At 51.2% G+C, this 58,708-nt stretch overlaps 1 protein-coding gene across 8 annotated transcripts; it reads right to left on the reverse strand.

The window, feature by feature from the left end:
• Nucleotides 1–20,313: 20,313 nt before the first annotated feature.
• RGS9 (regulator of G protein signaling 9) lies at nt 20,314–52,122 on the reverse strand. 8 transcript variants are annotated; one of them, XM_066200227.1, is made up of 19 exons: nt 51,993–52,122; nt 46,344–46,440; nt 43,731–43,781; nt 43,460–43,566; nt 42,943–42,994; nt 41,879–41,937; nt 41,408–41,484; nt 39,917–39,998; nt 39,538–39,600; nt 33,789–33,818; nt 33,109–33,170; nt 30,896–31,009; nt 29,896–30,011; nt 29,225–29,312; nt 28,595–28,733; nt 27,890–27,975; nt 26,482–26,596; nt 22,595–22,956; nt 20,314–21,805 (listed from the first exon to the last, which is right to left on the reverse strand). In XM_066200227.1, exons 1-19 carry the CDS (start codon nt 52,053–52,055, stop codon nt 21,655–21,657), a joined length of 1,914 nt encoding a protein of 637 aa, XP_066056324.1. In that variant the 5' UTR covers nt 52,056–52,122; the 3' UTR covers nt 20,314–21,654. The 8 variants fall into 8 exon arrangements, with proteins under 8 accessions (XP_066056324.1, XP_066056323.1, XP_066056329.1 ...); XM_066200226.1 differs by having other exon boundaries at nt 26,429–26,596; XM_066200230.1 differs by lacking the exon at nt 20,314–21,805 and having other exon boundaries at nt 22,877–22,956; nt 26,397–26,596; nt 51,993–52,116.
• Between the last annotated feature and the right edge of the window lie 6,586 nt (nt 52,123–58,708).

Genomic DNA, 58,708 nt, shown 5'->3' on the forward strand with positions numbered 1-58,708 from the left:
AACACAAAGTGGAAGGGGGTGGAGTGATGGGAGATCAAAGTCCCTGTGATTCCTGTAAGGTTTTGGAGCCAGTGCTGGACATTCACTGCTGCTTTCAGGGGTCTGAAGTATTTTTTCATCACTTTGGAAGGTTAAACAGTGGGAAAACAGCAACTGGCCGTATAACCACAACATTTTTGCAGCAAGCATTGACAGTGCCAGGGTCACACTGCCCATCCCTCACTCCTGGAGGTGGTGAAGGAAAACCCTTCAGTCCCCAGAGGACATGAAAATCCCAGTTTTCCAAATCACACACCAGACTATCGTTTTGAGAAGGACACAGATCTCTCTGGGCTGAGGACCCCATTTCAAACCATCGGTTTCCTCCAGTCTGGCTTTTGCCCCCCACAGTTTGGACCCCTCACGCTCCAGTGATGGGAGAGGCTGTGCCCACACCTCAGAAAAACAGGAACAAATACAAAGCAAAGTGGGAGATGCTCCAACAGATCGACTCTCCCTCAACAGAAAGAGCCTTTTGGGTCCTAATACAAATCACCCATTAATTCCCTTTTCCCACAGGTTCGCACACAGGGAGCAACTTCCTCCAGGATGAGGCAGGGGCTGATTTGCTTTTTCTTTTGTGACCAAAGGCAAAAGGAAATATCAGAGAGGGACAAGGCTAAAGCATTTCCCACACACTGGGCTGGTGCCTTCCTTTGACAGAAGTAGAGCAGTAATTCCGGCTATCTTTTTAAAAATGAAAAATAATATAAAATACAGTATTTTCCACCCTCCGGTGTGAGTTGCTGTGGATTTCCTGAATTGCTGTGGATTTTCCAATCAGCTGCAGTGGAAAGGCTCCAGTTTCTTGGAATTCTGGAAACCTGGATTTGGGGATTTTAGTATATAGGAATACATGTGGGTCAAGATGGAGGATTTTGGGTGCTGTCTAAGCCCTTCTTCTTCACCTTCTTCTTCCTCCTTCATGGGTTTAGGTGGTTTTCTGTAACTGGTTAATGGAGTCCGCATTGCAGTAGTTAGTTGTTTGGTTTAAAGTGAAAATAATTTAGGTGGCATTTCATAACTGCACAGATTGCCCTTGAAATTACCTTTTCACACCAGGTCACACCTGAAATCTGCATGGAGGGCAATGCCTTGACTCGAAGCACTTCCTCAGGCCATGACAACCCAGCTGGAGGATTTGAGGGTCCCAACCCTGTTGGTTTTCTTATCTTCTTCTCTTCGTATTAGAGCTGGGATTAATACATGAGAGTCACATTTTGTGTTTGGACTCGGTGTTTATTAATTCTTATCTATAGTTCAGTCTCCTGAGTCGTGAGCTCTAACTAGAAAATGGAGGTAAAACGGATGCCTCTAACTCTTCCCAAGGTTATTTAATCACCCAATAACGAGGTGACACCTATAACTTTTATATTTTTGAGCCAATAATGATGACCCAAGGCCCGCAATGCCGACCTTTTTCACCCAATTAGAAAAAGCCACTTGAAACCAAGAAGAAGAAGGTGAAGAAGAAGGACCTGGACAACGCCCCAAATCCTCCATCTTGCCCCATATATGTTACTATATGCTAAAACCTTAAATCTAAGGTTTCCACCCTGTGGGATCACACACTTCTATTCGAACTACACACACACAACCCCAGTGCTGTCACTCCTTTTGAGGGTCAGCGCCTGCTAGAACAGAAAGCCTGAAATTTTCAGCCTCCAGGGTTCCAACACAACCCCACTGGTCTGATGGGCAGCCAGGCCTGTACAGCTCCTTGGCTGGGGCAGGTGGCTGCACTGCCCCACCACACAGAGATGGGATGGACAATTTGTGTTTCCTCCATCCTCCTTCCCCCACGGCAGGAGATTGGGATTTTGCTGCTCTCTGTGCTGCCACCACACAGGACTAACACTTCTCCCAGTAACTCCATCCGAACCCCCCCCACTCCCGCTCAGAACAAAATTTGCACATCTGAATCACATCCCAGGGGATCCTGGGGTGCCTGCAGTTACTCACAGAAGCAAAGGGACTGCCATGGCAAGCCTGGCAGGAGCAGGGCTGGAAGAGGGAATGGCTCCCACTGAACTGGCTGCCTGAAGAGAATTAATCCAGTGAATGCTTGCTCTGGAAAAGAGACACTGGGATATGAGGGTTGATAGGAAATGCCACCTGGGTATCAAACAGGAAGCTGAAATGTGTCTATCAAGCCAGTGCTCTTTGATCACCAGCAGTCACTCGTCATTTACACATCACAGGAGGATGCTCAACTCCACAAGGTGCAGTCAGCCAAAAAGGAAGGAGGACCAGCTGAGTATTTGTGTCCTAAAGATGTGCAGTGATTAAATAAATACCAAAAAAATAGCCCAGTCAGCCTCCCAAGGGCAGCAGCACCTTACACTCAGACAATTTACAGATTTTACACAACTTTCAGCCCCGCTGCTCACCAGAGCTGTTTTCATTCCTCATGTCAGAGCAATTTCACTCCCAGTTGCTCTTCCAAACCTATCCTGCAGGATCTCTCCTATGCTGTTTACAGCTGGACAGCAGGACAGGGCTGGGGAGACACATTTTGGGTCTAGGGATGCTATTCTCACCATTTATCCCATATTTCAGCAGCACAAGCACCTGCAGCTCACAGACCCAGGACTCAGCCTGGCAGCACAGCCCAGACTGGGGGATGTGGGGAGGAGAAGCTTTCCTGCACCTCCCCAGTGCCAGGACAGCCAGGGAAGGGTGTGAAATACTGATTTGCTTTGCTTACACGACCAGAACTCGGTGCCATGGGAGGGATTTTTTAGACTGTGTGGTTAAAACCACCCTCAGAGCAATATAATTTAAGGTTCACTCAAAGATCAGGTGACTCAGAGGAGGGCAGTGCCTGGACACAGCACCTGCTCTGGGCACAGAACCGTGGAACAGGCTGGGTTGGAAAGGACCTTTAAAGGTCATTTAGTCCAAGAGAGCAGGGACACCTTCCACGGTCCCAGGGCGCTCCAAGCCCAAGTGTCCAACCTGGCCTTGGCACTTCCAGGGATCCAGGGGCAGCCACAGCTGCTCTGGGCACCCTGTACCGGGATCTCCCCACCCGCACAGGGAAGGATTTCTCCCCCAGATCCCATCTCATCCTACCCTCTGTCAGTTTGAAGCCATTCCTCTTGTCCTGCCACTCCAGGCCCTTGTCCAAAATCCTTCTCCATCTCTCTCAGAGCCCCTGCAGGTGTTGGGAAATGTTCAGTAAAAAATCCTGGGCTCTCTTGGATCCTTGCAAGTCCAGAACTCAGCTGAGCTGTTCCCAAAACCTTTTGCTCAAATTTTCAACCTCCTTGAGGAAACCTGGTCACAATTTTGAGCAGATTTGAACTCCATTTGAGCTGATTTAAAGTTCAGCATTAAACAACAACAACAACAGCAACAACTCTTCTTTAAAATGGCAACTTTTGCCATAATTTATGTGAGGCAAGATGGAACTTGTTGTTCTCAATTAAGTTTCAGCTGGACTTTGTAATTTTAGGGGTTTTTTTGTTCGGAGCAAATCACGAAAGAAGGAATGGAAAGCGTCAATTGATTCACATCAAACTTAATGGGAGGGTAGTTATATAAATGTCTGGATATAAATAAAAATATATAAATAAATTCATTAATTAATTAAATAACATTATATAAATATTATATAAATGTCTGGGAATAGAGCAGTGTCCTTCCAGGTACATCCAGCTGTAAATGGAAGACAACAGTCCCTGTATTTCTCTCCCAACACCAGACCTGACTCTATGGTCCCGCGGATTGAGCGTGCCATACACGATGCTGTATCCAAGACATTTTGACACCATCTTGTAGCTACTTTCCTTGAGATGCTGGTATTTTAATAGCCAGGATTAGCTCACAGCAAAAGCTGAACCTTTGACATTTCTCCCTCGCAAGCAACTCACAAATTGATGCTAATATTTGGCTGTGCTCAGCGGAGACCGAGTCAATACTTACAAAACTCGCTCCTCCCTGAGGTTCCAAGGCTGGGTATTTTGTTTTGGCTTTTTTTTTTTTTTTTTTTTTTTTACAGGGGGGAATATCTGGAACCTTTTAATGGATTAAAAATAAGTTGCAGTTGATCATTTGTTTGCGAGACAGAAAAGGCTTCAAAGATCCACAAGCGGATTAAGCGGGAGCGCCGGGATGATTCACAAGCTGATACAGGCCACCAGGCAGGAAGCGTCTCAAATGACTTGCTCCTTTGTGCCCGCTTCAAAGCGCCCCCGAATGACTGGCAGCCCCTCTCCGGGGACACCGAGGTGGCAGCGGTGACAGTGCCAGCAGCGAGGTGTGCCTGGTTTGGGGAGGAAAAGGGAATTTGCCTCCCCGCTCACCCCGCTGCGCTGTGCCTGCAGCTTGTGGGGGAAGCTCGTGCCAAAATGCGTTTCATAGCCGCAACCTTCTCCTCGTGTTGTTTTCCTGCCTCGCTTTTCTTTCTTTGTCTTCTCATCCCTGCTTTATCTTTTTATTTTTGGGCTGGGCAGAGGAAGCTCTGTGTGTGTGTGTCGGAGCCTGCAGCCTGACCGAGTGTCCCCTCTTGTCCCTGCCTGGTGCCAAGGCTCCTGAGCCGAGGAATGCCATCCCAGAGGGAACAGGGGCTGCCTGGTGCTGAGGGGCACCTTCAGGATTTAGGGCCCACTAAAGACAATGGGAAGAACACCTCTGTCAGAACTGGGCTGTGCATGAAGCCTTGGCCGGACCCATGTGGGAAAATCTGAGTAAAGGGTTGGAGGAGACAATTATGAGTTGTAAAACTGCAGCTGGACCCATGGTTCCTCCCTTTTTCTATCTTTTTACTCTTGTTCTGAAGATCCTGGGGGTAAAAAGGAGCTGTCTGCAGTACCAGTCCTCCAAAGCTGGGTGGGATGAGCAATAGTGAAGGTGTGGGATAATCCCGATTGCAGCTGCCCAGGAGCAGGGCCAGCCTTGGCAGCCTCAGGGGGCTGTGGCTCAGGAGAGGGTCCTGACACTCCAAGGGACACCTGGCTCAGTCCTCTGAGTCTCTGGGAGTTGGTTTCTCAAAAACTGAAGGGGGATGTTGGGGGTTAGGTCTGGGGGTCACACTTCCCGTCACTAGAATTTTCCCAAACACATCACATCCCTGGAAATATTCTAGGCCAGGCTGGATGGGACTCTGGGCAACCTGTTCTAGGGGAAGATGTCCCTGCACATGGCGTGGGGGTGGAACAAACGATCTTTCAGGTCCATCCCAACCCAAACCAGCCTGTAATTCTATGAAACTTCTACTCAAGAGCTGCCAAGGAAAAGTTGGACCACAGGGCAAGAGGCAGAGAGCTCAGCAGATCCTGGAGGCCGAGGATTAAGCCCATTGATCTTCGCAGAAAGGCTGCAGGAGATGAAGGCTGCCCACATTAATTCCAGGCAGATACACAAGCAGCAGCCACATGCACCATGTGGCAGCAAAACCCCCAGAGTTGGTGGCAAAGGATGGCAAGGATTTATTGGAGTAAACTGTGAAATTAACTGGGAAAACTCTGCATAAAGGGAGGAGAGGTATTGCACATACACGTGTGGGATCATTATATTACGGAGACTTTCAACGCCATCTCATAAGGAACCCTGAAAAAGACCTGACGAGACTAAAAAAAAAATCCCGCACCTCTTAACATCCTGCACTTTTAACCAAAGGCTTAACTAGCACAGAGAGCAATGCTTTTCATATTTAAATCCCATCAGTACTATGGCAGGCCACGAGGAAACTTATCCTGGCTTTGGAGCCCAGCTATGAAGAGGGAACACATGAAAATGGGGTCAGCTGGGAAAAGAGGCTGACAGGCATCCCAGGGTGGCCACCAGTTCCGTGTCTGGCTGTGAAAGGCAGCAGCCACTCTGCTTTACTGAGCCTCCTTCACCCTGACGTGGGGCTGGTGCTCCAGACGCTCTGTGAAAGAGCAGGACGTCACCAGAAGAGCCACGACCCAGAGCTCTGAGCTTTCACATGGTTCGGTTGGAGGTGTAAAAGTGCTGGGAGGTTCCTGGAGGTCTGTGAATGTCATCTCCTGTGCCATCCAAAGGGATTTCTGCCCTGGGCAGGGCACACCAGGGGGCTGTGGTAACAGTGCCTGTCGCTCCTGCAGCCCTGGTGAAGGTGCCTGTGCAAACCCAGCACAGGAGACAGCAGATCCCTGTGCCTGCTCCTCTTGGATCCTTATCCCAGTGCTCTCCTGTATTTTGGCACTCCATCCCTGCTCCTCTTGGATCCTTATCCCAGTGCTCTCTCCTGTATTTTGGCACTCCATCCCTGCCCCTCTTGGATCCCTGCTCCCAGTGCTCTCCTGTATTTTGGCACTCCATCCCTGCCCCTCTTGGATCCCTGCTCCCAGTGCTCTCTCCTGTATTTTGGCACTCCATCCCTGCTCCTCTTGGATCCTTATCCCAGTGCTCTCTCCTGTATTTTGGCACTCCATCCCTGCCCCTCTTGGATCCCTGCTCCCAGTGCTCTCTCCTGTATTTTGGCACTCCATCCCTGCCCCTCTTGGATCCTTATCCCAGTGCTCTCCTGTATTTTGGCACTCCATCCCTGCCCCTCTTGGATCCCTGCTCCCAGTGCTCTCTCCTGTATTTTGGCACTCCATCCCTGCTCCTCTTGGATCCCTGCTCCCAGTGCTCTCTCCTGTATTTTGGCACTCCATCCCTGCCCCTCTTGGATCCCTGCTCCCAGTGCTCTCTCCTGTATTTTGGCACTCCATCCCTGCTCCTCTTGGATCCTTATCCCAGTGCTCTCCTGTATTTTGGCACTCCATCCCTGCCCCTCTTGGATCCCTGCTCCCAGTGCTCTCTCCTGTATTTTGGCACTCCATCCCTGCTCCTCTTGGATCCCTGCTCCCAGTGCTCTCTCCTGTATTTTGGCACTCCATCCCTGCTCCTCTTGGATCCCTGCTCCCAGTGCTCTCTCCTGTATTTTGGCACTCCAGCACACAGGCAGCTTCCAGCTACTGGAGCTGTGGCTGCTTTCATTTGCTGCCAGAGAAAACTCTGAGCCCACAGCCCTGACCAACCATAGGGCCTGCAGCTCCCAGCCCTCAGAGCTCTTTCAAAGCAGCTCTTTCTTTTGAGCTTGGGGGAAACCACTGGCTCTGGTGAGATCTGCTACTTCTCTCTGGATCCGCGGTGTTTCTTCACGTGTGCAGACCCCTCTGCTCGTGTGGACACACTCGCGAGTCACCCCCTTGCAGGGAGCTGGGAAAGGGCTGTCCCACCCCCCAGCCCTGCTCTGGGGCCCCGTCTTGGGTTGCAATATGTAACCAAAAATGCGTATTCTATTTACCATCTGTTGAAACCAGTTGGAGGGGTGGTTTTCTTTATCTCTTGTATAACCCACCCCTCATAACTCCAGTGGGAAGGGGGCGTGTGCCTTCTGTTAACGGGCTGGCTGTCAAAACCAGCCAAGAGCCATCCTCCCTCCAGGAAATCTCTGCAGTCCATGGGCCATCGAGGCTCACTGCAGGGCGGATACAATCCCATCATCCCACGGGGAGAGGCTCCACCCAGGGGGAGGAGCCCAGCATTCCCACCTGGATCGAACCTGGCATTCAGAACACCAGCACAGCCTGTGTGCACTGGATTCCCAGAGGAATGTGGACCCATCTCAGCACCACTGGACCCTTCTCCAGGATCATCTCTGCTCCACCAGAACCACATCTGCCACTGCAGGAGGACTGGATTGGACTGACACCAACACAGTTGGTCAGTTTGTTTCTGACTCTGTCAGTGTTTCTAGGATTTTTTTATTTGTTTGCTTGGTTTTTTTGTACATCTTCATTTTATTTTTAATATTCCTAGTAAAGAGCTGTTATTCCTATTCCCATATCGTTGCCTGAGAGCCCCCTTAATTGCAAAATTATAATAATTTGGAGGGAGGGCGTTTACCTTCTCCATTCCAAGGGAAGCTCCATCTTTCCCTGGCAGACACCTGCCTTTCCAAACCAAGACAGGCCCTCTTCGGCACCTTCATCCCGGACATCACAGTGAGGAGGGTGGCCACACTGGAGATGGACACAGATCTGGGCACATCCTGGGGCAGCTCTCACGCACAGACTGGCACACACCTCCCTCACTCACCCTCGGGGAGCTGCCAGCCCCCAGCCAGGGTCGGGGAGGGGACCTGTCTCTAACATGTCTCAAAAGTTTACCTTTCCTAACAAGGCTAAAAAGATGGCATCTTAATTAGATGGGAAAAGTACATCAAGCTCATTAACTAATTACGAGGGAAAGTCCCTGCAGCAGATGCCTGGATTGCCTAAAGTACTGCTTACTCTTAACTGCTAACTTTGAAAAGGATTCTGCTATTAAAGCATTATTTTGTTCCAAAAGCACAAGGTCATTTATTTTTTATCGTGCCTCTCCAAACTAATCCCTTACAGCTTTTCCAAAGCATTGTGTGAGAGAGGCAGGGGCTGGGGGCACTGGAACTCATCCTTAGAGATTGCTGGGACCCTCCCCAGTGGCACCAGCTGCCTTTGGAGGGACAACCCAGTGCCTGACACACTTCAGCTGCCTTCAGCTGGTGCCTCCACAGCCCTGTCAGGAGCAAAATATTAAACGACCTGAGGGATGAGGGCTGAAGCGTGGACTTATCAAGCAGCCAAGAATAAACTCAGCCAATAACCTCCCTGTGATCAGCAGGAGACTGTCCTCCTTTCCCTTCTCGTGGGAGCTGATAAAGCAGGAGAAGGAGATGGATCTTGTGGCCACTCCTCGTTGCACCAGATAAGGACAGGAACTAGAAATGCCATTTATATCTCTGAGCACCCATCCCTGCTCCTGCACCAGCTGGGGAGGCACAGCTGGGGTGCTGGGGCTGCACTTGCAGATGGGATATCAGGAAGAAATCCTTCCCTGTGAAGGTGGGGAGGCCTTGGCACAGATTGCCAGAGAAGCTGTGGCTGCCCCAGGACCCCTGGAAGTGTCCATGGCCAGCTTGGACGGGGCTTGGAGCACCCTGGGATCGTGGAAGGTGTCCCTGCCCATGGATCTTTAAGATCCCCTCCAACCCAAACCCTTCATCCCAATAACATTTCCCCCCCACCACTAATTCCCAATGAGAACTGAAGAAGTTCCAGAGAACTGCAAAAAGGGACACAAATCTTGCAACAGCCCAATCCAAGCTTCCCAAAGCCTGAGGAAGCCCAGATTCTCCCTGAGGAGCAGCAGCAGGTGGAGCTCACCAGTACCCCTTGGGCAGGAGGCGGTGCTCTCCATGATCACCCCTACACAGGAGAGCTCTCCAGGTGTCTGCTCCCCAAACTACAGACAGCAAACCCGAAATGTCTTCCCCCCTCCCCTCTCGAGGCTGAAGGAATGCCTCAAAACATTTCCAATTGTGTAATCTCAGCTGTCAAATGACCTCAGCAACAGAAAATGGCCAGATTCAGAGGAAATTCTTTGCCTAAACCTACCATTAACTCCTCCCCCCACACCCCCCCCGACCCATTTTAAACAAACAAACAAACAAACGAAAGACCCCCCAGCCTCATAGGGGCGTTGCTGTTGTTTTCCTTTCCCTGCAAAGCCTGAGGATTTCACGGTGAGGAGAGCCCAGCTCTCTGAGGACGCCGTGGAAGCCGCCGGGCCGCAGCCACCCATCCCTGTGCTCACGGGAGCATTGTCAGCCAGCAGAGCCATAAATCGCCCTCGGGACAGGAACCTGGAGACCAAAGCCGTGTAACCCAAACAGGCTCAAAGCAAAAGAGTCCCTTTAGTGTGAGGGTGGTCTGTGTAAAGTTAGGAGACACCTGCTAGCAAGCCCCGAGACACAAGCATCTGTGTAAACTTGCCCCCTCCCTGCGCCCGCAGCCCTTCGAAGGTGTTGAATGAAGCAGTTTTCATGAAAAAGGCTCTGTTTGGGGCAGCTCTGAGGCTCCCATGTACCTCAGCCAAACAGAGGCAGGGCTGTGCAGCCCTGGGATGGATTACCAGGGACCACAGGGAGGCCTATTAATTATGGTGACACGCTGATCTGCTGCTCGCGGGAGGCTTGGGTTGGGTGTCGGGGTGATAAGAGCCCGCTCTGTGCGAGGGGCTGGGGCAGCACGACAAAACCCTGGGGATCTGGGGAAACCGGAGAGGGAGGGGGGAACCCCAGTGAGCTTCTGAGGGGGGTCAGCCTCAGCCCCCTGCACATCCCTTGGCCAGGAGCGTGTTGGCAGCACAGATTTTGGCCATCCCAGCTGAGGTCCTTCACCCCCTCGGATCAGCAGCCAGCAGGATTTGAGCACTGATTTATTTTTAATTGGGAAGCAAAAGCTAAACAGTGAACCCTCTATACACAAGGCCATCACACCTTCTTATGAATTAAACAGTGGAAATGCTTGAGCACTGGCAAAGCTGAAATCTGGAAATACCAATATTTCACCAAAGTGGTTTTGAATATGCAGAAGTGTCACACACATTGCTCTGAAGTTCCTAGCTGTAGGTGAAATCTTCTCATCATCAACTCTCAATATAATATGTGCTTATCTTAAAGGACATTTACTTTCCTGTGCTTGTGGCCTGTATTTGAATTGTCAAATGACACTTTGCTGAAATTATTAAAACCTAGAGGTCACAGGGAGCCTGACTTGAAAGCGGGAACACACATTCTTTCGTCTGAGCAAAAGTGCATATTTGGAATTTTAAATGCAAATTTTTTTTTTTGGAGGAAGAATCGCTTTTCTGGCAGCCAAGCACAGATGGAACATTTGAAAGAAGGTTCTGCTTTAATTTTTGACAAGTGCTGTGAACAGACACTCTGCTCTGCTGGGAGAGGGGAGGGATGGGGCAGAGCCCCGACCCCAGTGGGAGCCTGGTGGGGGTGAGTGGGGGTCTCACCCTCACCCAGCCCTCTCTGGTGGGTGTTCTACAGCTTAGACCACACCAGACTGCAGGTGAGCCAGCATCTTGGTGCCTTGGGGAAGGAGGCAGGACAGGGAAGGCTCTGAGGGTGCTGGCTGCTGTCCCCCATCAGCCTCCAGCCTCTGGCTCTTGTCCCCACCCCAGCAGAAAGCAAGGCTCTGGCTGATGGAATATCCAGGCTCTGGATTCTGGGATATCCAGGTTCTGGGATAACCAGGCTCTGGATCCTGGGATATCCAGGCTGTGGCTGCTGGGATCCCCGCACAGCTCAGGCTGAAGGAAGGCAGGCAGTGTCTGGCTGATATACCCTGACTCCAGGAATGTTTTCTTTCTGAGGGATAAGGCTTATCTGTTCCCTTTGCTCCTACTTCCTTTTAGGGTGTTTAGTGAACAGATAGGAAGTAGAGATGTTCAACATCTCTCTCAAAAAAATCCCCCAGTCCAACTCCACGTGTGACATTTGCAGATGAGCTGTAACCTCGCTGTTGTGTGGAGGCTCTCCTCAGGATGAGCCATGGTGCAATCCAGGACATGCCCCCCTGTGAGGCCAGACCGTGCCAAAAATGCTCAGGCAAAGAGCGGGCATGCAGCAGCTTCAGAGGGGATGAGAAGCCACCGTGCCCAGGTGCAGAGCCAGGTGGGTGCCTCTGTGGGGACCTCACCCTGCCCGAGCACTGAGGATCTGGAAACAAAAACCCCTGGGACATTGCAGGGCAGAGCCTTCCTGACACCTCTCAGCTACCCCCAAAAACCCTGGGCTGGTTTTTGGTCCATCTTGCACCAAAGCTTCAGAAAATGCTTTTATTCTGCACGAGCTGCAGGGAAGAGCAGGAGCAGTAACACAGGGCTGATCCTGCCCCTCCACCAGCCTCCTGCCCAGCCGGGAGCTCCCTTTGCACAGAGGGAACACTGGAGTGGGAAGAGCTTCCACAGGGCAGCCCATGCAGGGCTTGGTCCGTGGCCACCATCTGTGAGCAGCAAGCCCAAAAGCAGCAGGAGCCACCAGCCCTCTGAAGCCTGAACCCAGCCTGTGCTGGCCCAGGTGTCCTCTCTTGGAGGAAGGTGGTTGGTGTTTTAGCTGTGCTGAGCTGAACATTTGGCAAGAAGGATGAAGGCTCAGCCTCCTACAGCCCTGAGATGAGTCAGGTGCTTCTGCTCCCTCGCTGACAGGCTCCATGAGGGGGACTCAGTGGCCAAAACCTGCTGCAACTCTGAGCCCAGCACCCAGAGGTGAGCAGCAACAGTGCAGAGGTCACTCTGAAGAGGAGGGGATGGTGGAAATCTGCACATGGTGGCAGAGCAAGACTGGGAAGAAATTTCCTATCATGAAGGGCTCTTCCCTTTTTTCCCCTTCCAGCACAAAGAGAGATGAAGTTTGAGGTGTGCAGACTCACAGCTGATGACAGAGGGCAGTGACACCATCATCACTACACTTTCCAGAGCAAACACCGCCCAGCCTCCAGCCACGCTGAAACCCAAGTTGTTCACCTCTGCCCAGGTGTTTCACCTGCCCAGCCTGAACCCTTTCACACAGATGTGCTCACAGCCACCCCTTCATGTGCCCGTGAATCCGAACCCTTCTCCTCTGACATGATGTGACCTGACTTAACTATGACACGCTCCATCCCGGTGCCTGCCCAGAGAGGGAGACACTGCCTGCCAGCTCCTCATCCCCCTCTCCAGCAGCACAGCTCCTCAGCCCCTTCCCATCCCTCCTGGAGAGCTCCTCGGTGCTGATCTGAAGTTTGGATGCAGTGTTGTTTTTATATATAAATGACATTATGACAAATGATGAAGGATTAAATTACACTTCAATCAAATCATGCCAAACCAGTAGGGATTGAGGTCCCAGTGGAAAGTATACATGGAGTTCCTCAGCTTCCTGATTTGAATGACTTTGTTCTTCTTCCAGAGAAAAGGGGAGGGGGGGGGGACGAAGGAGAAAAGAGGGAAAAGGGAGAGGAAGGGGGGATTTGGCCTAAAATGAAACATTTTCCTTTTAAGTTGAACATTTGAAAATGGCTGGGAGGAAAGAGCTGAAACACTGTAATGGCTGATACTGAAGAACAGCCTGGGACTTTTGCTTTTCGAGAACAGAAGCCAGGGAGAGAGCTGTGGTGTGAAAAAGGCAACGCTGTGTGCCTTGAAGGGGAAGGTGTTTGCAGCAGCCCACCTCCTGCAGACACTGAGAGCCCCCTGCAAGGCACTAACCCAATTAGCTTTGCTAGAGCTGTGCCGTGCAAAGGCAAAGGACTGACAGTGGTTTTGGTAAAGGCTAAAGACAGCTTCCCTCTGCCTTGCACTCCATCGGAGGCGCTTTATTATCTTTGTGTTACCACATCTTGCAAAGGTTGGCTCCAGAGCCTCCAGCTCTGCAGCTCTGTCCAGCCAGAACCTCTCTCCTCACTCGCAGAACTGTTGTGAACAAATCCTGCAGAAACAGCCAGGCCAGGGATGAGTTTGCCTGGAGAGAGACAGACAGACAGATGGACAGCCAGGCAGACACTGTGCTCTAGGATTTGCTTTAAGCACTTTGCCCTGATAGTTGTATTCAATGCAACCCACCTTGAGCAGATTTCTGGGTGTAGATCTTGGGTGTGGTGTCCAACAGAGCCCGCCAGTGGTCAGGCATTGGGATGAGATGCCCAGGAAAGTGGTGGAGTCACCATGGAAGTGTTCAAGAGGCATCTGGATGCACTTGGGGTTATGGTTTAGGTGCTGGTGGGACTGGATGATCCTGAAGGTCTCTTCCCACCTTGATTCTGTGATCAGTGGAAACTCAAATAAGTGAAGCAGAAGACACCAGAGTCCCCTTTGGCTTGATAGTTGCCACTGAGTTGATTCAGGTGTGACACAGTCCAGGATGGCATTAGTCTGACGAGCTCAGAGCAGCTCAAAGCCTCCCTGGCAGATGAGAACAATATTTCAGTGAGTTCTGCGAGCTGTGGCTCCATGTCTGTGTGTCAACCACAGAGCCAGAGAGGGTACAAGACCTTTTCCCACCACCCCATTTGATTATTTCTGTCCTCAAACAACACACTTGACCTGCACGTGGTATCTGTGACGGACAAGCTCCTCTCTGGTCACATTATTACATTACTGCAATCTTGCCAATCTTGCCAAAATTAAAGGCAAAGAGCGCACTCCAGCAGGTCTAAAACACCACCCTCAAGGCAGGGCAAGGCCAGTCCTACTGAGAAAAGTGCCAAGCCCACAAAAGCACACACACGCACACAGGTATGCTCAGGCACACACTCCTGCACCTGACCAGGATAAAATCAGACCATCCCTTTCCCAAAGTCCTCTTGCTATGATTTTTCTCCTCGTTGTAACAGGTTTTGCAAAGTATTTTAAAGAACAATTCAGCAATAATTCCCAGGAAACCATTTGTTACCGGTGGTTAACATCCGATCTGCTCACATGGCAGCTCAACTTTCTGACACAGAAATCCAGGAGAACACTCAGAGGAATCAAGACCCAAATTGGTTCAGCCTCTGAGGATAATAACGACTTAGAAATATGTATAAATTTAAGTGGTTTTGAATAAGGACAGCGTTTCAAAAAGCACTCGAATTGTTACTTTGAAATAAGCCATTATTTTCTGCTTTTTTAAATTCCAGTCTTTAATAGGGGATGAGACCCAGACTGCCAAGAACCAAGGAGAGTTTTTGATGCAAATGAAAAGCGGCATTTAAGAAGTGCAAGTATCCCATAATAGAGCCCACACCACATTTCCAGCTCCCAGGCCTGCCTGGAACATCCAGGGATCCATCCAGCCTGGGACACCAGAGCGGGGGGGTCAGAGGCCCCCTGACCTCAAGGCTGACCTGGTTTGTGCTGGTGAGGCCTCGGGGCTCACACCACAGCCCCACATTCAAGTATTTCCAGCCAAAAAACACAGAAATTCCAACCTGGAGTCAGATCCAGACACATGTGGGCAGATGAGGCCACGCAGAGAAGGGATGGATGACAGAGGAGAGTTCCTGAAGGCTCCTTGGACTGGTTTTACTGATCCTACTCCTGCCCAACATCCCAGGAAAAGCTCTGTGTTTCAGTGGGATTGATGGGGAAGGGCCATACTTGGAGAAAAAAAAAAAAAAAACCTCTGGCAAAGACGCATCACTGGGATGAACAGGAGTGATTCACACACCCTCCAGGGAGTTGAGGATCTCCACACTCAAACCCTCCATGGACACCCAGTCCTGGCAGTGCCAGAGCTCGCCAAGCCACTGCCTGGTGGGGAAGAAGCAGCTCTTGGAGGAGGCAGCAGCAGGAGCCAGGCGTTCCCTGTCCTCCCCACGCAGAGGGAGAGGAGCAGGACGTGCCTTCCTCCCCCCCAGCCATGCCACAGGCTCCTCCTGGGTGGCCAGGACAGAATTCTGCCTGGGGAGGGCAGGGCCAGCTCTGCCAGGGAGGGGCTGAAGTGGTGGGGATGAGATGGCAGGCAGGGGGTGAACCGTGGAATCATTAAGGTTGGAGAAAACCTTTAGGATCATCGAGTCCAACAACCCCCCAGAGCCACCACCAACCCAGGAGCCATATCCACATGGCTTTTGGACACTTCCAGGGGTGGTGACTCCGTCAGTGCCTCTGCGGTGACTCTGCCTCCAGGGGTGGTCACCATCTACCTTGGGCAGGCTGTTCAATGCTTTACAACCCTTTCTGATGGAATTCTGGAAACTCAGATTTTGGGATTTTGGTATGTAGTAATGTGTGGGGGGCAAGATGGAGGATTTAAGGCGTTGTCTAAGTCCTTCTTCACCTTCTTCTTCCTTCTCCATGGGTTTAGGTGGTTTTCTGTTGTTGGGTGAAAGAGGCCTGCACTGAGGGACTTGGGTGGTCATTATTGGGTCAAAAACATAAATAATGTGGGTGTCATCTTGTTATTGGGTAATGGGCTCTTGGATAACCTTGGAAAGAGTTCAAAGCGCTCCATTTTACCTCGTTTCTCTGACTTGCTAGTTGGAGCTCACGCTTCATGAATCTGTAAATAGATAATAAACATCCAAACTCGAAATCTACGAAATCTATGGATGTAAAAGTTCAAACTCGAAATCTACATTTCCCGTGTATTATTCATCCTGGTCTTGCTAGAGAACAAGAAACCAGAACTGCAACACCTTTCCATGAAAACTTTTTAATAATATCTAATCTAACCCCACCCCGGTGCATCCCCAGAGGATGAGGCTGCCCCTCATGCCAGGGGCAAGTGGGAGGGGGGCAGGTGGGAGCAGGGAGGGGCCTGGCACGACAGGGGAGTGACAGAACAGGAGCTGGCCCTGGACAAAAGGCCCAATTAAAGCGTCCTCCCGCAAACAAACATCCCCACAGCCCAACTTTTTCAAAGATGGCTCAGGAAAGAAAAGGGCCGCGGGATCGGCGGGATCAGCCTAAGTCATGTACATCTATTTAACAAGAAAACTCATTGATAAGCAAACCACCTGATGCTTGCACAGCAGAAAAGAAAACACCTGGTTCTGCCTGTGGGTTGATAAGCCAATATCTTTAATCTTTTTTTTTTCTCTTGATGACTGAAGTACACACTCTGTGCGGCCCTATGCTCCAGCCACATTGGTAATAGTAACAAAGCTTTGATGTCCCCCTCATTCAACAGAATGTTGTTTAGTTCAAAGCGAAGAACAGAGGCAATTCTTTGCTTTTAAATTATTAGCTCCCTAAGTCTTCTGTAATGATATAGTTTGACTGAAGTGTGCAGTTTATTAACTACATAAAGACGATATTATTAGAGCGGAGAAAGGCAGCCGAAAGTTTTGCCTTTCAGCTCAGCAGCAGGGGTTTTTGATACTTTGATCTCAATCAATGCTAAATGTCTTTGTGAGATAGAGGGAGCAGCAGAAATTACCTTTGGCACCATGACTACATCAATTATTTAGTTCTTTTTCTTATAAATTAAAGTGTTCTTCAACTTTTACCCCAATTTTTTCTTCCTCTTCTTCTTTTTTTTTTTTTTTTTCTTTTCCCCTTCAGTTATTGGTGGGGGGGGCAGGGGAAGCTGACTGGAAGAAGTCTTGCTGTGAATATTAATAAAAATTCTACTGACCTTTCCCAGTCCTGGCCTGGGAGGGTCTCCTCTGTGTGAGGAGGTGGGATCATGGGAACAACAACAGCAGAAGGGGGCTCGGGGTAATGTGCTGTCTAAACAAATTACTCTGTAGGCTCTTATTCCAAATTTGTCTATATTTAGCCTAATTTCCTTTTTTTCCTTTTCCCCCTTGGTCCTTTCCAGTATTGCTACTATGAATGCAGCTGGAAAAATGGGACACCTGACAAGAAAGGTGGAGGGAGACTATTTACAAGAGCAAGTAGTAACAGGACAAAGGGGAACGGCTTCCTACTGCCAGAGGGCAGGGTTAGATGGGATATTGGGAAAATATCCTTCCCTGTGAGGGTGGGGAAGCCTTGGCACGGGTTTTCCAGAGAAGCTGGGGCTGCCCCATCCCTGGAAGTGTCCAAGGCCAGGCTGGAGCACCCTGGGGATAGTGGGAGGTGTCCCTGTGGGACCGGATGGGCTTTAAGGTCCTTTCCAATCCCAACCATTCCATGACTCCAGGACTCCCGAGGCTGAAAGCTGAGCTTGCAGAGAGCCAGACCTCAGCCCTGGGGCTGCAGCAGCTGCCTGCACACTGATGCTGGATGCAGAAACTCTCATTAAAGCCGCTGGTGTCAGGTGATCCCACCCAGAGCTGTCACCAAACCCTACCCACACTGAACTCTTGTCCAGCCTGGAGTTCATCCCCTAAAGCCAAAAATAAACCCTTCCCACAGCTGATTCATCCCATCCCAAGAGGGGTGACAGACTCCTTCCCCGGGACAGGGAATCCAGCATGATGGCACGAGAGGAGAGCGAGGATAGCATAGCTCAGTGCTTCCCTTGGATAACAACAAATGAGTGGATATTTCAGTGGGAATTGTGCTCTTTTCAAACTTCAGGGAAGAGGTTGGAGCAGAGCCAAGGGAGGAGGGTATCACTGCAGTCTTGGGGACAGCAGTTGGTGGCTGGGCTCAGTGCTGTGGTGCACCAGAGTGTGTTAGAAACCACTGGAACCAGAACCTTGGCTGGGAACACGAGCAGCAGGACCACAGAGGTGCTGAAGAGATGCCTTTAAACCAAGATTTAAAACACTGACCTCTGGCCAGAGAAATTCTTTGTGAGCAAGAAATAAAAGAGGTCTTTGCAGAGGTGTTGAGGCATGAACTGTGGGAACTTCAATATATTTATGTGTAGAATGTGTTGGAGAACAACATAATTCTGTTTTCATGGTGATCAAAGTTTTGCAAGAAGGAGGACTTGAGACAGTGTGCTGAGCTGCTATGGCAACATGAATTTTAAAAAGTAAACTGACTTGCAAGAGCTTATCTTTTCCTCTTTAGTGTGGTGCAGAACAGATCTGGGAACCTCTACCTGAAAGGGATCCTGTGAGGTGCTCACCTCTGCTTCTGGGCCAGGTGCATTGCAGAATGCATAAAACATATCCCCTGTGGCAAGGGGAGAATTATTCCCTGCCTGGGTTTGTCCTGCGCCCCGAAGAGCCAAGTCACGGTGGTTCTGTCACTGTGTGTTTATCACGGCTCAGATGTTGGGGTGGATGCAGCACGAAGCACTCGGGCTGTGCTGGCATCCTATTCTGGGAGCGGGGTGGGCTGCCAGGCGCTGCTCAGGGTGAATTCCACCCACGGGCAGGCGTTCCCAAGAGCACCATGACGTGGGCTCGGTTTACAGCTCGGCTTTCAAGCCACCCGCACAAAATGTAGAGGCAGCGGTGTCAGGAACCCTCCCTGACAGCTCCTTTCAGGAGGGGATGCTGTGAGGAGCTGTCACGCTCTGAGTCAGCTGTTCTTCCAGGCCTGGCGTTCCAGGCAGGAAGAGCCTGCTCGCGGAACCATCCCAACCACGCCGCCTGCCAAAACCACACTGGGAATCCCATGGGAACCAGCCCTCTCCCGAGCCAGCTGGTACTTCCTGCTCCCCAGGCCTGATCCTGCTGGATGCTGAGCATTCTTTGTTCCATTTTTAAATTAACGAGGCTTGAGCAATGCACGGTCCCAGACCCCGGGGAAGAAGCAGCCCCTCGGTGTTTTCAGCACTTTGGCCGTGTGGCCCAGCTGGAGACGAGAGGGAAATGTCAGGATTGAAGGGAGATGCCAGAGATGCCTGGAAAACAGATCCGTAATGTGGAGATTTTAAGCAGGTTCTCCAAGCTGGCCGTGCTCCCACACACAGCTCTCCTCCCCAGCAGAGGCTGTGACCCCCAAGACTGGCAGCCCCATCTCTCCAGAGAAGGATGAGGATCTCCAGCGTGGGACTCGCTCCCATCCTATCCCAACAGTGTCCCCTTGAGGCTGGTGGCTGAGGCAGCCTGGGAAGAGCCCTCATGGAGGTGCGGGGGAACCCCAGAAGCTGCTCTTGTTTCCCAGGCTGGCCCAGACAACAAATCCCAGCAGCTGTGGGGCAGCCTGACTGCAGGAACCTGGAGGAGCCCACCCCACAGTAGGAGTGGGACCTCCACACCTGGGAGCGGAGCACTTGGGGAACCACTCAGACAAGAATCCCCTTCCAGCTTCATTCTCTGGATACCCAAAGCTGGAGCACTGCAGCCCACCCGGCAGCAGCTGGAGCACCGAGGAGCCGGAGTGGGAGGGTCTGTGCAGCCATGGGAGGCTGGGGAGAGGAGCCCCTGCAGAGGACACGGGGCTCCCTCTCCGCTGCTGCTGCTGCTGGAATCTCCTTTCTTCTGGCAGCCAAGCAGCAGGGAGTTTTCTGAGAAACTGCCCACAGGGAGCGATCACTTTTTCCAGTCATTAACCTTACACATCCCTCGCATTACAGGAATACCTTGGATGTCTAAGTCGCTGCAGCGAGCTAATTCCTCCAGGTGACTGCAGGCAGCGCTAAGTGGGCTCCTGCACAGCGAGGGGATTTGAAGTTGCCAGAGCTGAAAGTGCTCCCGACTCCGGCACGCCAGGCCTCCAGCAGGGGACACAGCCGCAGATGGCACAGCACGGTGGCAGGAGGGTCTGGGGCCTCTGGAGCTGTCATTTCCAACCTGCAGTCAGCAGGCACCCGGCGGAGCCAAGGCAAAGGGAGCAGGGCCAGGCACGGGCTTGAGATTCCCTGTGCCCCCAGGGAAAAGGGCTGTAGTCGGAGGATATTGGGGAAAAAGATATTTGGAAGATATTGGGGGAATAAAAACCAGGGCCCTGAAGGGATAAATGTTGGGGAGTTGCTAGTGCTGGCCTCTGGGATAGGTGTGTACCTGGCTGGATGTCGCTGCACTGGGTGACCCAGCCCTGGTGGAGCAGCAGATTTGCATCTGAACTCCTTCCTCTGGTGTGGAAAATGAGCACCAGGAGTATTCAAAGGCAAGGAGGTGCCCAAAACCAATGAGAGAAGTATTTACAGTAGGATGGCTCTTATCATATGCACATAATATTAAATATATTTTTTTCTCTGGCAAATCACATCTTCCTGTTGTGTTTCCTGGATTATACATCACCAGCGTCCTGCCAGGACTGGCTGAGTAACAATATTCACGCAAAAAAAAATTGCAGAAGACACCAGATTTGTCTCTTATCGATAAGAGATGTCCCTGTCAGTGACAGCAGAGCAGGACCAGGTCCCTCTGACAGAGCAAAGCCATCGGGAGCCAACATGTGTTTGTACAAGAGGAGCACCACGGGCAGTGAGGGCCAGCAGCCTCCTGCCCAGCCCTTGGCTCCCCTGGGAAAGACTCTTTGGAGACAGAAGCAGCCTTCTGATTTTCCCAAACTGCCCGGTGATGGGAAGCATCAGCCCAGACCTGGGGGGAAATGGGAGCACTGAGCGTGCGTGAGGAGAGATTTAAATCCCACAGCAGGACTGAGCCTGTGGAACCACATCAGCCACACAGGAAAAACTCCATTTATAACCAGAAAGTACAAAACAGCAACATCAGAAGTCACAGGTCATGGCCAAGGTACAGAGCAGGGACCCACAGCACACACGTACACCGAGGAAACTCCTCCAGGGAATAAAACAACCACCTTCAAACACTGACACAAGGAAGGCAGCAGTCCAACACTCAATATCAGCACAGCCTGTGGAAATGAATCAATCCCAGCTTGGAGGGGCCCAAAACACCAACATGGTTCCAAACCCATGCATTGGGAAGCTGGAGCTAATGCAGGAGGGCTCTGCACTCCTTGATGCCCCTGGGACCATGTCTGGTTTGGGTGAAGGAATGATGTTTTGCCACTCAGCACACAGCTGCTCATGAGGGGCACTCCATTTTCCCCAGTCTCTTAATCAGCGCACTTTCAAAATTTAAAAATCGTAATTAATGGGAGATGGGCACACAAACGTGCCCCAGTTTTGGCACTGAAGCCTGAGCCCCGCTCTGCCAGCCCCCTGCCAGCCCTGCTCCAGCTGGGCTGTGTTCAGTGTGCTGACACCTCATGGCCAAGCCAGAAACTCTGATAAGACACCGTTTCCCAGGACATCACCCACACATCCTCCCTCTGCTCCAAGGCATCAAACCAGGCTCGTTTATCCACAGCTTTGTCACCAGCAGAACTGAACACACCAAAGACAGGAAAGAAAACCAGTCCAGAAAGGCTTGGAGCTCTTGGGGCACAAACAGCTGGGCACACCAGGGGCTGTTATCCGTAGCTGTGGTGGTCCCTGTGCTGGAGGATGGCTCTAACACACTTTTCCAACAACACAGTCAATGTGCTGAGCCATCCACGGCAAACACTGCGGCCTCAGGCCTGGGAGGAGCGTCCGTGTCGGGGTCACCCCGCTCTCCCCTCCTCCGTGGGGGTCTCCCAGGGGCAGATCAGCTCCTTTGCAGAGTCCTCCCGAGCTCGGTGCTGCCCGTCCTCTCCCTGCCCGGAGCCCCCAGGGCAGGCTCGGCTCTCCGAAGGCGTTTTGACTTGGAAGAAGCTGCGTTGGGAAACAGAAACTCATCACACACACGGCGCTTTCTGATGTGCTCCGAGGCGGCGAACGAGCTCGGCTTTGAGATTTCCACCGTTCCAGCCCCAAATCCCAAGGCAGAATTCCCGGACAGGACTCCACGGAGAGGGAGGAAGAAGGGAATGTGTGCTGCCACCCCTTTGAAGCTGCAGTGCCGTGTGACAGAGCTCCGGAGCACGGAGCCAGGTAGAGCAGGAGCCCTCAGGTTTGTGCTTTGCAATTTATAATGTGGACTCATCCACTCGGCCAGCAGCAGAGGTGGGTTAAACGAGATCAGGGACATGCTGTTCCTGCTGAGGGGCATGGCCAGGGCTCGGTTCCTGCAGGGGCAGCCTTTCCAGGCAAAAATTCCCTATCTCTGCCCAGGAACGACAAATACTCAGCCACTCTCTCTCAAGATTTCCCCTCCCCTGTCACTTCTGGTTCTCCTCTGACTTGAAATCACTAAACCAAACCTGAGTCAGTGCTCAGGAACACTGAGGTTTTCCAAATTCAGGGATTAAAATTAAAACCTGTGGTTTTGCACCCTGAACAGGTGGTGTGAGAATAGCAGAGGCACTGCCAGCACGGGCTCCTGGCCTGTTCCCATCGGAAAACTGCAGGAACGGAGACGGGGAAGAGACACTTCCAGAGCCTGGGGTTTGGGGCAAGTGCGGCACTGTCAGACAGGTTCTCCGGGACCTAATCCCAAACCGAGCCAGTCCTGGAGCTGAGCCCTCACCAGGGGGGGAGTCCAGGTGTCCGTGCGCTGCTCACCTGCTGACCGCGCCGGTGTCCGGCCGCCGCCGCCGCTCCCGCCCGCCCAGCGGCTGCACCTTCCCGTGGGCCACGGCCCGGGCCCGCGGCGACAGCGCGGCCAGCCCGGCCGAGCTCCAGCAGCCCCGCCTGAGGAAGCGGGCCCAGGAGCGGGCGGCCAGGCGGGATCTCCTGCTGCCGGGGCCGGGGCTGGACGGCCGGGGCTCCGGCCGGGTGCCCGCGGTGCTGTCCAGGGCCAGGCTGATGGGCGAGGGGCAGGCGGGGGGCCCGGGGGACACGGCGGGGACGGCGGGTGGCCGTGCCGGGGCGCCGGGGCCAGCGGGGGCCGCAGGGCCAGGGGAGCAGGCGGCGAGGTGGCCTGGCTGTGGGGAGGAAAAGGAGAGAGGCTCGGTCAGGCCCGGGGGTGATGCCCGGGCTGTTGGGAGAAACCCAGCTCTGCAGAGAGAATGGCTGATAGAATGGCGTTGAGTTTTACATCTCTAGTGTCTCGCCCTTCTAGGAGATTGATAATGGAATAAAATCTTTAAAAACGCCTCTCAGCTGCCCCGTCTCTGTAGAGCTGAGTTTTTCCAACACCAGGGCTCCCCAGGCTTCTTCAGGAGGAGAATCCCTCTCCACCTTTCATGCTGCCAGGAGAGAAGGGCTCAGCTGGGAGGCGGCTGAAGCCACCCCAGCCCAGCCTGTGCCATGTCCCCTCTCCTGCAGCTCTGTCCCCTTCCCTGCCCGCCCCGTGCCAGAGCACTGAGGTGTCACAGCTCGCCTGCGGGGTCACTGCTGCCACAGCCCCGGCGGGTGCTGACAGATCCGGCCCCACACCCGCCGGGATGCTGGAGGAGACACCAGCTTGTCTCATTCCTCACAACGATCAGCCCCAGGCACGGAGGGGGCTGTCATCCCGGGAATGTGATCTTGGTTTTGAACAGCACAACCATGGCACACCCACGGCACCAGCTGGGCTGGGAACAGACCCCGAGCCCCGGCCCTGATGGCTCAGTACCAATGACATCTCCTGCTGGAGCCCCCAGTGTCCCTGGCTGGGGCTGGGAAGGCTCCAGCACAGCTCAGTCAGCCCTCAGGACAAGCCCAAGCACAGACTGGTCAGGACAAGGACAGCACATGCTGCATGCCAGCTCCCCTCCCACTTCTCAAGGACTTACTCCCAGCAGAAATGAAATGCAGCTCCACGGAGAGGAGCTGAGAGCAGAGGCACAGACAGGACATGATCACACACATGTAGAGATGGCACAGGGAAGGATGAACACACTGAGACATGACAGAGAAGGATGACCTTGGTTCTTTTTCCCTTTTCTACATTTATTTTTATTAGACAGACGAATGCATGGAAGCCATGGCCAAAAAAATGAAACAACACATGGAAACAAACAATTTCTCGGCTGGCATGAAGTGAAGTTCAGCTTGTACCAGGCAACTTTCCTCTTCGGGGACTGAGCAGCAGAGAATGAGGAGCAGAAGGCTGGGCTGTGACAGCTCCACCAGCCTGTGGCAGGGCAAAGACAGCTCCTGCCGGTGTGCGAAGGATGGCTGTTTGTCGCACAGGCAGTAACTGGTGTTCCACATGCACTGACTGGTGTTCCACATGCACTGACTGGTGTTCCAAATGCAATAACTGGTATTCCACAAGCAGAGTGACTCTTGAGCATGCAGCACGAACCCATGGCAGGGGAGCAGTGATGCCAAGCAGAGATGATGAAAAATCAGAGAAAGGAATGGATACAGAGAACATAACAAGCAAAGCAGCAGACAAAATAGAAGTAGAATCAGAGGGACTGACGGGAACACACAGATTTGTTATTTATTATTTATACCCTGACTTGATCTTCCACATGTTACTACATACTGGCAATCCCAACATGCTCAGTGCTCCATGTTACACAAACTCTGCAGAGACTGTAGAGTTCATCACAGCCAAGTAGCTTTGGGCCAACCCTGCCAGGTTCTGGAGTGTCTTCCAGTGCTCTGATGTCAAAGCAGGCTGAGGGTGCTCAGCACCTGATGTAACAAAGCCTTGGGGTTTTAAGTAGAATTTAAAAGAACAGCAGCCTGAGCCTGCTCCCCTGCACAGCAGTGCACAATGTGCCTGTGTTTCCAGCAGGAGTGAGAACAGAGACTCAGCACAGACAGCAGAGGGAATGTCTGGGGTAACTCTGTTTGAATCCCTCTAAGGAGGTTTATCACCAGTGGGGTAGGGAAGGGCAGGACAATCTCCTGGCTCAGTCACAAGTGGAGGAGAGGCAGAGTGTCCAGCCCTGATCCTGCCTCCAATGTCACACAGGGGGAGGGCCAGAGTTGCTGCTGGAGCTGTTGGGGACACAGTGAAATCATGACTGTCCCCTGCTCACAGGAGTTGTCCTGCAAGGAGCCCAGAGCTCCAAGGACCTGCATGCACCCTGCTATCCAAGGGCTTCCACTCCCTGCCAGCTTTCTCCAAAGCTGCCCTGCCCCTGGAAGTGTCCAAGGCCAGGCTGGATGTGGCTCTGAGCACCCTGGGATAGTGGAAGGTGTCCCTGGCCATGGCAGGGGGTGGGATGAGATGAGCTTTAAGGACCTTTCCAATCCAAACCATTCTGGGATTCAATGATCTCCCATTTTCTGTAAAACCCTACCCGCGTTAAAAAGGGGTGAACAATGTGAACTGGAGAAAGGCAGCTTCCCAGACTTCAGTGCTTCCACCCAGTTCCTCTGCTTCCCCAAAATTTCAACAAACAAGGAAGCTTTTCGGCCCTTTCAATTCCCTTTACTGGACTTTGCAGGAATTTTCACACTTCTGGTACTTATTGGCCTGGTCCAGGCATGGCTGGGCTTTTCCAGCAAGGCCTGGAATCTCCCTGAGCTCTTTAGCACTAATGTAGTATTTTAGCTTGCCTCATTCTACAGAGCAAAAGAGACAGAGCAAATGAAAAAGAAACTACTAGTTAAAGTTGAAATCAGCTCTTAACACCTCTACCCTGTTCTCCCTTGCCTCTGGGCTACAAGCCAGTGACATCTGCAGCTACCTCCTGCTGGATTTTTAACAAGAGAAGATAGGAGAGCAGGAAAAAGACAAGACAAGAGGTGGGAAGGACTGGGTAAAACCTCTCTGGCATCGTGCAGGCTCTGGCAAGGTGCAGCTCTCTGCACCTGCACACCCAGCTCCCAGCACAGGAGTCACGGGGAGAGCAGAGCAGAGCTTCCTGCTGATCATCTCCAGCGTGCCAGGGGACGCGGGAGCGCCATTCAAATCCAGAGGGTCAGCTAAACCTGCAGAAACGCTCGTGCTCCTGTTCCCACAAGCAGGAGAAGTTCCTGTTTCTCTGCCTGTGGCCCTGTTGTGCTGGCTGGGGGTGCAGGACTCTTGGAGTGGGGGGTGTGCTGCTCTCAGGGGGTGCCAGATGCAGCCCTTGGGAGGATGCAGAGCCCCCCGAGGGGGTGGAGGCCAGCAGGGGCTGGCTCACCTCGCCCTGCTCCCCGCGGGGTCATCCCCCTCTGTGCCAAGGAAGGCTCGTCAGCAGCTGGGGCACAGCTTTGCCCTGCCTTGTGCCACCGCCCCTCCCGGGGCAGCAGGGCCAGGCAGCCGGGCTCTGCAGCCTCCCGGGGGGATGTGCGGGCAGCACAAGGCATCTCCGAGCACCCCGAGCCGCGCACAGCAGCAGCCCGGCACTCCCTGCCTGGGAAGCGACATCTGCTCTCCAGAAGCCATGGCAACAACGTGCGGGGAGCTGGCGGAGGGCAGAGCCGGCCTGGGAAACCTAAAGCAGCACTGACACCTTCAGGAAGGGGAGACGAAGCTCAACACCAGCCTCGCCTTGTCTTTTCCCTGCGGGGCTCAGAGCCTACTTGGGAGGAGCTTCCTTCTGGAGCTGGTTCCTGCGATCCAGCTTGCTCATGACCTGCGTGATGTCCACGGTGTTGGCGGCTTCTTTGGCTTTGGCCTCTTCCTCCTGCTGCCTCAGGATGATGGGGCTGGGGCTGGAGCGGAGGTGGCGGCGGCCGAACAGACCCGTGCTGGGCAGAGAGAAGGGAAGGAGGGGGGGTTAGCGAGGAGAAGGGCACCAAAACCTCCCCTCCTGAGAAGCAAAGTTACCCAGCAGGACAAGCTGGGACACAGAGATGGCCAAAGGAGCGCAAAATGCTTTTAAAAGAGCACTGGGTGACTCGGCGTCACACATGAGCTAAAAGTGTAGAAGTCCTGCTCCTGAGGGACTGCAGGGCCCACCCACATCACTCCTTTGTTGTGTTTGCACATAACTCATACTCGGTGTGAAGCCAAACAACTCCCACCCGTGGAGTTTTCTCTTGTGCCCTCAGGAAGATCAAGGCAGGGACCAGTACGGGTGATTCTGGTGTCTGTGATGCCGCCAAAAAACACTCCACTGAACACCCTCAGCAAAGCCACTTCCCCAGCAGTGGGAACAGGGGCTAGCCCACCTCTGGGTGAGGTACCAGCTCCAGGTTAACGGGATGCTGAGGTTTGGGGGGGTTCCAGAACAAGCACTGACAAACACTGAGGGGCAGGATCACCAGGATCATCCAGCACCTGCCAGTGACCCCGTGATGGGGCTCAGGGAAAAACTGACCCAACCCCAGGCCCCGTCAGCAGCAGGGCTGTTTCCACTGACTTGAAGCAGGCTTTAGACGAAACAATAGCGTGAACGTCCACGGTTCCTCTTTCTTGCCTGCTAGGTTGATGAGTGGAAGAGGAACAGAGAAAGGAACACCACCCAGACTGGCACCGCATGCTCAGCTTTAGGAGCAGCTGCAGTTCAAATGGCCTGACTCTGCTGTATGACCTTCACCTTGCTGGGAAAAAGCCATTTCCAAGGCCATCCACCTTGTGCCAGCTGTCACTCACAGAGTGCTGCTTCTTCCCACATGCCTGTCACCTTCCCTTACACCAGGGGTGAGCGGCTTTGTCCAGGCAGAGGTGAGCAGATCCCATGGATTATCCCAAACCCTGGGTGCCAATGTTTCATGGGCAGGAGTTTTCCCATGCCCAGGACACCAGTGCTTTCTCCTTCCAGGAAAGGAGCCATGAATTAATTCAACAATCACAGCCGTTCTCAGCAGACCCACCAGAGAAGGCAGCTGAGCAATCAGCAGCTCCACTCCGACTGTTCACAAGCCACTTCCAAAGGGCTCATGAATAAACAGTCTCCAAGCAAAGCATCTTCTCAGCGCAAAATTTTATTTAATTAAGAGAACATCTAAATCATAGTAATTTTGCTGCAACTTGGGGCCTTTTCTACCCTTGCTACAACAAGAAAAACAAACCCCACAATTACAGCCAGTTTCACTTGCCTTTTTTTGACACCCTCTTGTGGCACAACAGCCTTGGCCAGCATTTCCTTGTATATTGGAGACTTTAAATAGCGGCCATAGGAGTCCTACTAGGAGAAAAAAGAAAAGCTGGTAGTTATGGGCTGCTTATTAAAATCACCACCAAATACAGCTGCTCAGGAGCCAGGGAGGCTGGGAACTGGATAATCTCCCCCAGCAGCCCAAGGGACTTTGCATCTTTCAGGCAAATGTAGCTATTTAAACCAATACCCTTTCATCTTGCTGTAAAATTCCCAGGATTTTCCATCTCACAATAAAGCTTCACAGGTAAGACCCAGATCAAAAGATTGGAATGAAGCTTAGCCCGGGCCAGTAGGGTCTCAGAGTCACTGCAAGGTGAGGAGCTTGTATTGCAGGAGCCAAACTTTTCATCAACGGGTGAAAATCAGTCCAGTTCTGCTGCTTTCAGAGCATGAATTCCAAGCTGGAATTGAAAAGCAGGGCTTGCAGCAGCCACCCGACCTCCACCACCTCGGGGACAGGCTGCCTTAGAGGGAAGAAGGAGTAGCAAAATACAAATGCCTGAAGCAGCACTTGCTTAACTCAGCAAATTTGAGGGATTTTTCAAACAAAGGCCCCTTGAAAGGGACAGCTGATAGCACACAAAGGCACTGAAAGGCCCGGAGGGCTGGAATCCCCCTCAGGCTCTGGCAACAAATAACAAACCTTTTTCATCAGCATGTAAATGTGGGTCTGAGCAGCATCTAGAACATAACGATGAGGGTGCTCCAGGCCTTTGACTGTGATGCCCATTGTTTTGCCATCGATGTTAATCCAGCGCCTTGCTCCTGGAGCCAGGAAGAGCCTGCCAGGAGGAGGAATCAACAGCACCATTAGCAGCTGGAGAATTCACAGATTCTTGTCTATGCATGAAAGGAAAAGTCCCTTCAGCTTCCTGCTGCAATTTGCTGTCCTGATCTTGGGCAATCAATGTCCTCTTCATCAGAGACGTGCACTCACTTCCTCTTGCACATAATATGAGCCAAATTTTAGCTCACTGGAAGCAAAAAGCCTCTCAAGAACTTTGGTATTCCACACCGATATTTAAATTACATCCTAAGACTGAAATGTAACAGAGGTCAGAGAGGAAAAGTAAATATATATATACACATATATAAAACCCCTTCTACTTTCACCTCCAAAAGCTCCTTTCCTATGTGGGGACAAAAGACAGCCACGTCTGATAACAGCCTACACGTAAAATCTTAGGAATAAATCATTTGGAGAAGGAGAACCTGTGAAAGGTGATGGGACTCATGCACAAAGAGTTTAAGAGTGAAAAATTTTCACACTCACTTGTAGATTTCTTCTGCTTTTTCTTTGACCTTGGACTGGTCTCCATACTTGAGATCCTCACAGGCTTCCCAAAAACCCAGGTTCTCTCCTGCAGGACAAGGATAAAATCGGCAGAGAGTGAGATTGAGGAAAACACAATCCCATTTATTAACTCCTGGATTTGTTTGGCACCATTTGTTGGCCCCAAACCAGTCTCTCCAATTCTTCAGTGACTGAAAGAGGAAAACAGCTTTCCCCTGTTCTCTGCCCACTGACATCTCTAAGAACTCGTGAGCTCAGCCAGTGCCAGCTTCTCTGGGAGCAGCCAGAGAATCATGGAATGTTTTGGGGTGGAAAGGACATGAAAGTCCCGTGGGCAGGGACACCTTCCACTATCCCAGGCTGCTCCAAGTTCCATCCGACCTGACCTTGGACATTCCCAGGGATCCAGGGGCAGCCACAGCTTCCATGGGCACCCTGTGCCAGGGCCTCCCCACCCTGACAGGGAACAATTCCTTCCCAAAAAGTAACCGAAACCCTCCCAGCCGATGCCCCGCGGGGACATCCCGGGCTGTACCGTGTGCCCCGTGCCACTAGATGGTACCGCCTGCCCTGGCTGCACAGCCCGCAGCAGCGCCGCGCCACTGTCACCTCCGCCTGGGGACAAAGGCACAGAGACACGGCCCACCCACCGCTGAACTCCTTCTTGAGGAAGAGCTGGAAGTTCTGGCGGCCTTTGGGGTCCCGGATCAGCTCGCTGAAGTTGAAGGCCCATCGCTCCACGCGCATCCTGGTGGGCACCTCCACCCTGCGCCGGGACAAGACAAACAGCACCGCTGCTTTCTCCAATTAGCAGGTTAATTAAAACCAAAATGGCCTTTGCTGCAATGCCGAGGGACTTCTCAGCATTCTCTTGTTTTCCAGAGTGGTGTAATGAGCTCCTGAAGTCAACCCACAAAGTAAGTTGTAATTAAACAAGTCGGGCCGCAGCGGGGTGAGGATTTAACTGGGATTTATGCAGCTCTCACAGCGACAGCCCAGCCTTGCCCTGAGGTTTGACTCAGTCCCATCCTGGAGGAGGCACTGGTTGCTGCCCAGAGCTTTGCTTCTCAAAGGCATTCAGTGCAGGCATCCCCTGGGGATGTCTAATGGGATACAATCAGTCCATTACAGGATTGCTGCACTCAGAACCACTGACATGTTGGATGCTCCAAGCCCCGAGATGCCATCATGTAATTAGTAAATCCTATCCAAAGGGAAAACCAAGGGAGGCCTCCGAGAAGGGTTGGACCACCAGGGTGTGCCTCCAACCCCAAGCCTCTCCTAGGAAGCAGCAAAGACCCAGGGGAGCTGCTGAACCCTGAACTGGTCCTATTCCATTCCTGTGCTAGTTAACGTGGGCTTCACTCATCCAAGGGGAGGATCAGACCCACTCAGCAGGGCCTGAGTGCACACTCCCAGCATCAGCTCAGGAATTTCTATGATGTTCAGGAAGGCTCCCCTTGAAGAAGGCAGTGCTGAAAGTTCAGCATGGAGTATTCCAAATTTCAAAGTAAGTTTGAAAGGGAGCGCTTCTCTGATGATGAGCAGAGATCAGATACCACAACGAAAATCAGTGGTTCCCTTTCCTGATTTCTATCAGTATAAAGGTCACTGCAAACCACAGGCTGGCAAAACAACAGAAATACATACAGCTTTGCATTGAGATCCCAAAACTCAGGGTCATCTGATATCCAAGGGTTGCTGGGGAGACACCCAGACAGGATGGGATCATTGGAGAGGAACTGCTCAGAGTACTTCACAATCCTGCAACGAATCCAGAATCAAAATATGAATTTGGAAGCCAGAATTACAGCCTGCCCCATTATAGCCAAATAACAGGCTCCAGATATCCTCAGAGGTGCAGGACTCTCAGCACAGGGATCAGGAACATGGCCCCTGCCTTCCTAGAGAAATCGATTCATTAGCTCAGTTAATCTTTTCCATTTCCCAACAGAAGTCTCCTGGTTGTCTTTCAAAGCAGTGAATTTGTCAGCTCAAACTCAAGGAGATACAAGAACCCCTTCCATCACCTCCTTTTGCCTCTTCATTTTAAGGAAGTGGGACTAAGCCCCCAGACCATTCCTTTCTCATTCTGTTCTCAGCTGGTCTGGGCCTGACCCTGCACTGTTCTAGGAGGAAAGTGTCAGGGAAACACAAGGGTTGTGTTCACTCAGGTGGGTTCTCTGCAGCCTTCCCATGAGCCCAGGGACAACTCAGGGAGCTCTGGGAAAGTGAGGGAATGCTGAGGGCTCACCCCAGCCTCTCCTTTCCTCCATCACCTACCACAGGGCTCATTCCTCTGCGAGTGGCTCTGAGGGCTTGGCACAAAGCAGAACTGTCTCTCCCCCAGCAGGAACCAGACAAACACTTCTCCTACCTTCTAACTTGGCCAGACTTCTAATTCCAACTGATTTCACTAATGTCCTGGTATTTTAGCTCCTGCCTCCCTTTTTCATTCTTGAAAAAAAAAAAAATCCTCTGGTTTCTGCGTTTGAAATTCCTTCCAGGCCAAAGTGCTTTCATGTGCTCAGAGCTGGGAGTGCAGTGTCCAGGGGCCTGTGGCTAACAGGCACCTTGGCCCAGATCCTGCAGTTATACAATGCTCCTGCACAGAGCAAACCACAGGGCTGGCACAGCTGCTCCATCCCACCTTCCCACTGGGAATGCCAAGGCATCCAGCACCTGCATCAGGCACTCCAGCCCATATTCTGATCAAGCAAACCTAAACCTGTCAGCTCAGGTAGCTGTTGAAGTGCTTTGCAGCTTCTCCTAAATCACAGCAATGCTCTCAAGCGTGCACATTGCCCAGCTGCTGCTCATGTCCTCAATAAGAATTTGATTTGGACCCAGCCCTGCAGCTGACACGGAGTTCCAAAGTTCCTGAGATTTTTGATCTAGGTGATGGGCATTATCTCACCAGAACTGATGAGAGAAAAGCCTCATTGCCAAACAGTTACGCACCACAAAATTCCTGGGAAGTAGCCAGGTGTCCCCAGCTCCAGCTCAGAGTTTGGAGAATTGGGGCAGGAGAGTTTTAAGTGACAGACGAAATGAGCAGAGCTGCTGCTGCCCTGCAAGCTGTGGCTCTCCGAAGATTCTCTCTTCCACCCATTTCATTCATCCAAGACTGTCTTCTCCAGGGAACTGGCCTGAGCACCTTGCTTATCTCAGGTGTGATAGGAATCTCTGGTGGCAATGACAGTGCAAACCAGGCAGGTGCTCTGGGCTGCACCTCAAGGTGCCTGGTCAGCACAGGAGGCTCCAGGCAGGAATGCCTGTGGCAAACACACCGATGCCTGATGCCAGGGCTGGGCGCTTCATCAAGAATCTGATCAAGAAACACTCCCACTGGGAAGGGGAATTGCTAATTAATTGCTTGGATGTTCATGGAGAGGCTGTTTCCCTTGCAGGACAGAATAACCAGTATTACATATCCAGAGGTGAGCATCACCGTGGGGCAGGGACTCTCATGGGGGTGAATCCAGCCCAGGGAGCAGCGACAGGAGGGTCAGTCTGTCCCGCTGGTTGCCCCTCCTGAAGGACAGACACACTGCTGGATCCTCCCCTGGCTGCGGGGCTGGGCCCAGAGCAGTGTCAGCATCTCCTGATTTCAGTGGGATTCTCAGCCCAGGGGCTGGTGCTGCTCCGCAGCAAAGCTCCCAGAGAGCCTCTTCATCCTGCCTGGGACTCTGATCCCTCCTCATCCTCGTGCCTCCTGGCCCAGACAGCCCAGACAGCACTGGGCCACCACATGGATTCCCTGGCTGAGTCACCAGCTGCCAGAGCAGACAGCTTCATCAGCTCATTAGGAGATAAGCACGGAAGACTAATTAATGTGTGGACAGAAGGAAATCAGGACTTACCCTCCAAGAGAGACAGAAGATTTCACTCTGGTCTTCATGATGGCCTGCTGATAGTACATGATCTGAGGGGATCAGACATGGCCATGGTTAGGAGCAGGGAGGTTTGAAGATAAGGCCTATCTAAACCTCAAAGAGGTTCTCTCCCAGGTAGTGGGGCTAATTACAGCAGGGACTGCTTCTTCCCTAATTACTGGATGTCCAAGGTACCAGAGAATCCCTGAATTGTCTCAGTAAAATGTCTGTTTTCACTGAGCTCACTGCAAACATCAGAAGTGCACTTTGCAATGTGCAAGTAATTAAAAAGCACTCCCCATGTTATATAGAAATTGAATAATAGCTACCATCCTCAGCACCTACCAATGCTCTGGATGATTTAGCATGCAATTATCATTGATTCTTGGCTGTCTCTGTGCTGGCGCCACTGTGATTTCCCCAGCACTAATTTTGATCTATTGGATTTCAGCCCTGGTGTCTGTCCTTGCCTGAGCCTTCCCGTCACTGGGAGAGCTGCTGGCTGCCTGCAGTGGGAGGGAATGGCCTGAAATTACATTGATAAAAGCTCCATGAGGAAGGGATTCTGCTTTTCAAAGAGCCCATCCCTGCACAGAGGGCTTCGAGCCACACTGGTGTAAGCAGCTCATACAGGATGAACCCCGAGAAGTGAGAGAAGCACCACTTACCTCTCTCCTATAGAATTCCATAGTATTTTTCTGTAAAATATTAAAAAAAAAGAATCATTGAACTGGGATGGGTGCCTACACTTGCTTTTTAAAATGTTTTTTTGAGACACTGAAACACCGTTGCAGGGCTGCCGTTGTGCAGCGCTCTCCAATTAATTCTGATTAGAATTAAAATCAAACACAGCAGCTGAGCTAATCAGGGTATCATCAAAGCTAAGAGCATCCCCACACGGTAAATTGTCCCATTAGCTGTATTTACTGTTTAGCATTGCTTCTCCCATCACAGGCTGCCTGCATGCCTTCAATTAAGGGGTTATTCTAATGGAGCTAAAATAGATTCATTTACGAGACACAGATTAGATCATTCAATATTAGCTAAAGGAGACAGGAACCAACACATTGCAAAATATAAACACCACAATTAAAAGCCTCAGAAGCAGTATCTGCTGTGCAAAGGGTGTTTACGTTGTGATTTGAATAACTCAGACTATGTTACATGTCATCCACAAATGAGCAGGCAATCGAAGGCAAGAAATTAACTGCAGGGTGTTTATTCACACAGCTTCCTTTGAAGCACAGTTACTTTGTGTGCAATAAACTGGAGAAGGAAAGACAAGGCTAAGTCGGGGATGCTCCCAGCAAGCCTTTAAAGGCTCAGGCAGTGTTTCAGTTCCTCAGCTCCCGCTTCAGTCAAGCCCTGCATCCCAAAATTATTCTATCAAATGAACCCTGTGGCAGGTGGGGGTCTGCAGAGTGCCTTGGTGAAGTGCAGTTTGTGAGGGATGAAGATTGTGGTGCTGAATGCCACAGGCAGCTCTGCTCTCCCCTCACCTCCCCAGAGACCCTGCACCCCAAACTGCCCGTTTTGGGCAAGGCAAGATGCTCTCCCAGGGCTGCTCTGTGAGACCATTGTGAGGACACTGAGCTGCTTTTGCACTTTAACCATCGACACCAGTCCTGCCCAGGAGGGAGAAACTCTTCCCCACAGGGCAGAAAAACACGCACATTTTGCTGACCCTTGGTTCTGAGAGGCCCACTCACCATTCCAGCAGCAGGAGCCAGACATGCAGCTGATGAGCCCAATCCCGACAGCACCACCACAGAGCCAGCCCTGACCCTGACCCACAGCCAGCCTGGCCAGTGGGGCACCAAAAAACAATCCTCACAGTGGTATTGTGAGGGGAGGAAGCTTTTCCTGCTGGGAATACTACAACCAGCCCTGAGTGGGCAGCACAGACCATCCCAGCAGGGACAAACAGGGCACAAACCCCAGCAGTGATGCTGTGCTGGCCCCCTGTGTGACAGGGGGAAAGGACTGACACATCAAGGGAGAGAAAAAGCTCTAAGACAGCAGGATCATTGCTCACAGGGCTGTACAACCTCCTCTGCTGAATCATAAGCTCCTGGGACCCTTATAAATGATGGAGGAACTTAGAAACAGCTTTTCACCCTTCTCTGCTCCTAGCTGCATCCCTGATTCCAGGCCACCTTCCACACAGACAGCATTTCTTCCCCTCATTTCTACAGTGTCATTGTTTCAGACAGACTGCAGGAATGGAAGGGGAAAAAATCACCTGCTTGCACTGAGGAATTTATTGTATTTGCTGTCCCAAAGTGTCCTGTTTAGAGACCTGTGGTTCTGCTCCAGGCCAGCTGCCACCTGCACAACAGGAGTTCACTGTCTCCTTGGGGAATCTGAGACAGAAACCAGATAACCAGATACAAACCAGGTTTACAAGTGCCAGCTGAAGGGTTCCATCTGATGGAACTTGTGGCTAGAGTATTGATTTCAACATGTTAAAATCATTTTAAAACCCTATTTTCTTCTACTTTTTTTCTCAACTAGGGCCTCAGACAGGCCTGGTGCAGTGGGGAAGGAGAAATGGGTGCCGGCACTTGAAGGCAGCTCACGTGGCAGGAAAGTGGTGTTATCTTCTAGAGGGGTCTGAGAGGCTGGCAGCACACCACAAACACACGTGACAAACAGCTGTGGGAAAGGAGAACACAGTGAGTTAAATGTTATACAGAGACAGAAAGGCATCAATTAAAATGCCATCACAACAGAAAAATTATATGTGGGTGAAGAAAAATCAGCAAACAAGGGAAGATTTTATTTTTTTACATGCCCCCCACACACCAAGGATCCCCTCCTGCCACAGTCTGTGTGGAGGCAGCTGCTCCTGGGAAAACAAGGAGGGTTTTGCTGGAGTGCTCCAGGTGGGGAGGGGATTTGCCAAGGCTCCCCCAGAAATGGGGCTGAGCATCTCTGAGCAGTGGCACAAAATAAACTGCAGCCAAATCCAAGGGGAGCCCACTGCTGAACCCCCTGCGAGGCTGCAGGTGCTGGCTGTGCTCAGCCCCTTCCAGTTCTCAAATGTGCAGTAACTGGGAGGAATCTCAGCTATTTCACCCCAGAGCTGCTCATCATTTCATTTCCCTTTCTCCCACAGTGGCCCCACAACCAGTTCCCAGTTCACTGCTGCTACAAGTGGCCCTGAGCACCATCCTTGTCCCACTGAGCACTGCCAGCTGTCCCCACCACCCACCCTACAGTGCCAAAGTGCCCTGCACCACCCACCCACCCACCCTGCCTCATTTGGAAGGAAATCATATTTGGAACAAAGGAGTCATTTCTCATAATGAGATTAATTTTGCAATGCCCTTAACGAGTGACTTATCACAATTACTGCGGCTCAGCTCCCCAGCCCTGAGGGCTGCAAATCAAGATGCCAATTAGTGAAAGGCCTCAGTCTGTCTCAAGCCAGTGCCACGAGCTGTTCCACATCCTCTGACACCCCTGAGACACCCCGTGGCACTGGGACACCCTGCCTGCCCCGGTGACACCCCGCTGCCACCAGTTCTGTGCTCCCCGGGCACTGGGGCTGCAGAGCCCAGCTGGGAGCCAGCCAGGACCTGCTCCAAAGCCCTGGAGCTGATCCACGTGCCTGAGGCCACCAGCTCCTACAAGAGCCAGGATATCTGCTAATTCCCAGCTACCTGTTTGCTGCTCTGCTCAGTGTGAGACTTCCTGAGCACACTGGGGAGATGATGGTCATGGTGTTTTTGCCTGCCTGGCCACTGTTCCCTGTTTTACAGAGCTCATAAACACCTGGAAACAGCTTTGGGTGGATGCCTGGAAGGAGCTGGGAGTGAAGAACAAGCACAAAGTTGTGCAGAGCTTGTCTGGCACCAGAACACTGCAGATCCCACTGTGCCCCAAGTGCTCCATGCACAGAGCTTGGCTGGCTGAGGCTGATCCCGGGAATCCTGTGCAGGAAATTGGCCACCGAGCACAGGACAGAGCCAGCCCAGCCTCCCTGCAGAGCTCTGGGCAAGGAAGATCTGCCTTTCCAACCCTGCAAAGGGCACCCCAGCACACACCCAGCTGCCTCTGCACACCCCAACAGCCCTGCTCGGTGCAGAGCCAGCCTTTCCCCACACTCAGCCAGCTGAGAGCCTGCAGAGGCAAACCCTGACTCTGGGATTAGATCATCTCAACACTCATCTCCACTGTGCTGGTGCATCCAGCCCTGCGGCTGGAAATTAAATCTGCCGCAGCCCATGCACCCAGTTTTGTTCAGATGGCCATTTTTTCCCTGTCTTGTTCATCTGCCCCTGACCCTGTGCTTTCCAAACTCATGATGATGCAGCAGAACTTCATCAGGCAAACTGACAGGGACTTATGAAATTAAAGGCCAGCAAGGACTCATTAATCTGCGGCTGATTTGCTGTGTACAACAAACCAGAGCATTTCACTCAGCAGCCTCCGAATCCAGCACAGGGATTTTTGGGGGAGCTAAAACACCTTCCAGAAAGACTCTGGTTCCAGGAGGCAGAGGCTGTGCAGGTACCTCAGTGATCATTCTCAAGCAGTGAGGCTTGATGTGAGCCTGAAATCCAGGAAACCAAAGGCTAAAGCATCCCTTAATTAGCTGTTCAACTTCTGCCTGACTCCTCCTGCCCATCCACAACCCCTAACTCATTATAACCACGAGGGATGGCCATGGATCAGTAACAAAAGTCCCCTTCAAGGGAGTTTGAGCACCTGTTTATACCAGAGGACTCTATCCCTAAGGGAGGGAGCAGCCCACCAAAGGGTCCGAGCAAGAGGAGGAGAGATGTTCATGCTAAGGTCAGCTTCAAAGAAATCGGAAATTAATTTTTTTTTTTTCCTTTCTCAACTGCCATGACAAAAAAAAAAAATTATTCATGCAACGAAGTGAAGGTGGACTGAGCAGGAACAGGGACACAAATAAGGGCTTGGCCCATTCCTTCTGCTCACCAAAGGCTGCTGAGCCACAGGTGGTGGTGAGAGCACCTGCAGAGGACAAAAATAAAGCTGCCAGTCCAAAGGTGGCTCCATGAGGGCTCTTGGCTGTCTCATGTATTCTCAGTCACTCTTCCAAAAGCAAAAGGAGGAACAAGGAGAACCTTCCCTCTTCAGCTCAGCCTCCAGAGAGGAGGCACAGCTCAGAGACCAGCCTGAAGGAGAAGAGGAGGGAAATCACCCCAAAGCTGATGTCCTTTGGCTTCTGCCCTCCTTGGAGCCTCCCCTGATGGGGGGAACTGCCCATGTCTCTTATGGCCAGGGTGGAACTGGGCAGACCTCCCTCAGCTGCCTTCCCCTGTGCTACCAGGCTGCTGGCAGATGGCTACAGCTCTCCTCCAGACCATTTGCAAACCTAAAATCCCTTCCATGTCAACTGTAAAACTGTGGGCGAGAAGTTGGCTTACTCCTCTTTCTATCCCTTTCCCTTTCCACTACTTCTTTACTCTTAAAAAAAGAAAAAAAAAAAAAAAAAAGAAAAAAAAAAAAGGCTTTCAGCAGCTGCTACTTACAGTAAGAAAAAAAAAAATATACCCCAACCCTACACTTTGCTCCTTTTCAGTCTCTATAGCAACAGAACACAGCTGGCCAAAGCAATTATCCTGCCTCTGGCTGCTGAGTTGTTTAAAGGCTGTTACAAAAATGGGAAGTTGTGGGAATACCGTGAGTGTGATGGCAGGAACATTTGCATTGAATTGCTGAGAGATGCTTTGCCTTTGCTTCCAAATGAATGCTGCTAAGGGAACAAAGACAGGATCCTCTCAGAGGGCTGATGGAGAAAGGGAACAGCAGCTCCAGCTCTTCATCCACTGACTGGATGCGTGTGATTCCAGACCCTGAACCAGCTCACCCAGTTACAGCCCTCATGTCTCAGTTCATTGATTCTGTTTCTTTATGGTCTGCAATATGCATTTTTTGGCAACATTTTGTGTCTCCTATCCACCACATCAACTTCTTCATCTTCTTACCGCACATTAATTCCCCTTTGGGAGGTATTCTGTAATTTTATCTTAAACCTGGATCTTTGCACTGACCCTTTACACCCAACAACCCCACAAAGTTCATTCAGCACTTACACAAAGGCAGCAACGAGCACCTGGAGACAGAGGATTCCTTAATTCAGTTTCCCCAGCAAAGAAAACATGTCCTGCAGCCAAGCACTCACACTCACTGGCGTGGCAAGAAAGCTGACAAAGTCTTTTCAAGCCAGAAGAAGCTGCCAAAGCCTATTTTGAGGGCCTCACCTCCCGGGTGAGAGAGCTCCAACCTCTGGCCTGTTCAGCTGTTAGAGCTGAGCTGACACACTCAGCCTGCAGTGCCCAAAAAATGACAACCCCAGGGACACTCTGGGTCCTCCCAGACAAATTCAGTAGGTGTGTAAAAAAAAAAAATCCAAACCCAACCCTGTCTCACCTGGTTTACCTTATTTTCATTGGGATCTGTGACACGGTCCAATCCATACTCGAGGGCATCCAGCATGCCTGGCTGTGGTGAACAAAAAAACAGCAAAGCTTTGTCACTCATTTGGTTTAAAGGCTGTGGATCACGCAAATGCAGGAGAAGACCCCCAAGGCCTCCACTGCCCAGATTTGGGAATGCCCCTCTTCAGGCATGGACCTCTGTCCCTTGCACCTTTGAGAGCAACCAAGGAAAGGTGGTGGGGGCTCAGGGCAGGCCTGGGCTGACCCTTCCCTGGCTCACAGCCCAGAGGCTGTGCCCTTTCCACGTGGGAGCCTGTCCCAGGTGGCTGCAGGGAGGGCACCAGCGAGCCACTGAAGTCACCCTGTCACCTTCTACTCACAGGAGTTCTGTTCACAAGCCAGTAGGCTCTCTCCTGGCAGTCCAGGGCGTACCTGTCCTCCTTCTTCCGCTCCTTCCCTGCCCTGCAAAGCCAAGAACAGGGGAATTCATGAATTCTGCCCTCCCAAAATCAGTGGGACAAGAAGCAGGGCACACCTCGTGTCCCGTGGGTCCCGGCCGGACTGTGCCACTGATGCTGCAATGTCACCTCCTGACCACATCCTGCCCTGACTAACTCTGGCTGCAGATCATGTTCACATGGCCACACATGACTCTGGATTTTGAGAAATCATCATCTTCCTGAGCTGAGCTGGGAGCGGACACATCCCCTTTTGATCAGGCACACAGCCCTCTGGTAGCTTTCTGCTGACTTGCCCTCAGTGCTGCTGCTTCGTGTTTGTCCCTGTCCCATGTCCCCAGGCAGGATCCAAGGACTGCCACCCAGGGACACATCCTGGACACGTCTCATCCCTGTCTCTCAGTAAAGCAGGGGTAATTTCTCAGAGAAACTACTTGGAAATGGTTCTGAGGAGTGTTCCCAGACACTAAAACCCAAATCACCTCCACAATTAAATAGAAGAGGCACTAGCATGGTTTGGGCTTGGACCAACTAATTCTTTCCCAGAAAAGTCCTGAGCACAATTTGGGACTTAGCATGGGGAAGGGAGCATTCCCAACAGGCTCTTTGCATGTGGCCTCCCTGCTGTGGTTAGCAGGGTGGGTGCTCTGCACCAGTCTGCCCCAGCAGCACCATCAAACAGCCTCAGACGAGTTTAATCTACTGCTTCAGACACAGGCTGGGTATATCTAACTTGGAAACTGCATTTGGCATCTCTTAGACCAAGTCTGACCTCAATTTACAAGAACAACAGTCTCGTGTTTAATGAGACAGTTATCTGATGAGCTGTACTCCCAGGACTTGGCTGCCATCCCAGGGAAGACAGAGAGGCTGCTGAGCTGCAGAGGCACTGCCTGCCGTGCCAGCAGGTAAAGGAAGGTAACAGGAGTCCACAGAAGTAGGAAAGATCCCTAAAGGAGTGATCCCATCTCAGGTTCACCAACTTTCCTGGGAATTTGAAGGTTTCAGCTCCTAAAATCGAGTTGTTTTAGCTGGGTGCCTAAGTATGCACTTCAGTTTTCTCCAGAAGTCCCTGCTGGGAACATTTACTGCTTCTTGATTCCCTCCATTCAGCTGAAAGATGTGCAAGTAACTCCCGAGCCAGACCAACAACAGGCCCAAAGTCCAGTGCCTGACCCACAAATACTCATGGGGAACGCTGAGCTAAACGAAGCTGTTTCTAATGAGGGCTTGCAGCATCAGAACCCAGCTTCTTCACAGAACCACATCAAGTGCAAAACCTAAACCTCCCCTCCAAGCCATTTTAGAGCTGCAGGTGGGGTTTTTAATGTGTGATTTAGCTGTGCACTAAGACAGCCAAGCTCTGCTCCTCACACCCTCCCCCAGCAACCAAGGCAATGCAAGTCAACTCACTTATACTGCTCCTTGGCCTGCATAATAACAAAATCCCACTTGTAGTTTATTTTTTGATTGAGCATGTTGTAATGTTCCTGGAATAAAAATAAAAAAGCAGTTAGTGTGAAAATTCTGACCAGGGCACTCCCATGCTGGGGTTTTCTTAACTGTCCATAGTTCAACAAGGCCAGGCTGGTGACTGAGCCAAGAAATCTGGATTGTTCTGAACGTAATTACAAGAATTGCAACAGTTCAAAAATACCATTGCAAGGAGAGCAATTACCCCTGCTAAAATTATAATTGACTTCACAGTAGTTTGCTGTACTGGTCGTTTTTCCACTTGCAAAATGTTGGCTTTTGATACTGCTGGAGTAACACTTCATGCAATTGAAGGGGTGATTTTTTGCCATGCTCCGCTCATTAGCAACAAAGGGCTAAAGTTGTAGCAAATGAGGGTCTTGTAATGGAACAAGTGCAGCGTCTCCTCACCTTTTCATATTCTTCCAAAATCCCTTTCCTTTTAATGTTCTTCTTTGCTAGATAAATTGCTGTGGAGGTAGAAGCAAATTAGCAGTCAGACCAGCCAGTCTAAGAATAATTATAAACTTACCCAAATTACAAACACAGGAGCCTTTGTCTGCTACAATATCTTCCCAGGCATGAGCTCCAAGCTCACAAAACTCAGTGAAGGAAAAAGAACTTTTTGGTGTGTCACTGGTGGCCAGCCTGGGAGCAGCCAGGCAGAACAGGCAGCGAGTGCCTCCTGCCAGCAGCCACCCTTCCCCTGGGAACTCAGCCAGGCTTCCATGGGTCAAGGGACACTGCACCAAACTTTTCAGGTGTTGAGCTTCCTCAGAGTTTGACCTCCAAGTTTTCTGAGCACAGGCCAGTGGTTTTGGCTCAAGTTCTAGTAAAAACATTCCAGTCTAAACCAGGAATTTTTATTTCCTCGGAAGATCTGCAGCATAACGCAGATAAAGAGAGGACAACCCTGGAATGGACAAATCAGTGTGGGGACTGCACAGCCCACAGGAGCAAATCCAGCTGATCAGCACAAGTTTCATGATCAGCTCTACAAAAAGAAAAAAAAAAGCAGCAGAAAGGCAACAAGAGATTTATATGGAGAGAGCCATCAGGAGATATTGGAAGTCACTGTGCTTTCTATAAAGAAAGAACCATCTCTGAATGCAGGGCTTGATCCAAATCTACATGAAGACAGCCTTGGGCTCAGATCCAGGAACACACTTAACTACTCAGGGAAATCTAATCTTGGTGTTTAAAGTCTTTCCTCCCCACCAAGGTAATTCAGATGTGTTCCCGTGTGATGGATCTAAGTGGAACATAAGAGCTTAAGCACTTTCATCAAAGCCACCACAAGATGGTCACACCCTCAATTCACCGTTACTGAGAATTATTCACAAAATAGCAGGAAAAAGAAATGCCAGGGCTGGTCACTGCAAGCAGAGACACAGCACAAGAACATGAAGAGCAGGTGTGGAGCAGGACTGTGTGACAAACCCACACCCCTGGTCACCTGCAGTGCCACCACTCACCATAGTCTGTGTCATCAGCACCCCAGCTCTGCACCGGCCAGAAATAGGGGGTCTGCAAGGAAAGGAGCCTCCTGTTAGTGCACAAAGGCCTTGAACTTGTGGACTCCTCATTCCAAGTACCAGGGATATCCTGATTTCCCACAGCAGTGGAAACAGTCCAGCCATGGCCCTCGATACCATCCCGTTATCACTGTGCTTTTGGTATATTCATTATTCAGGGCCCCTACATTGTTCTGTTTCCAACCAGCAATTCCATTTGCCACCTTAAGACCTGGAAGGGAACACTCTTTGGAGGAAAGCACAGCTATTTCTAGGTTGAACAAGTACACTAATTTCATTGAAGAAACTATCACAGGTTCCCTGTAAACTGCAATCTCTGTTTTCTCTGTGCAGACTTCTGAGTCTTCTCCTTCCTCCTGTACAGCTACACAGCTCCTGGGAAGTGCCCCAGCTGCCTGTTTTTAATAAAAACTAGTGCTGAACTCCCTCTCAAGAGCTTAGAGGAGCTGCAACTCACTTGAAACCTGTAGAGGCTGCCGTCTGCCCTGAGGGTGAGGTTCTTTGGCTCCTGGAGAGGGTAGATATATCCATATTTGACAAACAGGTCTCCCAGGTGGAGTGCCTCTGAAAATGGAGAATGCAGATGTTTTCGTTGCACAGAAACACTTCACTGCAATTCAAAGTGAGCTCTTATGCAGGGGAGAATTCAACTAAAAGGTTTTGCCTCTTGAGATCCTAGTTTTATAACTGAAAACTGAGAAAGCCTCAATTTTCACACTTTTACCCACCTTCCGCGGTGATCTGCAAGCGCTGAAGAATCCACTGCATTATATCATTACCTGCAAAGCAAAGCAAAGCAAAGCAAAGCAAAGGTCAGGTACTGCCATCAGGAGTGTGCCCAAACCCACAGGTGGAGAGCAGATCTCCCCAGTCCTCACCCTCACTGTGCTCTGGATCCCACGCAGGGCACAGCCCCCTGTTCTGCAAATGTGCTTTCGAATGCAAGGAGGGACAGATAGAATGCACTGCTGGGCTCCCACTGGCCATGCTGGCACCCCCCACGGCATCCAGCCCTGGGAGAGGGAGCCTGAGGCAGGCAGTGACCTTGGGATGGCCCAGAGAGAGTGTGCACCAGCTCCCACGGCCTGAGCAACATCCAAACCCTCCTCGGGGGCTTAGGAAGGGCTTAGGCACGCAATAGCTTTCACACCCAGGGAAGGGGAGCTTTTGCTCCCTCTCGCCTGGAAAGATTCACTGCAAAGAAGCTCCAGATTCACAGAGCACGGCCCTGTGCTTCAGTTGTGTAGACCACAGTGACTGATCCTCTGAGAGTCCTTTAACGGGCAGAAGGGATGTCCAAATCTCCCATCCAAGCTGCAATGGTTACAGGATTTATCAAAGGGAAACAAGATTTCTGCATTCACACACATTTTACCTCTCCCAGTTCTTTTGTCAGACCGTGAACAGTTATACCCACAGGCAGCATAAACCTCCAGTAGGTTAAGTTTTATGTTCTGGGGGGCAAATTTCACGAACCTCCTTCCGTTTAAAGAGGGCAAAGATGCACTTGTTCCCTGATCAGTTACTGGCCTTTCCCTCCAAACCTCCCCTAGGGCTGCAGACTGAGGTGTTGACCTTTCTTGACATTGCAGCGATGACTTAACTTTCTAATAGGAGCTCAGAGCTCTTATCCTACTGCCTGCTTCCTGAAATAGATGAAATTAAAGGATTATCTCATCACTCATTTCTAGACAGCTCCCTCTGCAAGCACTTTCCCCCAAAGGTGCACATTTAACATCGAGGTTTATTTGTGAGCCGTTTTCCTGACTTTCACTGAATTTAACTAGTTAGCTTCCTGCACAGGCAGAGCCAGGCTCTCTCCAATGAATCTATATCCCCTGCTCCAGTATCTTCACCACACCCTCATCAAACATGAATCAGTCTCTTTTGCAACACCCAGAAGCCAATCAGTGTCCATGCGGCAGTAAAAATATCAATTTAGAGAGGGCTGACCAGCACACAGGGGGACTGGAAGTCACTTGCCTCTCAGAGCTGGACCAGAATTTACAACTTGTGCAAGAGGGAACTTGCAGCAATTCTAGTTAAGGAACCAGAGTAAAGCAGACAGCAATGAGGGCGAGTGCCAACACATCAGACACCTGTGGAGTTTTAGGAAGTGGGATTTCACACTGGGCAGACATCAAGAGAAGTTCTCGTTCCCCCGCACTTCATCTGCGTGGGATGTCAGCCTCAGCACAGGGAATCTCCTCTTTGTGCTGCCTTAACTGTCCCCTGACAGCTCTGGGAGGCAAGGCTCTGGGAAGCTCCTTTGTACAGGCAAAGCCTCCACCCAGCTCAGCTGCATAATAGCTCTGTGAGCCAGGATGTGGTTTGCACTGCAGTGCACGGAGGGTGCTGCTGAGAGCAGGCTTCACACGTGCTCCAAGTTCTCCTGACCCTTCCATTGACTGGCTTTTCCCATGGGCAAGTGACTTCAGTGCCTCTGCAGCCTCATTTTTATTAAAAAAAAAAATGGGGCAAGCAACACACTGGGCCTGCCAGGCTTTGCAAGCACAGTGGGGAAAGCCTCTTGACTTGCCTGGAGCAAACTCCCTGGTTTCAGTGGGAGTTTTTGTTCTGAATTTCAAAGTGCTGAAGAAAGATCGAAGCAGGAGGAGGAAACTTGGGTATGGAGTATGTGTGAATATTTATAGCAGAGGATTCCTCACAAGAGCTTTTGTGGAGGCTTGGAGAACAGGGAAGCAGAGGTACTGATAGTGCCTGGTGAAAGGAGTAGCAGGCACAAGAAGGCTGTGATAAGAGCTGCCTGTAACACTGCACATGACACAGCACAGCTCCTGTCTGCTGCTCCTTCAGCCTCCTTGAGGCAGGCAAAGCTGTCATTTACAGGCACAGAAGTGGGTTGAATATTTTGTTCTTTTCCTGCCTACTCAAGAAAAATTATTACTAGCAGTAAATATAAAAAGGGAGACTAATTGCTTATTGCTCATTTCTGAAGTACCATCTTTCAGTCTGCCTCCAGGCTGCTTGTTTTAATTGGATTTTAATATTTATCTTTATTTGTGATCCAGCCTCACTGGGAGCATGGGAGGTCTGGAGGCTGCAGCATGTCCTCACCTCTGTGCTAAGAGAAGGCAAGGTCGCTTGAGTTAACCCCCATGAGACAGCTGAAAGTGCCTGGGGATCAACCTTTGTGTCTGATTCAAAGAGTAGGAATGAAATGAGACACGGGAAGAACGAGATAAAGGGAGCAGGTACATCTCACATGATTCACAGCTGATATTTATTGGGAACAGAGGTCCAGCATGCAGCCAGGGGGTCCACACACAGCTTTTCCCCGCTGAGCTGCGCCCAGTCCCTGTCCCCAGGGAAGCTCTCACCTGTCACAGCGTGGGGGATGTTGGCGACCATCACCGTCTGTGTTTGAGTCTTGATCCCCGTGTCTGGGCTCTGCATCTCCATCATCAGCGTTTCAATCTGCAAAGCAGGGGGTGGGGTGGGATGGATTTCAGGAGTGGGCACTGGTGTGCCACAGCAATGCATGCAGTGGCCACAGCCCTCTCTGAACCCCCCCCGGCACCAGAGATGTCACCTCCAGCCCATGGCAGCTCCTGCTGCCAGGGCCAGCACAGGAGGGACAGGATGGAACCACTCTATGAGAGTGACGAAAACGAAAAAATAAAACCTCTGCTACCCATAAAGACTCCTCTCTGGCTCACTGGGCACTTAGAAAGAAAAATGGGGAGGGAATAAAATCCATGCTTCTGTTAGGAGGTGCACAAGGAGGTGTGTGAGGGGCTCTCTGACCATTCCTGTGCAGGGCTGCACTCCCCCACCCAGGTCTTGGGCAGCAAAGTTCAGCCTCCCCAGGGATGGGGCAGGGACATCCTCAGATCTGGCAGCATCTCCCGCCTGGGATTCCCCAGGGATCCTGGTGACTCATTTTGAACAGAGGATGAGTCTCACACTCAGGGCCAGACAACTTTTATTTCTCATTCCAAATTATCTTTATTTCTTTTTAAGAGATAAAGATTATCAAAGGTATTTTCCTCCTCTTTGACTTCCTACCAGCACCATTCCAACAGTACAAAGCTGCTGCTTTCACCTGGGATCTGTGCTCAGATGGATGGAGTTGGGGCACAGTCCTCAGCCCCTCGATTTTGATTATCCGAGTGCCATGAGAGCTTTGGGGAAGATGCACTTCTTTTTGTCTTCTGCTTCCAGGGATATTAAATCAAAACTGGTCCAACAGGACCAATTTGGTCTCTCCACACATTTGTTTTGGGTGAGGCTGTAGCTTTTTAACTGAGAGCAGAGGATTTAACGAGAGTGACTTGATGACACGCACACATAATGGAGGGTATTGTCTTCACAGGCACCACAGTGACTTTAGTCCCAAGTCTTGCCAAGTTCTGTGAGGATTTAAGCTGCACTGACAGGATACACTCTGGGCTTGTCAGTAAAACTGGATTTTCAACTGCTTTTAAAGGCAGCAACAAATTAATGCTAAAATGGTGAAGCCTGGTAAAATTTAACATAAATATTTGTATAAATACTTACAAAATATTTTAAAAGAGCAAAACCAGACCAGAAGTGATGGAATGTGAAGACATTTTTTCGGTCTTTTAACAGAACCCATAGTTTCAGCCTCAGGCAGTTCAGCTGTGTGGGATGAGGTGAGGCAGGATGGTCCAGCAGGCAGGGCACTCCTTTTGGAAACTGGGATTCTAAGACAACCTTGGGAAGTCACTCTGTGACTGCACAGACCCTTCACACAGAACAGAGATCCTGGGAGCAAACACAGCCCTGCTCATCCCCCTGTCCCAGAGCTGGAAGCACCCAGCAGGTCCCACCAGGATCCCCCCCAGGCTCACACAGGACAGCACATCCTGCTCCAGCACTGCTGGAGTTCTCCAGAGACGTCTTCAACCAGCTGAGAGCAGGGAATTGGCTCAGAACCCCCCACAGCACAGCACAGCACGTTCCCTTCCTTTAACCAGCAACTCTTCAACTCTCATCATGCTCATACTCCGCCACACTCCCTCTTGTCGCTGGAGAAATGACAAATATATTAAAAAGCAAGGAGCTGCTCTTGGGGGGTGCCTAGCTCTGCCTGCAAACCATCCACCTTGCTGATCAAAACTCAGCCTGTCTCTGTCTCTTCTCCCAAGGGGGCAGAGGATTACAGCCATCAGGAGTTGCCATCAGCACCAGCCTGCCAGAGGGAGGCCGGGAGGGCTGCTCCACACACAGCAGGAACACGTCACTACTTTGCTAAGGGCTCTAGTACATTTTGTCATGCTTTCAGCCAGAAAAGGGCTGTCTGGTATGAATTTTGCAGAATCAGAAGCCACTTCCTGACTGGTTGATGGGTGGAGATGTGCACAGAGGTAAATATCAGGACTGCCAAAGGAGCCAGGCTCTGGGCGAGCTCATCTCACGCACAGACACCACAAGGCACGAGCCCCGTGGAGACTCCCCTTCACATCAGCTGGAATCTCTGCCTGGAGGTGAACTCACCCTGACAGCCACAGAGGAGACAACAGGAAACAACAGAAGACTGTCTGTCCCCTCTCTGATTGCACAAAGTCACAGGGTTCAGTTCACTGAGTGCAAAGCAGAACTCGAACTCCCATAAAGTAAGAAAAACCATCGCTGGATTTCAGGAGCCTTCGGGACGCCCCAGGGAGAGGCAAAGGGCCAGTGACTGATGGAGTGTCCGTGATTCTGGAGAAGGATGGATGCTTTCCTACAGCAAGGAGCAGTGGGGGCAGATGACTGATGCTGGATTGCTTGGCTGAGTTACCCTGGGGTGCAGGTCCCATCCCTGTTTGCCTGAGCTTTACCCTTTGAGCACCCACAACACCGAAAAAACAAACTCCAGCTGCTGAGACTCAGAAATGCAACAGCAAAACACTGCCAAGGTGAGGGGTTCAGCCCTCCTCAGCATCAGCCCAGAGACACCTTTGCCTCAGACATAAGAAAGATCAATTTTCCCAGCAGGAATTTCCAGCTCCCAGCTGAGGGCACAGTCCTGGTGCTATAATGAAACATCTGCTGCTTTCTCCATCGCATTTGCCTGGTTGTAGCCCACCTCACTGCCTGCTGCTGTTTGCAAGGATCAGCCCTACCTGCTCTGATTTCCAAGGTAACAACACAGTCCTTATCCCCACTCTGGCCTCTCTGAAGGCTCATTCAATTGTTTTCAAAGTCTACAACTGCCAACCTTGCTCTGCACATTGATGGATGATCAGAAAAAAGAAGAAATTAGAACAGTCTGTTAACCACCAGTCTGTTAACAGACTGTTAACCACCTAAAACTTCCTGCTTTTTCTTAATTAAAGCTGAGGGGAAGTGGCTTGTTCCCACTGAGTGATGCCTCAGCTAAAGGAAGTAAGTCTGTGAGTGGGGAAGGCAGGGCTGGAGCTGGCTCTTCCCAGTCTAGAGGGGATTTTTTTCCAAAGAAAGATGCAGCACTGGCATCTCCCAGCCTGGGAAAGGGAGGATGGGATGAGGTTGAGCTTGGCCTAAGGCTCAGCTTCAGCCATACCCAGGGCCTCACTTAGAGAGCAGGAGTTTGCTGGATTCCAGCAAAAACACAATTCAGGTGCTCACACACTTCTGGAAATGGCCAGGAAGATGAGGGCCAGCAGCTGCTGGAAAGTCTAAGCCTGGAGAAGTAAAGCCAGGCTGGAAAAGCCCCAACCATGCTGCACACCCCGGAATAGTCCCACTTTGGTTGGTGCACAGCTTGGGGAAGCCACCAGGGACCAGAGTGAGGAGGAGGCAGAGGAAGAAGGCATCCATCAGCCCAACCCACAAGGTGTGAGTCACGGTGCAGCTCCCGTAGCACAGCAAGGAAAAACACCCAGCCCAGCAGCTCCTGGAGAGCAGAGCCCAGCTCTGCCAGCCGATGGCCAGCAGAGCCAGATCTGCCTGCTGGAGCAGGCACAGGCACCAAGAGCTTGGGCTCATTCAAGCCCTCACAGCATCCAGTCAAAATGCATTTCAGAGGCTTGCTCGCTATCCCAACAGACTTTTGGCTCATTCTTCTTCCAGCCAAGATGGTTTAGAAGGGAGAAAAAACCAGAATAAAACAAGCTAAGTGCTAGCATGGCGAGCAGGTCTTACAGGACTCTGGGGGCCTCTGATCCCCTCATAGCTCAGCCAAAAAGACCAAGCTCCACATCCAGCCCGAGTCATTCAGAGCAGCCCCACAGCAGGAACAGGGCACTGCCCACCACCCCTACAGCAACCCGCTGTCCTCTCCTCATGTCCCACGGCAGGATTGCTGCTGCGGTCACCAGCCTCATGCTGGAGAGGCAGCACAGGGAGGTGCTGCAAAGGCACACGGGGCCCACGGGCTGACAGCATGGCAGGAATCCCTCCCTGCAGCTGCAGCAGCCCAGGCACAGCGTGTGTCAGCTGGCAGCAAAGCGTGAGCACAGGCTTAAGCAATTAACAAAGCTTCTTTCTAGGATTTTAGCTCCTCATGGGTCTAAGCCTGTAAGGTGCTCACTGGGCGCATGCCGAGCATCCTCCGCTCCTGCTATGGTAAAGGTGCCTGGTGTTTGCAGGCAGCTCCAAGGACGTGGTTGTCTGCACACACACCACACTGCCATGGAGCAGCCCAGGCTCCAAACACAGCTTCTCCAAAGTCTGGAAAGAACAGAGCAGGAATGAAAGTAGAGACAAGAAGCAAGGGCTTTCGCTGACCACCGGGAGCTTCCCTTCCTACTGCTAACAGGTCCTAGACTTGCAGAGCTCTGGGAGCGCTCAGCCCCCCCGGCTGCTCACAGTATGAGCAGTGCACACTCTGTAACAGCCCTTCGCTGAGTTTTGACTGATCTTCCCACCTGAGGAACTCGGAGCACTTTGCAGAGACTGCTGCACTCCCACGGAGCAGCTGAAGCACAGCTGCAGGCGGTTGTTTTCTCAAAGCACACAGCTTCTCCTCTGCACCCCCGCACACAACTCCACCGAGTATTACTCAGTACAGAATTTGGCCTGGAGTATTTCCCTTGGCAGGACTCTCCAGCCAAATTTAACCTGCAAGATATAGCACCAAAGAAAAGACCCTCTTTACATCTTCTGGTGTAGTAAGTACAGTGCATGCACTGCCAGGCTCATACCTTAGCACTGAAAATCCCCAAATTCCCCTCCCTTTACCCCTGGAATCCTCCTTAGGTTGTGGGCGTTGAGGAAAGCTAACTACAATTCGCGCAACAACTTGCTGGCTGTACTTGTCACTGGAAATTCTGTTAATTCCATTCAACAGGATAAGCCACACTCGGAAGAGGTGGGTGGGAGAAAAGCTAGCTTAACACTCTGCTTTTTAAAATCTGCCGATACTAGCTACACTACAACTGGCTCTGCTTTGAATGAATGCTCCGGAAAAAGCCCACCAAACGCTTTACAAAACTACACATTACACCCAAAAGCGCGGGCATACATCATCCCGCTCCTTCCACTGCTTCTGGGCACAAATACGCTCATTTCTATAAAAATGGAAGGAGGTGGAGAGCAGGCAGTTGGCTGTAATACACCCGCTGAATGTGGGCATCAGCAGAAAGAACTGGGAGCACACACTGGACCCACTGGATCAGAGCTACACTGAGTGGCCTGGCACTGCAGATGATGGGTTTTTCCCCGGGAACAGACGCGGTTTTGAGGGACTTTGAAAAAAAAAAAATAATGGAAGAGGGAGAAAACGTGTCAGGGGAACCATTCAGCTGAGATAAGCTACAAAAGATAAACAGCATTATAGTCCTATTTTCTCCATCACTTGAGCACACGCTGCCCCTCCAGCCTGCCCTCGGAGCCAGCTGAGATCCACAGCGCTCTGCAACAGGTCATGGCCCCAAACTCCTCGGGGAGGGGCAGTCACCCCTCGGACCCCACACGCCAGGAGGTGCCCCAGGTGAGCCGCGGACGAGCAAGACGCTGTGAGCACACATCACCCGAACCACCGCATGGCCCCGCCCGGACGCGGCCCCGGCGTGCCCATAATGGTGCGGCTGAGCCCTCACCTTTTTCAGGAAGGCCATCCGCGGGCGGTAGCGCTGGCCCTGGTCGAGCCGTGTGACGGTCATGGTGGCGGTGCGGAGCGGCGCGGAGCAGAGCGCGGAGCAGAACGCCAAGCGGCCCCGGCCGAGCGCACCTGCCTGCCGACACCGACACCCGCCGGGGGCGGCGCCACCGCTGCGCGCCGCAGCCAATCAGCACCCGCCGCCCCGCGCTCATTTGCATGAAGGTGTGAGGCCGCCGCCTGGGGGCGCTCGTGGGAGAGCGTGGACGGAATGGAATGGAATGGAATGGAATGGAATGGAATGGAATGGAATGGAATGGAATGGAATGGAATGGAATGGAATGGAATGGAATGGAATGGAACGGGAGGGCCAGGGTCTTGGGCCTGGTTTGAAGCAGGCACAGAAACCGATGGAAGCTGGTTGTCCATGAAGGGTGATGCAGTGCTCGGGGCAGCACTTCAGAGGGTGATCTATGGTCAGAACATCCCACTTGGCCACAGCTCCCCAGAGCATGTAGGGTCCAAGGAATGACAGCCCCATCCCCCAGAGTTTTGGGTCATGACCTGTTGCAGAGCCCTATAGATCCCAGCTGGCCCCAGGGGTCAGGCTAGGGCGGGCAGCATGTGCTGAAATGATGGACAAAATAAAGGCATAAGATCATTCTGGAATTTGTGAAGTTACATAAAACAAGCTAAGGCCAAGGTGCTGTGATTAAGTGTTGTGTGTGTGTAAGGACTGAGCAGTGCTTTGGGCACCTTCCCCTTGAATGCCACCAGCCTTGGACAGCTCAGCTGTGGATGCTGATGGGAGCCAGATGGGCAGTTTGGGGAATTGGTGAATTTTCACACAGGGAAATTATGATGAAGAGTGACGAGAGGAAGACCATGTGGTTAAAGTGCTTCCTCACGGTGGAATTGCCTCATGCCATGGGGTGGGGGGTAACAGTTCCCGACTGGCAGCACTGGAAACCAAGAGTTCCAGCAAGATTTTGCCTGGTTCCTCCAGAAAGTGGCAGGATTTCCTCTGCTCCCCCAAGCTCAGCTGCCAGCACAGCTGGGCAGGAGAGTTTGAGATTCAGTCACACAGAATCTGATTGTGCCAGGGCTCAGATGAAGCATGCCCAGGAATTCTTGCCAGGCAAAAGGCACTGTCCTTTGTGTGAGTACCTTCCTGCACACCACAGAGAACACACACCTGGGAGTGTGTGCTCACAGCTGTGTGTGCCTGGAGTGTCACCTGTACACGTCCTGAGCACACACTCACATCACTCTCTCCATGAGCTGATCCCACCCAACACTGTTGGCATTCTCCCTGTGTGCCCAGGACACACAGGAGCAGACTGTACAGGCTCATTTATACCCCCAGCCACGTGTACATCACACCCTTCACATCCACGTTGCCATGTCACATCGGGAGCACCCATGCTCCCCACAGGTGTGCAGCTGTTTCTCAGGGCAGTGCCTTCCCCACCACGGTGTTTGTGACTGCTCTGGATTTGGGATCTGTGGTTCTCCCACTTGAGGGGAGCAGGCTGGCTCTGAGCTCGGAGCAGAGCTTTTTCCATGAACAGCAATGCCCTGAAGGCACAGGCTGCTTTCCCAATTGCTTTGCTGCCCTCGTGTTTTGTCTTTAGCTCTGCTCTTTTGTAGCACCCAGACAAGCCAGTGCTTTGGAAAGCCTTTCCCCCATGTCTGCTCAGCCATTCCCATGTGGAATTCCCCTGTAAGTCACAGCAGCTGCTGGATCAGACACTGCTCCACGCAGATGATGAGCAACCTCTGCCATTCCACACTGGTATCCAAGTTATCCTGCCTCATGCTTCAAGGCATCAGCTGATGGCCTAAAGGAGTAGCAGGAGAGTTCCTCATCTTTGCCAGTGTCTCATAATTCAGAGTCTGAGGTGCAGTTTGGTTCTGCCAAACCAAGCCCAGATCCTGGTGCCCCTCTGAAAGGCCAAGGGTGACAAACTCCAGTAGCACAGATGGTCCTGGGGGCAAAAGGCAGAGAAAGGGAGTTCAGAGGGGAGTTAGGAAGCAAGAGAAAAGACAGCAAAGGCATGCAGGCATTTTTTATGATGCTAGTGAACAAAAATGCTTCCATCTCTGAGAGAGACACACTGGCAGGAATACATTCAAGGAATTCTTTGGGACATAAAATCAGAGTAAGGAGCACATAAAAACATGTAGCTCATTTTCTTGGTTTGGTAGGTGATAATCTACCATGAAACTGAACCATTTGCAGTTTACAACCAAACAACTTGGTCTGTTTCACAAGTGGTGGTAAAATGACTCAGAAATACTCCAAGTGGGGTGCTAACACTGGCCTAAGGATCAACTTCCAACAACTTCCCATGCCCCATATACCTAAAGGAATAAAAATGGTCATTTCATCCCAAAACACTGACTTTAACAGTTCCACTGAGGAATATAGGTGTCTTATTCATGAGAAACAAAGTGTCTTATTCAGGAGGTGTCTTATTCTTATTTGAAATCTGGGTCTTTAAGTGAGTTCAAAAATAAAATGTCTTGCAAGAGATCCGGGAGAAATAGGTCTGAGAAGCTCATGCTGAGGTGTGAGCTCTTCAGCCTTGCTGAGCTCCGAAGACTTTGATAATTTTAAATCCTTCCGATCCCCTAAACACCCCCTCACAGGTCAGGTGTGGGTTTTTTTCTATTTCTAGTCTTCTCTGACAAGCTGTGATGAAGCTTATGGATATTCCTCTATTGTAAAGCTACTTTGTGTAATTTCCACAAGATGTCCAAGGTAAATTCAGCTTTGTAACATTTGTGAGTGACCCACAGCACCAAACACATGGTCAGAGATGAGCTGAGATTTCACCTGTGCCCAGGTGAACCACCCCAGCACTTAATGCTCTTGGGCAGATCTGCCACATGAAGCACGAGGCATTTAAATCAGATTATAGGGGCTTGTCTAGGGCAGACACTCCTGGGCCTCTAATCACGAAACCCACACTTGTGGAAGGCAAAGGATTCTCCAGTCCTTGACACAGCCTGGCTGGCTGATGTGTGAATTTGTTGGTCAAGAAAACAAGGGACTTGAACAGCAGGAAGTGGTGGCGGACACTAGCAGCAGCTGTGCAGGCTCCCTCCAGATTTCTGACTCCCCATATTCATCCTGGCCTTTCTGCCCCCCAGGTAATGCAGAAAGGCATTTTCTGGGGAGTCCCCTTTACCTCCTGTTTTGCATGGTAAATGCTGTGGTATTTATGTAGCTGCAAGTTTCTGTGGGTGCTCTATGCAGGCGGTAATTGATGCTATAGTGGAAATACTCTCGTGGTCATCATATCACATCACAGGGCAATGGTGAGTGTCCATGGGCTCTCCGGAGCCCAGAGATCCCTGCCAGCCCCTCACACAGAGTGTGTCCAGGCTGGGGAAAGGTCTGCTGAAAGCTGGATTTTATCCCTCTGGTCTCCTTGTGAAGCCCCACAAGCTGTGATCGTTCACAACAGACCCGCTGTCACTTCTGCAGAGTTTCTCTGGTGGAAAGTACTGGCAAGGGAATCCCCCCCTTTTCTTTAAAAGGTCACATTTCCTACGTGGTTGCCCCTTCTTCACACATCAGAAAGTTGAATCATGCAACACAAAAGGCATGTGGTGAGTAAGCTACCTTTCTATGTAAGGAAACTGGGGACTGCCCTGAGGGGAAGGAAGGCGTAAGTGAAGCAAGTGGCAAGTGGAGGCTCGGTTTCAGCACGGAGTTCCTTTCAGGAAGATTTCAAAGCAGTTTACCAAAAAAGAAAAAGAAATTGTGCAAACTGTGTCATAGAGAGACGTGACTTAAGCTCAGGTCTGCCAGCAAGGCAATGGTTAAAGGAATATCTCCAGAGTCCATTGTCCTGCCTGGTGGGGCACAAGCGCTCAAATGAGAAGCTTCCTCAGCAGCCTCATGGGAAGGGAAGAGCTGCGAGCGCAAACGGGCAGCCTTTGTTTGCCGTCATCCCTGGGCTTTCCAGGAAAGCTAAGGAAAGAAGTGGCAAAGAGGAAGGAAAAAAGCCAAGCAGAGAAAGACCTTTTGCACCCTGCCTTAGAGATGAAGCCTGGCTGCTGGGGTGGGAGGATGCAGCTGGCTCCACACCTGACCTGGATGATGCTGAGCCCTCTCCAGGGAACATGGTCACGCAGGGCAGGAACAGCCCCTCCGGCAGGGCACTGAGGGCCAGGCTGCTGTGCCAGGACACGGGAACGGACTACCCGGGGGGTTTGGAGAGCTCCCCACACGAAGGGGAGAGGAAAGGGGAGATCAAAGACTCCCCAACACTTAAATGACTTGATTGTAGAAAATTAGGAGTCCTCTGCAGCTAGGGAGGTGAGATGAGAGTTCAGTCAAATACCTTAGAACTTAGTTTTAAAACTCAGAGCAGAGCTCAGGAATGACTGGCTTCCACATCTGTACCAAACCTCGTTTTTCACACCAAGAACACCAGGACGTGCTCCTTGTATTAATTTTATACCACATCCTGTTCTCCTACGAGAAATGCTTTTTTTTTTTCCCCTTTTTTTTTCTTTTTTCTTTTTTTGGTAAGGCCCTGTGAAGTCATTCTCATGCAGTTTACCTCCATGTGGGACCACCCTAAGGTGAGAACATTGATATCTATTTCAGATTTTGAAGGTCCTTCTAAACTCACCTTGCAGTTTCTACATTTATTTTTTCCTTTCTCTAAGTTATGATTAATGTTGGGGGAAAAAGCAGAAAAAAATTGAGAGGAAAACTCAGCAGATATCAAAGACTAGGAGATGTAAGGAGAGACAAATGTTTAATGCAACCTTTGCACTGTGATGGTGTAACTGATGGTAGTTAAAGTTAATTTATTAAACAAATGACTAAAAGAACAGCTGTGCTCAGGGCTGGGTTGAATGAAGTGTGGGATTTTCAGTCCTTGGGATTTTCAGTCCTTACAGGTCCCTTAGCGTATGAATTGTTCTACCCCTCACATGAAGGGTTGCCATTGAAAATAACGTCTTTGCTCCTTTTAACTCAGTATCAGACAGAGTCCCACTCTCTTTTGCTCATTGTACATCCTCGTGAGAGGTCGGGCTCAGGGTGTTTGCTCAGCTTGGTGCTGCAGCCCTGCAGTACCGGGAAGCTCTTCTCAGCCAGGCAGAGAGGAAGGACGTGCCAATTTTTCAAAGTGTTTTAACAAAACGACTCTCTTTCTGCACGGAGAACAAAACCTGCTTAGCTGGCAAGCACCATCCTGCCCCCCTGACCGAGGGCTGACCTCCCCGGGCCGCTTGCCCGGCAGCTTCCCCTGCAGCCACGGGGTTGGCTGAGCCTGGGGCTGGTTTCCATGGAATCTCAGATTTGTTAAGGTTAGAAGGGACCTCCTGAGATCATCCAGCCCAACCCTCCTGCCTAAGCAGGTGACACAGGAATAGGTCCAGGTGTTTTGGAATGTCTCCAGAGAGGGAGGCTCCACAATTTCCCTGGGCAACTGTTCCAGGGCTCTGCCATGCAATGAAGTTCTTCCTTATGTTGAGGTGAAACTTCTTGTGTTTTAGTTTATGGCCACTGCTCCTCATCCTGTCACTGGATACCACCGAAGAGTCTGGGACCATCCTCTTGGCACTCACCTTGGAGATATTTATATGCATTAATGAGATCTGTTCTCAGTCTTCTCTTCAAGACATACCCATGAGAAGCCAGCAACAGGGACAAAGACAAGGACAGGGACAGGAGTGGTGTGTCAGTTCCTGTGTCCAGTTCTGGGCCCCTCAGTTCAGGAAGAAGATTGAAGGGCTGGAGCATGCCTGGAGAAGGGAATGGAGCTGGGAAGGGGCTGGAGCACCAGGAGCCACCGAGGGAACTTTAGGGGCTCAGCCTGGAGAAAAGAAGGCTCAGGGGGGACCTTCTCACTCTATAACCCCTGACAGAGCATGCAGCCAGGTGGGGATCAGGCTCTGCTCCCAGGAGCAAGGGACAGGACTGGAGGGAACGACCTCAGGCTGCTCCAGGGGAGGTTTGGATTGGATATTGTGGGAAATTTCTACATGGAAAGGGTAATTAGACATTGGAATAGACTGCCCAGAGATGTGCTGGAGCCACCCTGGAGGTGCTTCAGGAAAGACTGGATGTGGCAATGGTCCAGTTGACAAGGAGGTGATCAGCCACAGGTTGGGCTGGATGAACTCAGAGATCTTTTCCAACCTAATTGATTCTGTGTTTCTATGATTTAGTCTCTTATGCCATGTCTACAGTGAGAAGGCCAGTGGACATGGCCTCAAAATGAGACACGGGAGATTCAGATTTGAGATTAAGAAAAATAAACTCACAGTTATGGTGATCTGACATTGGAAGGGGTTGCCCAGGAAGGTGGTGCAGTCACCATCCCTGAAGGTGTTTGAAAAACATCCGGACCTGGTGCTGGGTGATTGTGGTTTTGTGTTTACAGTAGCAGTGCTGGTGGATGGTTGGACTTCATCTTAAAGGTCTCTTCCAAACCTTAATGACTTCATGAAATCATTCTCCACCTTATCTTCCATTACAAAGCACGTTAAAACTGTGATCATGTGCATCTATAAACCTTTAACTCCATTACACAGCAGCACCCTGTGCCTGAATGTTCTTTCCCCGTGTTTCCTCATGAGCAGCCCGACACCTGCCAGGTGGTACAGCCCGGATCTCCTCCAGGAACGGTGCTGAAAAATCGCAATTTCAACCTCAAGTTCAAAGCGAGTCGGGGGTTTTCTTGGGGA

Source organism: Chamaea fasciata, unplaced genomic scaffold, assembly GCF_029207755.1.
Source record: "Chamaea fasciata isolate MVZ Bird 193981 ecotype frontalis unplaced genomic scaffold, bChaFas1.0.hap1 SCAF_19, whole genome shotgun sequence".
NCBI classification, from domain to species: Eukaryota; Metazoa; Chordata; class Aves; order Passeriformes; family Sylviidae; genus Chamaea; species Chamaea fasciata.

What these genes read in the sequence shown, in the direction of transcription:
- RGS9 (XM_066200226.1), bottom strand. Translation starts at nt 52,055, where the DNA reads ATGACCGTCACACGGCTCGACCAGGGCCAGCGCTACCGCCCGCGGATG. An exon ending in GGATGGCCTTCCTGAAAAAG is followed by an intron (nt 46,441 to 51,992) that starts GTGAGGGCTCAG and finishes CCTGCTTTGCAG; the next exon opens with ATTGAAACGCTGATGATGGA. An exon ending in GCAGCCTCTACAGGTTTCAA is followed by an intron (nt 42,995 to 43,459) that starts GTGAGTTGCAGC and finishes CTTTCCTTGCAG; the next exon opens with ACCCCCTATTTCTGGCCGGT.